This window comes from Suncus etruscus, chromosome 12, assembly GCF_024139225.1.
Source record: "Suncus etruscus isolate mSunEtr1 chromosome 12, mSunEtr1.pri.cur, whole genome shotgun sequence".
NCBI classification, from domain to species: domain Eukaryota; kingdom Metazoa; phylum Chordata; class Mammalia; order Eulipotyphla; family Soricidae; genus Suncus; species Suncus etruscus.
In genome coordinates, this window is record NC_064859.1 from 97,900,798 (window position 1) to 97,971,782 (window position 70,985).

General features: G+C 48.2%; 2 protein-coding genes across 2 annotated transcripts in view; both read left to right on the forward strand.

Moving 5' to 3' along the window:
* Window positions 1-3,649: 3,649 nt before the first annotated feature.
* Window positions 3,650-36,966, forward strand: YIPF4 (Yip1 domain family member 4). The gene is given in 8 exon segments (XM_049784242.1): window positions 3,650-3,769; window positions 26,123-26,161; window positions 26,164-26,281; window positions 26,580-26,718; window positions 26,721-26,753; window positions 28,772-28,849; window positions 32,137-32,250; window positions 35,859-36,966. Coding segments are annotated over 8 exon segments (738 nt in total). The 5' UTR covers window positions 3,650-3,690; the 3' UTR covers window positions 35,997-36,966.
* Window positions 36,967-59,111: 22,145 nt separating this feature from the next.
* BIRC6 (baculoviral IAP repeat containing 6) overlaps window positions 59,112-70,985 on the forward strand; it is a 162,874-nt gene continuing 151,000 nt past the window's right edge. Inside the window, exons 1-2 of the mRNA XM_049784698.1 lie at window positions 59,112-59,316; window positions 59,539-60,048. Of these exons, the coding sequence (XP_049640655.1) occupies window positions 59,112-59,316; window positions 59,539-60,048 (715 nt within the window). The remainder of the gene's footprint in view (window positions 59,317-59,538; window positions 60,049-70,985) is intronic.

Consider the following 70,985-nt stretch of genomic DNA (forward strand, 5'->3'; position numbering starts at 1 on the left):
AGTAGTCCCATTGCTGATATCTTAACTTTGAACTTTCAACCAAAGAACATTAAGAAAAATGAAGCAGAACCCATGTACAATTACTTTGTCCCTCAAGTTCCCAGATTGTAGTACATAATATTTCTTAGCAGCACACAAAACAATCTAAAGACATAAAACTTATGTAACTCCTAAAACATTGAAGGCAAAGTACTTTATTACATTTCCATGCACATGCATATTAGTTTAAGTTAACCTCAAATGTTTAAGTGGGTTGTTTTTCTAAAGGATTAGAGTCAAAGGAGTACAGTAAAAATGGTGTTAGTGTGGCAATTATTGTTTGCATAGGCCCACCAAAATATGAGGGACATGGAATGGAAAAGCCTTGGCCTAAATACAAGCAGTCTTTTTGTTTACTTGAAGATTTATCTTCCAACCTTTGACTTTGAGTCTGTGTTTGCTCTGACTGTTCAAATATGTTTCTTGCAGGCTGCAGAATGTGGATTCAACATTAATCCATTTTGCTACTCGGTGTCTCTTAATGGGTGCATTTAGCCAATTTACATGGAGAGAGATTATTGTCATGGAGTTTTGTGCCATCTTTTTATAGAAGTTTGGTGTGTCTGTGGGATTCATCTTGTCTTAAAGCAGCCCATTTAATTCTCTTAAAGTTAATTTGAATCTAAGAAGTTCCTGAGCTATTGTTTACCCATGGTGTTGAGTGTTCCTTCAAATCTGAATGATCACACAATAGATAGGGCATTTGCCTTGCACTCAGTCAACCCAGGTTTGTTGGCTGCCACCTCATATAGTTTCCCTAGTCCTCCAGGATTGATTTCTGGGTATAGAACCACAGTAACCCCTGAACACTGCCACAGTTATTAAAAAAAAAATTCTGAATGAGGTTTGTTTGAGTAAAGTATTCTTGGTGAGGCATTCACTTCTTTTCTCTTTCTTCTTTCTTTCTTTCTTTCTTTCTTTCTTTCTTTCTTTCTTTCTTTCTTTCTTTCTTTCTTTCTTTCTTTCTTTCTTTCTTTCTTTCTTTCTTTCTTTCTTTCTTTCTTTCTTTCTTTCTTTCTTTTTTTTGTTGAGGCATTCATTTTCGGAGAATTTGGCGGGGAGGGGGTTTGGGCCACACCTGGTGACACTCAGGGGTTACTCCTGGCTGTGCGCTCAGAAATCACTTCTGGCTTGGGGGGACCATGTGGGATCAAACCATGGTCCGTCCTAGGCTAGCACAGGCAAAGCAGGTGCCTTACCACTTGTGCCACTGCTCTCATATCTTGTGCCCTCATATCTTGAGTTTTAAATCCTGTGGCTTCTTTTTTAGTTTGTTTTGGGGCCACACCTCGTTGTGCTCAGGGATTACTCCTGGCTCTGTGCTCAGAAATTCCTCCTGATAGGTGTGGGGTACCATATAGAATGCCAGGAATCCAACCTGGGTTGACCTTGCAAGGCAAATGCCCTCTGCACTGTGCTATTGCTTCGGCTCCAATCCCATAGCATCCCATTCGGTCCCCCCGAGTATGCCAGGAGAAATTCCTGGCACAGAGCCAGGAGTAACCCCTGAATGTCATCAGATGTGGCCCCAAATCAAACAAAATAAAAATAAGAAAGAAACTAGAAAAGAGAGTCTAGGAGCAGCCTCTGGGTGGCAGTTTCCATTTAAGTTGCTTTTCTCAATTAATATCCATCCAGTCTCCTTTTTCTCAGGATGAGGGAAACAGACTCAAACCATATATATTTTTAACTTTGTTTTTCCTATCACTTAATTTTTATTCTTTTAAAATAATATCTTTATTTAAACACCATGATTACAAACACAGCATCCATCACTCTTTGTGGTGAGCTTCATATTGTGGACCGGTCCTTCTAGCCCTTCCCTCTATTGTCTCTGGAATTATTACAATTGTAAAGGTCGGGAATTCCACACACTCCCCTCTAATGACTCCAAGAGGCAGAGACCATGCAAAAGCAATTTTTTTTTTAACAAGCAGGCAGGGTCCCTCCCAGAGGATGTGAGAGCCCCAACCAGATTTAACAAGCCTTTATATAGCTTTCAGACAGTGGAAAATTACAGTAGGGTGGTTCATTTCAGGTAGTGTGGTCCATTTGACATTTGCTCAGTTACATTTTTGCAGGATTTAGATAACCACAAGTCCCAAGGTTTGCAACAGTTCAAATGTATCTTTTGGTCAAGGGCAGGTTCCTGGGATTTAGGAAGGGGTGGGGTCCAGGGAATTAAGGGCGAGTCCTTGGGAAGCTGCAGAGAAAAATTATTTTATTTCTTTTACCTTTCACAATAATGTTTTTACTTTTTTTTTTAAAATAAAACCCATAGATGGGGCCGGCGCTAGAGATAAGGTGCCTGCCTTGCCTGCGCTAGCCTAGGATGGACCGAGGTTTGATCCCCTGGCGTCCCATATGGTCCCCCAAGCCAGGAGTGACTTCTGAGCGCATAGTCAGGAATAACCCTGAGCGTCACCAGGTTTGGCCCAAAAACCAATAAATAAATACATAAATAAATAAAACCCATAGATGAGTGAGACTATTCTATGTCTATTTCTCTCCCTCTGGTTTATTTCACTCAACATCATAGATTCATGTATATCCATGTATAGGAAAATTTCATGATTTCAATTTTCCTGATGGCTGTGTAATAAATATTCCATTATGTAGATGTACCACAGTTTCTTTAGCCATTTATTTGTTGAGGGACATATTGGTTGTCTCCAGAGTCTGGCTATTATTGTAAATAGCACTGCAATGAATATAGATGTGAGGATGAGATTTTTGAATTGTATTTTTGTGTTCCTAGGCTATATCCCTAGGAGAAACCACCTACTTTTCTTTCTTTCTTCTTTTTTTTTTTTTTTTTGGTTTTTGGGTCACACCTGGCGGTGCTCAGGGGTTACTCCTGGCTGTCTGCTCAGAAATAGCTCCTGGCAGGCACGGGGGACCCTATGGGACACCGGGATTCGAACCAACCACCTTTGGTCCTGGATCGGCTGCTTGAAAGACAAACGCTGCTGTGCTATCTCTCCGGGCCCAAAATCACCTATTTTTAAAGAGCCTAACACCATGACTAAAAAGACAAAAAGTATCTTGGGCCCTCAGCAAAAAGAACTGACTTTATTCTTTTGTAAAAGATTTAAGTCATAAAACCCAGAGAAACAATAATAAAAAAAAAAGCTGGGAAAAAGGAGACTTAGAGGAAAAAGCCAGCAGGAGCCAAGAAGAGAGGAGAGAGAAACCAAAGTGGTCCCCTCAGCATCCCATCCCCAAGGCACTTCCGGTCCCAGTGAGTACTTCCGGAATGATGACCGGGAGGACGTACTTCCGGCAACATGGCGGGGAGTACTTCCGGCAACACGCCCGGGAGCACTTCCGGCAACACGCCCGGGACAAGCCAATCAGAAGCAAGCTTCCGCCCGGGACGAGCCAATCAGAAGCCTCCTCCTCCGGCAGGCAGCCAATGGGCGAGCGCCTTACAAAGAGCCAACCGCGGCGGCGCTGTCACTGTTGTGGTCCTGCCCGCCTGTCAGTGCTTGTGCGGAGCGGTGCGGGGCCGGTGCGGGGCTGTGGGCTAAGCCGCCTCCACAGGCCGGCAGGAGCCGCGGGCGAGCGGGCAGGTGGGCGAGCGGGCGGGCGGGGTGGGCGTCGCGGCCGCCGCCGGGCCTGGGCCTAGGCCTGGGCCGAGCCTCCGCCGCCATGCAGCCGCCCGGCGCGCCCCCGGCCTACTCGGCGCCCAGCGGGGACTTCACCTTCGTGTCCTCGGCCGACGCCCAAGGTGGGTCCGGGGGTTGGGGTGCCGAGGCCCGGAGGGAGTCCTAGGTCTGACAGGTCCAGAGGTTCGGAGTCCGGGCTCCGGGTTCGAGGTTCGAGGTCCGGGATCCGGGAGTCCTAGATCCGGGAGCGGAGGTCCGTGCTTTGAAGTCCAGGGTCCGAGGTCCGGGGTCTGAGGTCCAGGCCTGGGAGTTCTAAATCCGGCGGCTCCAGGTCTGGGGTCCGAGGTCCGAGGTTCGGGGTCCAAGGTCCTGGGTCCGGGTGTTCTAGATCCGGGGGCCCGACGTCTAGGGTTCGAAGTTCCGAGATCCGGGGTCTGAGGTCTAGGGTCCGGGCTCCGTGCTGGGAATCTTAGGTCTGGGGTTCAGAGGTCCGGGGTTCGAGGTCCGGGAGTCCTAGATCCGGGGGTCCGAGGTTCGTGGTTTGAGGTCCAGGGACCGAGTTCCGCAAGCGAGCCCGAGGTTCGAGGTTCTGGTTCTAGGTTCCAGGATCTGGGGTCCGGGACTCCTATGTCCGGGTCTGAGGTTCGAGGTCCTGGGTCCGGGAGTTCTAAATCCGGAGGCCCGAGGTCTAAAGGCCGAGGCTCAAGGTCTGGGGTCTGAAGTCCAGGGTCCTAGGTCCAGGGTCCGAGGTTCGAAGTCCAGGGTACGAGGTCCAGGGCCCGGAGTCCAGGCCGGGAGTCCTAGATCTGGAATCCCAGAGTCCTGGATCCGGGATCCGAGGCCCGTGATCAGGAAGTTCTAGATCCGGGGGGTCTAAAGTCCGGGGCCCGAAAGTCCTAGATCTGGAGGTCTGAGGTCTAGGGTTCGAAGTCTGCGGTTCGGGAGTTCTAGATCCGGGAGCCCGAGATCCAGGCCTGAGGTCCAGGGTCCGGAGGCCGAGAGTCCTAGATCTGGAGGTCTGGGTCCAGGCGATCCAGGCCCGGCGGGGGTGGCAGGCGACCTGCTCCCACCGCTCCGCTCCCCGGGAAAGGTTTGTGGGGTGACCCCGATGGCCCCCGCCGAGCCCCGAGCTTCGTCTCCGGAGGGAGCGGCTGGGCTGGACCCGGGGAAGAGTCTGCCAGGGCTCAGTGGGGTGGGCAGGATGGAGTCTGTGTGTATCTGTGTGTCTGTGTGTCCATGTCTGCCTGGGTGTCCCAAGGTAGATGGGAGTGGACACAGTGCGTGTGTCCGGCACCTTGTCCTGACCCAGGCCCCGTTCCTGCTCCAATTCAGTCACATTTGTCCTGGATTCCCCAAGTAGCCTGGCAGCTTGTACCCTGGCCTGGATGCTCGGGCCCTGACTCTCTCTAGAGGCTGTTTCCTTTATGCCAACGGGTCTCTGCTGCTTTCGCGGATCTTGTGGCCTAGGGACTTGGTGCATTTTGCTCTTTCTTAAGCTTGTTGGCAGTTCCTTCCCCAGTGACAGGACTGGGCCTTCCCCTGGCTGCGCTTTCCCTTAGCTGCGGGAACCTGTCTAGCAAGGCCAGAAGATCCGCCAAGGCCACCTGCCCAGGTGCCCAGGTCATATGGCCCAGTTTAAGATTTGAGTTTGGAATTTTTTTTTTTTTTTTTTTTTTTACTTTTTGGGCCACATCTGGTGACACTCAGGGATTACTCCTGGCTATGTGCTTAGAAATTGTTCCTGGCTTGGGGACCATATGGGATGCCAGGGATCGAACCACAGTTTGTCCTAGGTTAGCCACATGCAAGGTAAACACTCTACAACTTGCCAAAAAGAGTCCTAGGGCCATATATTTCATGGATAAAGTATTGTCTTGTATACCATATGCCCCCTTGTCCACCCCGTTCTAATCTTAAGAAGTCCTAGGAGTGATCCCTGAGCACCCCTTTGGATGGCCCTAACATCCTCATTACCCCAAAAGTTCTCTCATTTTGGTTGAACTTCTGAAACAAACTAAAACATTTAAAGCAAGCATAGCTGCTTTGTTTCTTTTTGGTTTGGGGGCCACACCCAGGAGTTACTCCAGTCTCTGTGCTCAGAAGTTACTTCTCAGGGAAAGTTACAAGCTCAGGGGACCATATGGGATACCAGGGATTGAACTCTCATTGATTTTTAGGGAGGAATATCAGCTTTAAATTTATTAGATTTCAAAAGAATGTATTATGGCTAATGTGTGTGTGTTTATGGAAAAGTTCAGTACATGTTTATGTTCTAGGCTATGCGCAGTAAATTTCTGTGTACATGGTGTTTTTGTTGTTTGTTTTTGGGCCACACCCGGCAATGCGCAGGGATCATTCTTGGTTCTGCACTCAGAAATCACTCCTGGGGGCCGGGCTGTGGCGCAAGAGGTAAGGTGCCTGCCTTGCCTGTGCTAGCCTTGGACGGACCACAGTTCGATCCCCTGGCGTCCCATATGGTCCCCCAAGCCAGGAGTAACCCCTGAGCGTTACCAGGTGTGGCCCAAAAACCAAAAAAAAAAAAAAAAAAAAAAACAGAAATTACTCCTGGCAGGCATGGGGGACCATAGGGAATGCCAAGGATTAAACCCGGGTTGCCGCTGTGTTATCACTCTGGCCAATGTGTACACATTTTTATATTCTTGTTTTCCTTAGGAGTTAGCATTCTTAAACAGAGCTAAGGCATCTGACACAAAAATATAACTAGTTTGCACACTGGCTCTGTATACTAACCAAGAAACTGAAAATAATCTTTCTAGATAGCATCCAAACTACATAGGTTCCTTGTTTTTCCTGGCACCAGTGATCCCCGATCCCCACCAGAAGTGAACCCTGAGTACAGAACCAGGAGTAAGCCCTGGTATGGTCCCCTCCAAAAATTTAAGAAGAATTCTATTGAGCTTTATTGTTCTTGTTTTTCATAAAGATAAAGGCATAGAAAAATTCAGTAAACTCTTTTTGTTGAATCTAGAATTAAGAACTACTGCTCTTCTCAAAATTCTTTTCACTAAATCATGTCTTTTATATTACTTAGAAATTGAGGGCTACGGAGAGATAGCACAGCGGCGTTTGCCTTGCAAGCAGCCGATCCAGGACCAAAGGTGGTTGGTTCGAATCCCGGCGTCCCATAGGGTCCCCTGTGCCTGCCAGGGGCTATTTCTGAGCAGACAGCCAGGTGTGCCCAGGTGAGCACCGCCGGATGCGGCCCAAAAACCAAGAAATTGAGGGCTGGAGAGATAGTACAGTGGGTAGTATGTTTGCTTTTCACGAGTTGATCTGAGTTTCATCCTTTACATCCTATATGGTCCCCCAAACCCCACTAGGAGTGATCCCTGAGTGTAGAGCCAAGAGTAACTCCTGAGGGGCCAGAGAAATAGCACAGTGGTAGGGCATTTGCCTTGCACACAGCCGATCCAGGACTAATGATGGTTCGAATTCTGGCATCCATCCCATATGGTCCCTCGAGCCTGCCAGGAGAGACTTCTGAGCACAAAGCCAGGAATAGGCCCTGAGCACTGCTGAGTGTGACCAAAAAAAAAGAGGCGCTGAAGCAGTGGCGCAAGCGGTAAGGCATCTGCCTTGCCCGTGCTAGCCTAGGACGGACCGAGGTTCTATCCCCCGGCGTTCCATATGGTCCCCCAAGCCAAGAGCAATTTTTGAGCACATAGCCAGGAGTAACCCCTGTGAGTCACCAGGTGTGCCCCAAAGAGAGAGAGAGAGAGAGACAGAGACAGAGACAGAGACAGAAGAGAGAGAGAGATAGAAGAGAAATTGAATGTTGTAGCTGAAATCTCGTTTTCCAAGTCTTGTTTTAAAATACTGAACTTTCCTAGCTACTGTTTATGTGATATTGGACAAGTTACTCAGCCACGTTGAATCCCAGTTTTCTTATTTATAAAGTGGAAATAATAGTATACGAAGTACTTTGATAGTCTGCAAAAGCAAAGGACTTAGTATTTTCTTTGGCAGAGCTAATTGCCCAAGACCTACTAGTAATGCTGTGGTTGCTAAAAACTTTGTTTTTGTTTTCTTTTTAGCCGAACAAGGCATGCCATGTGATCCTATTTGAATGCAAGGCAAATGTCTAATCCACTCTCACTCTGCCCCCTGTCTCCACACTTTCAGGTCTTCTTCAGCGTGCATATTGCCTTTGCAATCCCAAGGCTTCTCTCTCATTCCTTAAGCAAGGCCTATAATTACAGGTTCAAGAGTATGAGCTATGTGGACATAAACCAGTATAGTGGAACCTGGGCTGCATATTTAGCTCAGTGGTGTAAAATTACTTCTGAAAGCCATAATGAAATGCAGATGTGTAAATGCAAGAATTTAATCGTGGGCCCGGAGAGATAGCACAGCGGCGTTTGCCTTGCAAGCAGCCGATCCAGGACCAAAGGTGGTTGGTTCGAATCCCGGTGTCCCATATGGTCCCCCGTGCCTGCCAGGAGCTATTTTTGAGCAGACAGTCAGGAGTAACCCAATTTAATCGTGTGCTACCAGAAAGTATAGTAGAGATTTTTTTTAAAAATCAGCTTTTGGGCCATACCTAATGGTTCTCAGGGCTTCTGACTTTTTGTTCAGGGATCACCAGTCTTTTTTTTTTCTCCCGCTCTTCCCCTCCCCCCCTCCCCCCCCCCCTGCCAGCCCGGGATCACCAGTCTTGGTGGTGATCAAAAACGTAAGAAAAAAATGTTTTTGGCTTTTTGGGCCACACCTACTTGTGCTCAGGGATCACTTGTTCTATGCTATGCTCAGGTGAACATACGGGGTGCTGGACTATGGGATGAGGTTGGCATGTGTGCAAGACAATTATCGTCACCCCTGTACTGTTTCTTCATCTGGATGTGATTTGCTTATTTTATTTTATTTTGTTTTGTTTTTGTTTTGGGGCCACACCCATTTGACGCTCAGGGGTTACTCCTGGCTATGTGCTCAGAAATTGCTCCTGGCTTCGGGGACCATATGGGATGCCGGGGGGGGGGGGGGGGGGAATCAAACTGCAAGGCCTTACAGCTTTCGCCACTGCTCTGGCCCCATTGTTGTTGTTGTTGTTGTTGTTTTTTGGAGAGGGGTGACACCCAGCAGTGCTTGAAGGTTACTCCTGACTCTGCAGTCAGAAATCACTCCTGAATGGGCCTGGAGAGATAGCACAGTGGCTTTTGCCTTGCAAGCAGCTGATCCAGGACCAAAGGTGGTTTGTTCGAATCCTGGTGTCCCACATGGTCCCCTGAGCACCTCCGGGTGTAACCCAAAAACCAAAAAAAAAAAAAGAAATCACTTCTGGCAGGCTCAGGGGACCACATGGGATGCTGGAGATTGAAGCTGGGTCTGTCCTAAGTAGATCACATGCAAGGCAAATAACCTACCCACTGAGCTATCACTCTGGCCCTGACTTGCCTTTTTTTTTTCTTTTTTCCTTTTTGGTTTTTGGGTCATACCAGGCAGTACTCAGGGGCCAGTCCTGGCTCTATGCTCAGAAATAGCTCCTGGCAGTCTTGGGGGGCCATGTGGGATGCCGAGATTCAAACCACCATCTGTCTGCATGCAAGGCAAATGCCCTACCTCCATGCTATCTCTCTGGCCCCTGGCTGCTTTTTTTTTTTTTTAATTTTTTTATTTTTAATTATGAGAACAGAGATGCAAAGAAAGAGGACAAGGTAAAGTTACAGTGGAAGGACAATCACCCATAACATAATTCTCAGAAGTCCCCTTGCTGATATCTTTTTTTTTTTTTTTTTTTTGGTTTTTGGGCCACACCCGGTGACGCTCAGGGGTTACTCCTGGCTATGCGCTCAGAAGTCGCTCCTGGCTTGGGGGACCATATGGGACGCCGGGGGATCGAACCGCGGTCCGTCTCCTAGGCTAGCGCAGGTAAGGCAGGCACCTTACCTCGAGCGCCACCGCCCGGCCCCCCTTGCTGATATCTTAACTTTGAACTTTCAGCCAAAGAACATTAAGACAAACAAAATAGAATCCATGTACAATTACTTTGTTCCTCAAGTCCCCAGATTGTAACACATTATAATATTTCTTAACAGCACACAAGGCAATCTAAAGCCATAAAACTTACGTAACTCCTTAAACATTAGAGGCATAGTATTTTTTATATTTTCCTGTACATGCATATTAGCTTAAGTTAACCTCAAATTTTAAGTGGGTTTTTTTTTTAAGGATTAGAGTCAAAGGAGCACAGTAAAAACGGTGTTAGAGTGGCAATTGTTGTTTGCATAGGTCCACCAAAATATGAGGGGCATGGAAAGGAATAACCTTGACCTAAATACAAAGAGACCCTACCCCTGAAGTTTCCTGGCATAAGACCAACTCTAGGCTCCAGGCAAGTCTGGCTGCTTTTTTTAAAATAAAGAATGAAAGAGGGGCCCCGGAGAGATAGCACAGCGGCGTTTGCCTTGCAAGCAGCCGATCCAGGACCAAAGGTGGTTGGTTCGAATCCCGGTGTCCCATATGGTCCCCCGTGCCTGCCAGGAGCTATTTCTGAGCATAGAGCCAGGAGTAACCCCTGAGCACTGCTGGGTGTGACCCAAAAACCAAAAAAAAAAAAAAAAAACCCAAAAAAAACAAAGAATGAAAGAGAGGGGGCTGGAGAGATAGCATGGAGGTAAGGCGTTTGCCTTGCATGCAGAAGGTTGGTGGTTTGAATGCCCGGCATCCCATATGGTCCCCCAAGTCTGCCAGGAGCAATTTTTGAGCATAGCATAGAGCCTGGAGGGGCCCGTGAATGCTGCTGGGTGTGACTCAAAAAACCAAAAATAAATAAATAAAAAGAATGAAAGAGGACTTTTTTTTTAGGCTGAAAAGTAGTAGGGCTATATTGCTGATTTTTGGGGGGTTTTTTGGGTCATACCCGGCCGCGCTCAGGGGTTACTCTGGCTCTATGCTCAGAAGTAGCTCCTGGCAGGCTCAGGGGACCATATGGGATGCCGAGATTTGAACCACCAACCTTTTGCATGCAATGCAAATGCTTTACCTCCATGCTATCTCTCTCCAGCCCCTATATTGCTAAATTTTAAAGAATGGATGTTTCATATATGGACAGCACAAAGAAGTGCCTGACATAAAAAAAAATGACCCCATCAGAAGAAATAAAACAATATTTAATGAACATTAGTAGCACATGGTCAGGGCCCGGAGAGATAGCACAGCGGTGTTTGGCTTGCAAGCAGCTGATCCAGGACCTAAGGTGGTTGGTTCGAATCCCAGTGTCCCATATGGTCCCCCGCACCGCCGGGTGTGGCCAAAAAAAAAAAAAAAAGTAGCACATGGTCATCTCCAGCTGAGCTTTCTGCTCTTTGGCCTGGTGTCCCTCTGGGAGGGCAGGAAGAGCCTTCACTTCAGATTGTCCAAGTCTGGTTCCTGGTTGAGAAGAGTGTTGGTGTCCCAACTTCTTGGACTTCACAGGACGACTGCTGCTCAGGTCATGTGCCCCCCAGTGTGAGGAGCTGAGCTTTATTGTCAATGGTGACCAGATCCACTGCCTCCCCTGGTGTTTGGTACGCAGCAACTCACTAAATGTTTGATGGCTGATGCTCTGGTGATTAAAATAAAGGTGTCAAGCTGCCGGGACTAAAGCCAGCCTTCACTTGGCACTAGCTGCCAAGGCTGAACAGCCAGAGTACTGAGCAAGAAGTTCCCCTTCAGGGGCCGGGCGGTGGCGCTAAAGGTAAGGTGCCTGCCTTGCCTGCGCTAGCCTTGGACGGACTGCGGTTCGATCCCCCGGTATCCCATATGGTCCCCCAAGCCAGGAGCAACTTCTGAGCGCATAGCCAGGAGTAACCCCTGAGCGTTACTGGGTGTGGCCCAAAAACCAAAAAAAAAAAAAAAAAAAAGAAGTTCCCCTTCCTATCTGTCGGTATTGAAATATTAATTATTTTCCTTCTAAACTTAAAGAAGAGTTTTTGTTGTTGTTGTTTTGAGTTTGTAAGTCACACCTGTCTGTGCCCAGAGCTTACTCCTGTCTCTGTGCTCAGGTATCACTCCTGGCCATGCCAGGGAACCAGGTGTGGTGCCTGGGATCGAACCCAGACCAGCTATATACAAAGGCAAGTGCCCTTCTTGTTGTCCTGTCTCCAGCCCCTCTGTGGGACATGTAAGGTCATATTCTTGGCCAGCGGTAGAGTGTGAACTTATTTTTATTTTTTTTAGGCCACACCCATTTGATGCTCAGGGGAAACTCCTGGCTAAGTGCTAAGAAATTGCCCCTGGCTTGGGGGGACCATATGGGACGCCAGGGGATAAAACCTCGGTCCTTTCTTGGCTAGCGCTTGCAAGGCAGACATCTTACCTCTCTGGCCCCTAGAGTGTGAACTTCTATGAAAGACTCTGGATATTTCTGCGCCTCACCCTTTTTGGTTTTTGGGCCATACTCGGGGTTACTCCCAGCTCTATGCTTAGAAATCCCTCCTGTCAGGCTTAGAGGACCACATAGGATGTCGGGGATTGGGGCCGGAGAGATAGCATGGAGGTAAGGTGTTTGCCTTTCATGCAGAAGGACGGTGGTTTGAATCTCGACATCCCATATGGTCCCCAGAGCCTGCCAGGAGCGGTTTCTGAGCATAGAGCCAGGAGTGACCCCTGAGAGCTGCCGGGTGTGACACCCCCCAAAAAAAAGGTGTTGAAGGAATTACTCAAGCGTAATGATAACTAGGATGTTGGGGATCGCACCTGGGTCCGTCTTAGGTCGCCTGCATGGCAAGGCAAATGCCTACCTGTGCTACCTCTGGCTCCACCATGGGTCCCCTTAATAAAGAATGGTTGCTCTTAATATATAGACTGGGGGGGGGGCCGGGCAGTGGCGCTAAAGGTAAGGTGTCTGCCTTGCCTGTGCTAGCCTTGGATGGACCGCGGTTCGATCCCCCGGTGTCCCATATGGTCCCCCAAGCCAGGAGCAACTTCTGAGCACATAGCCAGGAGTAACCCCTGAGCGTTACCGGGTGTGGCCCAAAAAAAACCAAAAAAAAAAAAAAAATATATATATATTATATAATATATAGACTAGGGGGATCCAGAGGGGGGGCGGGAGAGAGAGAGAGAGGAGAGCCTGGATCCAGTAGAGAGAGAAGAGAAGAGAGAGAGAGAGGAGGAGAGAGTGAGACTGGATCCCAGTAGAAGAGAGATACAGAGAGACAGAGACAGAGAGAGAGAGAGACAGAGAGAGAGACAGAGAGAGAGAGGAGAGAGAGAGAGATGGGTTTTTTGTGGGTTGCTTTCTTTGCTATTTGTGTAGACGACCACTTATTAACCCCCCTAACCTTCTGGAAACTTTCAGAGATGACCTTTATGCCTGTCATAACCTTACAGTCTCCTGCCTTTTGTCTTGCCATTTCTTTTCCTTAGATTTCTTATTTCTTCTCTGCTTATCAGACTTGTATTATAGTAGCTCCTGAAGAACTGTGACCCTTCTTCCTTTCCTACAGGCAGCCCTGAGCTCATGCTCATCACTCTATCCTCTACTCCACCAGTCTCTCGACAAACTCCCTTTCTCCAGTCTCCTCCCCTCTTAAATCAGCCTAAGATTGTTCACCAGAACACACAGTTGCTTTACTTACAAGCCCTTTTTCTGTCTTGTGTTGATTATAAGATAGGCTATTTACCCTTTGGGTAATGGACTTCTCATAACCAGCAGCATGCACTTATAGTCAGCCTTTTCACGGCCAGATGTAGAGCTTGTATTAATGATACAGGATCAGAAACAGTGTGGGGATGTGGCCTTAGTATTGCGGCATGGGAGAGCACAGGCTCTGCCATGATCGAGTCCTCGGTTGGTTCCCAGTATCATTTGCCCACCCTACTGCTAGGAGGTTATAGGTGGCAGAGGATTTTGTCCAAAACCGCTTAGTCCCTGAAAATGTACAAGTTCTAGTTCTTCATCACAATTATCATACAGAGGGGCCAAAGAGATAGCATGGAGGGTAAGGCGTTTGCCTTTCATGCAGAAGGTCATCGATTGGAATCCGGCGTCCCCCATATGGTCCCCCGTGCCTGCCAGGAGCCAATTTCTGAGCATGGAGCCAGGAATAACCCCCTGAGCACTGCCGGGCTGTGGACCCCCAAAACCCACACACAAAAAAAATTATCATACAGAATTTAAGTTTTAGAAATCATGACAAATGCTATAAAGGAAAAACCCAACCTAATGTAGTCTGGGAGAGAAAGGGGATCTTCTTTTTTGTTTTTAAGGTAAGTTTATTAGAAAGTAAAGTATAATGAGTATAAAATAATAATAATGTGCATTTTGTTTCTGGAGAGGACCAGCAAGACAGGGTACTTGCCTTTCTGACTTTTGTCTGATCCTCGGCATCCGCATATGATCCTGAGCCCCTCAGGAGTAATCCCTGAGTAACACTGAGTATGCCCCGCCCCCCCCCCCAAAAAGTAACTAGAAAGACTAGAGTTAACTGGTCAAGTTACACAATCCTTGCACTTAGAAGACCCCACAGTTTGTTTTTAGATTTTTTCCCTTTTTTGGGGAGCCATACCTGGTGACATTCAGGGTTCCTTCTGACTTGGGCTCAGAAATTGCCCTGGCTGGTTGGGGGACCTATTGGATTCTGGGGATTGAGCCTGGGTCCATTCTGGGTTGGTCACATGCAGGGCAGACACTCTACCACTATACTATCTCTCTGGCCCCTTAGATTTTTTTTCCTATCTTTTGTCATTTTCTAGAGGTTTCCTGAGTCTCATCTTGGAGCTCCATGATCTTTCCCCCTCAGCTACTGCTGTTCTGTTACTCAGAGCATCTACTGAGTTTGGTTTTTTTTTTTTGTTTTGTGTTTTTTTTTTGGGGGGGGGGTCACACCACCGTGGTGCTAAGGAGTTCTCTCTGGCCTCCTGAACTCAGAAATTGCTCCTGGCAGGCATGGGGGACCATATGGGGATGCTGGAATTTGAACCACTGCCTGCCCTAGATTGGCTGTGTGCAAGGCAAATGCCCCTACTGCTGTGCTTTCTCCTCTTGGTCCATCTAACTGCACCTTTTTTTTGGCGGGGGCCACACCCGGTGATGCTCAGGGAATTACTCATGGCTATGCGCTCAGAAATCACTCCTGGCTTAAAGGACCATATGGGATGCTGGGGGATTTGGACCGAGGTTCATCTGGGTCAGCCACATGCATGCCTTACCGATGTGCCACCCATTCCAAACATACTATATGTTTCTGTCATTTCTTCTTTCTTTCTTTCCTTCCTTCTTTCTATTCTTTCTTTCTTCTTTCTTTTTCTTTCTTTCTTTCTTTCTTTCTTTCTTTCTTTCTTCCTTCCTTCCTTCCCTTCCTTCCTTCCTTCCTTCCTTCCTTCCTTCCTTCCTTCCTTCCTTCCTTCCTTCCTTCCTTCCTTTTTTCTTTCCTTCTTCTTTCTCCTTTTTTTTTTTCACACCCCAGCCAGCACTCAGGGGTTCCTCCTGGCTCTATGCTCAGAAAATCGCTCCTGGAGGCTTGAGGGACCCTAGGGGATGCCGGGATTTCAAACTACCGTTCCTTCTGATGCAAGGCAAATTCCTACCTCCACTGACTATCTCTCGGTCCCGTTTTGTCATTTCTTACTGTACTTTCCCCCATTTCAGTCTTCTTACTTTCTTGTAACTCTTGTCAGCTGTGCCATTGTTTCATTGAACTTGGTAAAGAGCCCCAACCACTGTCACTACAGTCACTGGAGTTACAGAGCTGGTTGGCACTGGTTGACTCACCCAGGGAACTTGGTTCGGCTTCTGTGTGGCCTGTGAGATTTGTGAGGAAACTGTCCAGGCACAAAGCTGGGCTCAGTGATAAGGTGGAGTTGTGATTGAGGCAGCCAGGATCTAGCCCTACACGTCAGCCTGCATTTAATCTTACCTGGGTGGAGGGAGAGGAAGCAAGCAGAGATTCCCAAGGGAGAATTTTCTAGAACAAATAAATTTGAGAATTGAAGAATGTGTGGTGCGTACATTCTTTTTTGGGGGGAGTCACACCCAGCGGTGTTTAGGGTTACGCCTGGAGCTGCTGCGCTCAGAAATTGTTTCTGGAACAAAAAAAGAAAGAAAGAGAGAGAGAGAGAGAGAGAGAGAGAGAGAGAGAGAAGAAAAGAAAGAAAAGAGGGAGGGAGGAAGGACGGAAGAAAGGGAGGGGAGGGAGGGAGGGAGGGAAGGAGGAAAGAAAGGAAGGAAGGAAGGAAAAGGAAAGAAAAAGAAATTTGCTCCTGGTAGGCTCGGGGGACCATATAGGATGCCAGGAATCGAACCACCATCTGTTCTGGGTTAGCTATGTGCAAGGCAAATGCCCTAGTGCTGTGCTATCTCTCTGGCTCCATGGTGCTTAATTCTGAAGTTGAAGAACCAGCCAGGTAGAAAGTAAAGTCCCCTGGGTCAAAGGGATCCTGGTTCATTCAAAAGAATTCAGAGGCCTAGTATGACCAGAGCAAAGGGTGGAAGGGATTGCAGCAGAACTCTGGGCTAGGATAGTAGCCAGGGTGTGCTAACTTTTGGGTACAGTGAAAGGCAGCAGGAGGCCACTGAAGGGTGCTAAAAGGGGGGGGGCAGGATTTGGTTTTCGTTTGTTTGTTTTTGGGCCACCCCCAGTGGCGCTCAGGGGTTACTCCGTGACCATATGGGATGTTGGGGGATCAAACCAGGGTCCATCCCAGGTCTGCAGCATGTAAGGCAAACGTCCTACTCCTGTGCTATTGTTCTGACCCAGGATTTGCATTTTGAAGCATCTTAGCTGCCTTTAAGAGAATGGTTGTGTTAGGGTTCGAGGTTCTCACCTGGTGCTGAGAATCAAAGACCCACCTCCCAATAATCAAGATACAAAAGGGAGTTTACCTTGGTTAACCAAGTCCGAGCCTCATCCCACTAGGGGTGTTTTGGCAAGGACCCGAGTCCAATCCTTAAAGCCAATTTATATAGGAAATTACAAGCATAGGGGGCCGGGCAGGTGGCGCTGAAGGTAAGGTGCCTGCCTTTGCTGCGCTAGCCTTGGACGGACCACGGTTCGATCCCCGGGTGTCCCATATGGTCCCCAAGCCAGGAGCAACTTCTGAGCACATACGCCAGGAGTAACCCCTGAGCGTTACCGGGTGTGGCCCAAAAACCCAAAAAAAAAAAAAAAAAGAAATTACAAGCATTAACAGAGTATTTGCTGGTGTGACCCCAAAACAAAAATAACAACAAAAAAATACACCAGAATATTAACAAGACAATCATTTCATTATATAGTTGTCCTTAATCACTGATTTTTCTGCTCAACCTTGGTTGTCTAGGTATACTATAATTTGAACCCTGGTTTTTAGGGGATCTCTGATTCCAAAACTGATTGTCAGGGGGATCTCTGATACAGAAACTGGATGAGGCCAGGAGGATACTCTGACTTAGACTTATGGTTATTAAAGGAGCCATTTTCCCAAGTTACACTCACTTCCTTATTCCTGGAGGCACTGACTGGTTTTATTTCTGAGTTAACTCTCTCTCTGCTTTTAGCTAGAAGTGGAAAAGTCCACTTTACTAGGGCTTATCTTTCTCTAGAGTTCCTTATTATGGACTTAGAGGAGAATCTTGGTCCTTACAGTTAAAAAGAGATTTACAGTTAAAGTCCATTACAGTTAAAAGGAGATTAAAACCAGAGTTACTGAGGTAGCAAATCAGAGTGTGCACTGGTTGAGTGAAAAACTGTCAAAATACAGACCAATTTAAACCAGGTTCAATACTCTTGGAAGAAGAGCAGGCAGGGCCCCTCTTCTCGAAGAGGTAGGGAGTGGGAGCTGTCTTGGTGGGAAGGGTTTCTGTCTCCCGTCGCGCTCGTCCAGCAGTTTCCAGCACCACATGGACCCCCTAAAGGTTGCCGGGTGCAGCCCTATTAGGTCATGAGCTCTGGGATCCCCAAGCACCCACTGGATCCAGGGAAGCAGCATGACCCTGGAGGTCCTCGCATCCAGCCACTGATAGCTTGGCCCAGGAATTTCCACATGAGGCCCTGGACCTTTGGCCAGTTCATGGGGTTTTCTCACCACTACCACCACCCACCAAATAAAAAAGGAAATTTTAGATTTGGGTCCAGAGAGGCTGATTAGCAGTGGTGCTTACTTGCATGTGGCTTACCTGGCCTCTAATTTCTGGCCACCACATATGATACCCGAGCACCACTTAAGAGAGATCCCTGAGCTCAGAGTCACGGAGTAAGCCCGGGAACACTGCCAAGGTGAGGTGGCTAACAACACAGAAATGTAAATAATTTCAGCCCTTTTTGTTTAGTTTTGCTTTGGTTTGGTTATGGTTTTTGGGTCCACCACCCAATGACGCTCGGGGTCTACTACTGGCTTTGCACTCAGAAATTGCTCCTGGCTTGGGAGACCCCATTTGGGACCACGACGATGGGGATTGAACAGAGATCCTGTCCTGGGTCAGCCATGTGAAAGGCCAAATGCCCTATCTCTGCACTATAGCTCTGGCCCCAATTCCAGCTGCCTTTAACCATCGCTCCTAGGAACTGACCAGGTAAGCATACAAGGACTCGGGATTTGCTTTTCAGTTCAGCCTTCCTTTGTTGTCTTTTTTTGTTTGTTTGTTTCCATTTGCTATTTTTAAATATAAAAATCTTTATTTAAGCACACATGATTACAAGCATGATTGTAGTTGGGTTTCAGTCTTTTTTTTTTGTTTGTTTGTTTGTTTTGTTTTTGGGCCATACATGGCGGTTCTCAGGGGCTTACTCCCTGGCTGTCTGCTCAGAAATAGCTCTGGCAGGCACGGGGGCCCTATGGGACACCGGGATTCGAACCAACCACCTTTGGTCCTGGATCGGCTGCTTGCAAGGCAAACGCGGCTGTGCTATCTCTCCGGGCCCTGGGTTTCAGTCTTAAACAGAACACACACTCCCCCTTCACCAGTGCAACCTTCCTACCACCAATGCCCCCATCTTCCTTCTTCTGGCCCCTGGAAAAACATTTCCTTTCTTTCTTTTCTTTTTTAAGCCTACAGCACCCGGTATTCCCAGGTGGTCTCCCATCTAATTACTAACCAAGCCCGACGCTGCTTAGCTTCCAAGATCTGGCGCGTTCAGGGTGGTATGGACATAGACTTTTTTTTTTCTTTCTTGTTTTTGGGTCACACCCAGCAGCACTCAGGGGTTACTCCTGGCAGGCTCAGGGGACCATATAGGATGCCAGGATTCAAACCACCATCTTTTTGCATGCAAGGCAAATGCTCTACCTCCATGCTATCTCTCTGGCCCCGAAAAACATTTCTATTGCTGATAAGCTGTCTGGTCAAGGCTATATTGTTGTAGCAATTCGGGCTAAGATGTTCCTATACCAAAAAAGATAGTACCTACAATTTATAATGTTTTGTTGTGATCAATAAATTGTAGACATAATCCAGTAATTATTGTCAGTGTTCTTTTGAACGAATAATAACTCTGTTAATCTGTTATGGTGGGGAGCTGAAGAGAGCACAGTGATAGGACATTTGCCTTGCATGCGGCCAATCCAGGACGGACCTGGGTTCGATTCCCAGCATCCCATATAATCCCATTCCCCCCCCTGCCCCCGAGCCTGCATAAAGAAGAGATTTCTGAGCATAGAGCCAGGAGGAACCCCTGAGCGTCGCTGGGTGTTACGGTGGCCAAACATTTTGCATATTCTTTTTTGTTTGTTTGTTTGTTTTGGGGCCACACTGGGTTTGATTTCCGGTATCACAAATGGTCCCTTGAGCCCTCCAGAGTGATTTCCTTTTATACGGGGGTGGACACTACACCCAGCAGCGCTCAGGGGTTACTCCCCTGTTCTGTGCTCAGAAATTTAGAAATTGCTCCTGGCAGACTTGGGAGACCATATGGGTGCTGGGGATCGAATCCGGTCAGTCCTGAGTTGGCTGCATGCAAGACAAATGCCTTGCCACTGTGTTATCACTCCATCCCCTCCAGGAGTGATTTCTGAGTGCAGAGCCAAGGGTAACCCCTGAGCATCACTGGAGCAGCGCCCCTCTGTCTCCCCCCCAAATTCCATAAAAGGGCTTAGGAATGGAATTAGCCTAGTGTGAGGTCCTGGCTTATTGCCTGGTGCTATGTGTGCCCCAGGGTGTTCTGCTTCAGGGATCAGGATCTTTGGTGAGGCAATACAGAGATGTAGGGACCCAAGGAATAATACAGTGGGTGAGGCGTTTGCCCTGCGTGCGGTAGACCTGGTTCCATCTCCAGTATCCTATAGGGTTCCCTGAGCCAGCCAGGAGTGATCCCTGAGCACAGAGCTGCAGTAACCACTGAGCATTGCTGGGTGTGTGCCTCCCCCCCAAAAGAGGCAAATGGCAGAGAGATAGTAGGGTTGAGGTACTTTTCTTGAGTATAGCCTAGTACCAGTTCGGTTTCCAGTACCATCTGCTCTCCGACCTTAGAGCTGGGAGTCGTTCTTGAGCATCACCTGTTGTGGTCTCTCCCCAGATTGTTTTAAAGGAAAAAATGATAATTTGTGTTTAAAATTTTATTTTCTTGGGGGTCGGAAAGATAGCATGGAGGTAAGGCATCTTGCCTTGCATGCAGAAGGACAGTGGTTTGAATCTCGGCATCCCCATAATGGTCCCCCGAGCCTGCCAGGAGCGATTTCTGAGTGTAGAGCCAGGAGTAACTCCCTGAGCGCCTGCCGGGTGTCGGACCCAAACTAAAAACCCAAAAAAAAAAAAAAAAAAAAAAAATTATTTTCTTGGGCCAGAAAGAAAGCCTTCAATATATTGAACTTTGTGTATGGGATGCCACCTGGATTTGGCTCCCCAGTGTCAATGGTCCCCTGAGCGTCACCAGGAACAAGCACTGAGCCAGAAGGAGCTCTTGGGAACTTCTGGCTGAGACTCAGGAACCCAGAAATGAAATGTGTAAAATCCTCTCCCTCCTCTTGATGGTGTTGCTTGTGTGTGGAGGGGGGGAGGCGGGGGTTTGCGCATGTGCCTGGCTGCCCCTCTTGGCCTGCGGTGCTCAGACCCTTGGTAGCTGTGCTCAGTGAGGTGTACATCCTCAGTTTCGGTGCTTGCTCAGGTGCCCCCCCCCCCAGAGCCACACCCCTGGGTGAGTCATACACGCTATTCTTTTTTTTTTTTTTTTTTTGGTTTTTGGGCCACACCCGTTTGACGCTCAGGGGTTACTCCTGGCTATGTGCTCAGAAATCGCCCCTGGCTTGGGGGGGACCATATGGGACGCCGGGGGATCGAACCGCGGTCCTTCCTTGGCTAGCGCTTGCAAGGCAGACACCTTACCTCCAGCGCCACCTACCCGGCCCCGTACACGCTATTCTTGTGCTTGCCTGTGGTCACACTTCTGGCCATGCTAGTCACATCTTTTTAGAGCAGTGCTCTTTTTTGTGGTGTTCATGGCACCCCCAACTGGGACGCAGCTGGGAATGGCCTGTAGGGCTGTGGATCTCCTAGCTGTCACAGACAGCATGGAGGCTTGAACTAGGCAAGGGTGACACCCCCCGGATTTGACCCTTCTAGCAGTTGTCTTGCACTACCAGCCCCAAGCTCTGCCCTCCAGCCTGAAATTCTTGTTTATTGTTTGTTTTAAGTGAAAAACAGGCTCTTTTGGACTATACTGAGGAAGGGGAGGGAGAGGACAAAGAGAGGGAGGGAGAGATAAGAGTAGGAGGAGTAACTCGCTCAAGAGAGATTCCTGAGCAGGAGAAATAGCCATGGATGTAGGGCTTTTGCCTTGCATGCAGAGGATGGTGGTTCGAAAAGCCCAGGCATCCCATATGGTCCCCCAAGACCTGCCAGGAGAGATTTCTGAGCGTAGAGCCAGGAGTAACCCCTGAGTGTTGCCAGGTGTGACCCAAAACCAAAAACAAAGAAGAGAGATTCCCGAGAACACAGAACCATGTATGAAAGTTTAGTTCAGATCGTCTGTGCTTGTCCTGGAGGGGCTTTGGACTTTCTCCTTTTTCTTTCTTTTTTTTTTTCCTTCTGATCTATTTGGTAACTTACCAAACATATCTAGGCTAATTGCCCAATCTGGGGGACTTTCCTGTGGGCGTCTTTCTCCCCATAATTGCATCATCACAAACAGCAGGCGGCTGCTTCTGGAATTCAACATCTGTCCATGATAAGTTCTTGCTTGAGGTGAAGTGGAAAATAACTGTGCAACCAGCAAGTTCCTTCTGGGCTCCGGCCTCCAGGCTGTGACCAACTGCAGGCCACGAAGTTCCTTATCAGCGCTCCTTTGCCCTGTGCATTCTGTCCCTTTGTAGTTAAGTATGAACACGCTCACACTTGCGCGGCCATGCGTGTTAATTAACCACATTGAAGTGTGAGCCATTGATGTCAGCGTGTTTAAATGCAGATCTTTTTTTTTTTCCCCTTGAGCCCAGGAAAACAGTTGTGAAGGTCCTTTCAGCCTCCAACTCCACAGCCTATAAAGTTGCTGCTGGACTAAAAGACTTCCTGATCCCAATCTTCCTCCCCCTTGTGAAAATCAAGAAGAGCACTAGTGTTCGGATGGAGGATGTCACTCCAGGGCCTAGAGCAACAGTTTAGTGGTAGGGTGGTGCAGGGCACACAGGACAATCTGGGTTTGAGTCTCCAAATTCATGTGGACCCCTGACCCCGCCAGGAGTGACCCGGCTGCGCACAGAGAGTTAGGAGTCAAGTTCTGCAGCCCCACCAAAGTGTGGCTTCAAGAATGAAAAAAAAAAAGGAAAGAAAAGAAAAAAATTATAGCCTAAATATCAGGGTTTTTATTTTCAAATTAGAAAAAACTTCAAATTAGAAATTTAGAAACTCAGGTCGGAGAGATAGCATGCAGGTAAAGCGTCTGCCTTGCATGCAGAAGGTCAGTGGTTCGAATCCCGGCATCCCATATGGTCCCCCGAGCCTGCCAGGAGCAATTTCTGAGTGCAGAGCCAGTAGTAAACCCCTGAGTGCCCGCTGGGTGTCATCCAAAAAAACAAAACACAAAATGAAATTTGAACCTTTTTGAAAATTAAAACTGTATTAAAATTGGGCCGGAGAGATAGGCACCAGAGCGGCGTTTGCCTTGCAAGCAGCCAATCCAGGACCAAAGGTGGTTGGTTTGAATCCCGGTGTCCCAGTAGGGTCCCCCCGTGCCCTGCCAGGAGCTATTTTCTGAGCAGACAGCAGGAGTAACCCCTGAGCACGCCGGGTGTTACCCCCCCCCAAAAACAAAGTATTAAAATTAAATTTCAGGGGGCGGAGAGAGATAGCATGGAGGTAAGGTGTTGTGCCAGAAGGTCATTGGTTCGAATCCCGGCTTCCCATATGGTCCCTGTGCCTGCCAGGAGCGATTTCTGAGCATAGAGCCAGGAGTAACCCAGCTGAGCGCTGCTGGGTGTGGACCCAAAAACAGAAACAATTAAATTTCAGGTTAAAATTCATTAAAATTAATTTTCAAATTAGGAAAAATTAGAAAAAAGACACAAACAGAACAAATTTGAGGAAATGGGTCGAAGAGGATAGCATGGAGGTAAAGCGTCTGCCTTGCATGCAGAAGATAGGTGGTTCGAATCCAGCATCCCCATACGGTCCCCCGAGCCTGCCAGGAGCGATTTCTAGAGTGTTAGAGCCAGGAGTAGCCCCTGAGCGCTGCTGGGTGTGACCCAAAAACAAAAAAAAAATTGAGGAAATCATTTACAGATACTGTATTTCTGTGTTCAATACGAAGAGACTATAAATTCAAACTGGTTCTATTTTATCAGTATCTGGGAAAACTCCTAAAAAGTCTTTTTTGTTTGTTTGGTATTGGTTTTGGTTTTTGGGCCAACACCCTGGCAGCGAGCAGGGGTTAATCCTGGCTCTGCTCAGAAGACACTCCTGGCAGGCTTGGGGGACACTTTATAGGATCGAACTGAGGTCCCTCCCAGTTTGGCTGCATGCAAGGACAAACAACCCTACTGCTGTGCTCTTCTCTCCAAGCCCACCTCCTAAAAAGTCTTAATGGGGCCAGAGAGATAGTACACTGGGGGGTAAGGTGTGTGCTTCCTCTGCATTCGGTACCAGCCAGGGTTCCATCTTGGCACCCACATATGATCCCTGAATGCAGAGACAGGAATAAGTCCTGAGCACCAACTGGGTGTGGCCCCAGAACTATGTTTATTTATTTCAATTTCTAAAATCTTTGTAGAATAGTGTGATACTAAAACCTGAAAAGAAGGTTGACTTGGGGACTAGAAGCCAGAACAACTCACGATTTGCTCTGAAAATTAGTAGCTGAGCTCGGGCTTGGCTTCATGATGCAAGCTCTGAGCGCTAATTGCCACTGTCGCCAGCAGGCCTCGGTGACTAACAGGAGAGCCTCCCAGTGACTGAAGGCCCTGCCGGAGTTCTCATCAGCTCCCACAAGCCAGCCTAGAATTTGGGACTGGCATGCCAAGAAAACTGCCCTTTATCCTCCAGATGATCTCCAGGGAAGGAGGGAGGCTGTGTGTTCAGGTGCTCTGCTTTCCGTGGCCAGAGCATGCAGAGCCTTGCAACGCAGCTGACACCATTCCTTCCCGGCCATCCCATGTGGTCCCCCTAGTCCACCAAGAGTGAATCCTAAACACAAGAGGAGTAAGCCCTGAGCACTGTCAAGTGTGGCTCAAAATTAAAAAAGAAAAAAAAATTTTTAAGGTTAATTCTGTTTTCCTTTTTTTTTTTTTTTTTTAAAGTAGGAAACTAGTCTTTATTGGAAAGTACTAAGGAAGAGGAGGGAGAGGATAAGAAAGGGAGAGAGCCCTGGTATACAACCCCACCTGGAATAGGAAGTCTCCATCTGGGGGGGGGGGGCGGGTACAGGCCCACGTGTGCCAGCTGAGACCGTGTGTTCATGAGCCCTGGGAGCACAAGTGCCTCTATTTTGCTTTTGCCAGAATTATTTTTGGTTATTTTGGGGGGGTATTTTTTTGGTTATGTTTTGGGGGTCATACCCGGTTGCCACTCAGGTATTATCCTGGCTTTGCACTCAGAAATTGCTCCTGGCAGGCTCGGGGAACCATATGAAATGCCAGGGGTCAACCCGGGTTGATTTTGACTGGATTTATTATTGCTTCAGCCCAGATTTTTTTCCTTTTTTGGTTTTTTGGGCCCACACCCAGCGGCACTCAGGTTACTCTTGGCTCCTGCACTCAGAAATTGCTACAGGCAGGCTCAGGGAGCCTATGGTGGTGCCGGTATGGAATCCAGGTTTTGTCCTGGGTCAGCTGCATGCAAGGCCAAACACCCTACCTATCTCTCCGGGCCCCATCCAGAATTATTCTTTTGGAGGATCCTTCCTAGTTTGGTGAATTCCAGCTAACAATAGTGATGGCTGTTTACTAGTACTTCAACTTTTTCTTATAAAGATGTTTCTTTTCTTACTCCTGGCATGAGGGCAAGCAAATTCTTTACTGTTTGTAATTTCTTTTGACCAGAAAATATGTCGCTTGTCCTACTGTGTTTTTCTGTGACCTTTTTGGGGAGTCCCACACCTGTACTCTCTCTTCAGCCTTGTAATGGAGAATGTGGTCATTATTCTGAATTGTATAATATTGAAGGGAATCCAAACTTAGATTATTAACAGAGTTGGCATATTTTATACCACTTACAATTTGAAGTTACTGTTTTAAGTTTAGATGTAGTTTCAATCTAGCTGTAAAAACATTTTGTATATCTTCAACACACTTTTTGTTGTTTTTTTTTTGAGGGGGGGCACACCTGGCAGCTCTTAGGAGTTACTCCTGGGTCTTTACTCCTCCTGGCGATGCTTGGGGACCAAATAGGATGCCAGAGCCTTGGTTCACCATGTAGAAGGCAAGCACCTGAACTATTTATCTGGCATCATATCTTCAGCTTTCTAATCTTTCTTTTTTATTGTTGTAAAATAAAATATGATTTGGGGGTCAGCACAATGGATAGGGCTTTTGCCTTGCACATGACCAAACCTGGTTTAATTGCCAGCATCCCATATGGCCCCCCCGAGTCTGCCAGGAGTGATTTCTGAGGCAGAGCCAGACGTAAGCCCTGAGTGCTGCTGGGTGTGGCCCCCAAAACAAGCAAAAAATGATTTTAATTATCTATTTGCATTTCCAGTGATTGAAGGCTTCAGGCTTGCAAGGCATATTCTCCGTTGCTAAAACTATGTCCCTGGTTTCATTCGGACAGATAGTCCATTGGTTAAGGCTCTTGCCTTGCACACACATGACCAGGATCAAACCTCCGACATCCCATATGGTTCCCTGAGCCTAGTGAGGAGTGATTCCTTAGGGTAGAGCCAGGAGTAACCTGAGTATCGCTGGATTCACCCAAAAAAGCAAAAACAAACAAAAAGATTTTTTAGGTATCTTTCAGCTATAAAATTTGGAAACACATGCAGTAGTAAATGTTCACAATTAGATTGTCTTCAAATAGTCATGATCTTAGCTGGATGTATGCTCATACTGGTTAAAATTTTACACTTCCAAAAAAAATTTTTTTTTAACACTTCCACGTTTGACTTGGGTTTATAGTTTTGCTTTCTTTTCCTCCTCAGATCTCAGTGGTTCCATAGCACCGCCAGATGTAAAATTAAAATCTTGGTGTGAGATTTTATCAAAGACTCTACAGCAACTACATTTCTGAGACAAAGAGGATATGGCTGGCTTTTGGAAGTTGAAGATGATGATCCTGAAGACAACAAGCCCTCTTGTATGTAAAAACAGTCATAATATGGTTTTTCTTTGTGTGTGTGTTTGTTTATAACTACTGTGGGTGATTTTATATATATTTTTTTTGGGGGGGGGGGTCACGCCCAGCAGCACTCAGGGGTTACTCCTGGCTCTATGCTCAGAAATTGCTCCTGGCAGGCTCGGGGGACCTTACCATTTGCGCCACCACTCCGGCCCCCTACATGTACATTTTTATTGGCAGTCATATTTAAACTTAAAATCTTACAGTCTCAGTATTCAGAAGTCTGAGCCTTTTCAAGAGTCTGCATTTAAACATTTCAGGGAGGAGCTGGATATCGACCTCAAGGACATCTACTACAAAATCCGCTGTGTTCTGATGCCAATGCCGTCCCTGGGCTTCAACAGACAAGTGGTCAGAGACAACCCTGACTTTTGGGGTCCTCTGGCTGTTGTTTCTTTTCTTTTCCCATGATATCATTGTACGGACAGTTTCGGGTAAGTCTGTCTTCCCCCAGTTGCAATCCTGAATATTTGAGGAATTTCCAGATCAAAGGTAGCCAACTGCTAGCCGTCGCATTCACTGCGCTGTTTGAGAAATGCCTTCACTCTGTTTTGGGCTTGTTCCTCCTCAGACCTGTTCATAGCCAGTGTCGGGGCTTAATTTAGTTCAGTGTATTCCAGACATTCCTTGTCATTCACGCAGAAGGCTGTTATATTTGTACTCTTGTGCACGGGTGAAATGCAGCTAGCTGGCTGAAGGGGCCACATGGCTGCCCACTGTGTTCTTTTGATTTCCCCCAGAGCGTGAAGTTTAAAATAATACTTATCATTGTGTTCTTACCTTTAGTTATTGTATTTGGGGTTTTTGTTTGGGGGGGGGATTGGGAGGTGGCACACCTGGCTGTTTCCAGGGCTTACTCCTACCTCTGTGCTCACTACTGTAAGGACTGGGATTGGGCAAGGGACTGAGCCCTATTCAGCACCCAGTGACTGTACTGTCTCCCAGAACTTCACTGGTCAGGTTTTGTTTGTTTGGATCATACCCAGCAGTGCTCAGGGCCCACTCCCTGGCTCTGCACTCAGGAATCACTCTTGGGAGCCTCATGGGACCATATGAAGGTACCAGAGATCAAACCTGGGTCTGCTACATGCAAGACAAATGCACTACATGCTGTATTATTCTCAGGCCTCTTCTAATTTTTGGGATGGAGGGAGTTGGGTCACCACAAACACAGCGCTCAAGGGTTACTCCTGGCTCTGTGCTCAAAAATCACTCTTGGGGCGTCAGGAAGGTGGCGCAAGAGGTAAGGTGTCTGCCTTGCAAGCGCTAGTCCAATCCCCCGGCTTCTCAATATGGTCCCCCCCAAGCCAGGGGTGATTTCTCAGCGCATACTCAGGAGTAACCCCTGAGATCAAATGAGTGTGGCCCAAAACCAAACAAACAAAAAAATCACTCTTGGCAGGCTTGAGGGAACATATGGGATGCCAGGGATCGAACCCAGGTCAGCACATGCAAGGCAAATGCCCTACTGCTGTGGAATTGCTCCAGCCCCCTCTAATTGTGGTGTTTTTGTTTTTTGTTTTTAAATTTTATTTTAGGGGCCAGAGAGATAGCATGGAGGTTCGAATCCTGGCATCCCATATGGTCCCCGAGCCTGTAAGGAGTGATTTCTGAGCATAGAGCCAGTAGTAACCTCTGAGCACTGCCCGGTGTGATCCAAAAACCAAAAAAAGTTTTATTTTTGGGCCACATCCAGTGATGTGGTCCGTTTTGGGTCAGCTGCGTGCAAGGCAAATGCCCTACTGCTGCGCCATCGCTCTGGCCCCTCCTAATTTTGTTGGTTCTTTTGTTTTTTTGGGGGGCCACACCCAGTGACGCTCAGGGGTTACTCCTGGCTATGCGCTTAGAAATCACTCCTGGCTTGGGGGATCATATGAGATACCTGGTGATCGAAACCGTGGTCTGTCCTGGGTTAGCACATGTAAGGCAAACTTCCTACACTTGCACCACCGCTCTGGCCCCTCTCTAATTGTTTTTTAATAGGACCAGAGAGTGCACAACAAGTGGCTCTAGTCTTTACATTTGAGAGGCTCAGGTTTAAGTCCTTTATGACCCCTGAGCACAGCTGAGTGCAGACTTCTAAGTACCAGGCCAGGAGTGGTCCCCAAGTACCTCCTAAAATGATCTCTTACTAGAAATTGTATATATCAAATTATCTACATAAAAAATAATTGAGTTCTTTTGAAATTATATTCTTTTTTTTTTTTTTTTTTTGGTTTTTGGGCCACACCCGGCATTTTCTCAGGGGTTACTCCTGGCTGTCTGCTCAGAAATAACCTCCTGGCAGGCACGGGGGACCCATATGGGACACCGGGATTCGAACCAACCACCTTTGGTCCTGGATCGGCTGCTTGCAAGGCAAACGCCGCTGTGCTATCTCTCCGGGCCCTGAAATTATATTTCTTATTTTTTAACAATGATAGTAAGTGCTTCAATTTCTTTTTCCTTTAAGGTGGTCTCGTGGATCATTACCATTTGGATATTTGGTTCACTAACAATTTTCTTACTTGCCAGAGTTCTTGGTGGAGAAGTAAGTAATTCTCAACATAGTACTTTTTTATGATATTGCAGATAATATCAATAATTATATTTGTTATGATTGTCTCTTAGACCAGGATTGCTTTTAGTTAGATGATCAACTCATTAGTATTATGTAAATAAAATGATATGATATCTAAACAAAATATTACAAGAAACAAAGAGAAAATAAAGATCTCATTTACTGTGTAGTACCTTGAAGCAGTAGTAAGTAAAATAGCGTGATACTGGAATAAGGACAGACCCTCAGATCAGTGGAAGAATGGAAAAATCCGGAAACAGGCCCCTCCAGTATATGATCAGTTAACCTTCAATAAAGAAGAAAAGAGGAAAGGGGAGCCTTGTCCAGTGGTGTTAGGAAAATTGGTCAGTCATGTGTTATATAAAGTGAACTCAAACCGGGCTGGAGAGATAGCACAGTGGTAAGGCGTTTGCCTTACATTCGGAAGGTCGTTGGTTCAAATCCCGGCATCCCATATGGTCCCCTAAGTCTGCCGGGGGTGATTTCTGAGCGTAGAGCCAGGAATAACCCCTAAGCATAGCGGTGTGACCCAAAAACCAAAAAAAAAAAAAAAAAAGTTAACTCAAACCTCTTTTTAACACCATGCACAAAAGTCTAATTTTAATTAATTGAAGACCTCCATATCAGATCTGAGTCATTTAGGTACACAGAGGAAAATGGAGGCATCATTACTGAGGAAACTGAATCAGCAATTAAAAGCAAAGATTAAAAAAAATGGGACTACATTAAATTAAGAAGCTTTGCACCTCAAAGGAAATGATTTCCAGATTATCAAAACAGGCAGACTGGAAGAAACTATTTACCCACCATCACCTTATATAGGGCAGTATCCAATAAATGTAAAGTACGGTAGAATCCTACAGGAGAAGAGATAAACAGAAACTTCCTCAAAAAAGAAAAAGAAGGGGGCCGGAGAGATAGCATGGAGGTAAGGCATTTGCCTTTCATGCAGAAGGTTGGTGGTTTGAATCCCAGCATCCCATATGGTCCCCTGAGCCTGCCAGGAGCGATTTCTGAGCATAGAGCCAGGAGTAACCTCTGAGTTACCAGTTACTGCCAGGTGTGACTCAAAAAAAAAAAAAAAGAAAGAAAGAAAAAGAGAGAGAGAGAGAGAGAGGAGAGAGAGAGAGAGAAATGTACAGAAGGCATGAAAAATGCTCATCATGTTAGTGCAAACCAAAAATCAAAACAGCGAGGTAACATTTCACACCACAGGTGCTGGGGCAGTGGCATAAGGATTAAGGCATCTGCTTTGCCCACACTAGCCTAGGACAGACTGCGGTTCTATCCCCCGGCATCCCATATGGTCCCCTAAGCCAGGAGCGATTTCTGAGTGTATATCCAGGAATAACCTGCGAGCATCACCGAGTGTGACCCAAAAACTAAAAACAACAGCAACAACAAAGCATTGCGTACCACAGAGATTGGCACATCCTGAAATGAACAACAAACAGTGTTGGTGAGATGTGGGGAAGGGACCCTCATTCACTGCTAGTGGGTATGTCATCTGGATCAGGGGGGATCCTATGGCCCTTCCCCAAACATCTTGGAGTAGAGCTTCCACGTGACCCAGCAGTTCCGTTCTTGGGAATACAACTCAGACTTCCAAAAGATGCAGAAATGACACCTGCACTCCATGCTCACTACAGCACTATTGACAGTGACCAGGATCTGGAAACATCCCGAGTGCCCGAGAACAGATGAGTGCTAAAGAAACTGGGGTATATGTACACCATGAAACAATTTCTCCTGAAGGAAAGATGCAGCCCATGCACTTGGGTACTCTATGAAGGGATCCAGAGAGTTGAGTGAAGAGAATCAGGAGAGGGGGCCGAAGCAATAGCACAGAGGTAAGGTATTTGCCTTGCACACAGCCGACCTGGGTTCAATCTTGGGCATCCCATATGATCCCCTGAGCCTGCCAGTAACAATTTCTGAGTGAAGAGCCAGGAATAACCCCGGAGTGCCAACCAGATATGACCCAAAAACAATCGAACAAAAGAATCCAGAGAGGGCCTGACACCATGTGAAATCTAAAGGAACTTCCTAGGAACTGTCAGCTGTCTAGAGGCAGAAGGAGCAGAGAGCAGAACTGGTCTTCAGTAGGAAGCTTGGCACTGGGGCAGGGAGAGAGGGGTAAGTCAAGACACTGGGACAATGGGAAGGGACAGTGGTGGAGGGAAGTGGACACTGCTGAAGAGATTGGTATTGGGACATTATACACCTGAAACTTAATAATAAGTAACTTTGGAGCCAGAGAGATAGCACAGTGGTAAGGCATTTGCCCTTGCATGCGGCTGACCTAGGATGGACCTGGGTTCAATTCCAGGCATCCCATATGGTCCTCTGATCACTGCTGGGTGTGACTTCTCCAAAAAAACATTAGTAGAAGGTGTTGGCATTGAGGGGAGGGTGCAGTCATTTTATCCATCAATGCATCACTTCTGTTAGGTTGTCACTTAAACTAATAAAATCAACTTGGCCAAAAAAGGAGGCAGAGAAGAGACTTTCCTTAGGAGCAGTCTTGAGTATAAAGAACTCAGTAGGGGCCGGGCGGTGGCGCTGGAGGTAAGGTGCCTGCCTTGCCTGTGCTAGCCTAGGGACGGACGCGGTTCGATCCCCCGGCGTCCCCTATGGTCCCCCAAGAAGCCAGGAGCAACTTCTGAGCGCATAGCCAGGAGTAACCCCTGAGCATCACAGGGTGTGGCCCAAAAACCAAAAAAAAAAAAAGAACTCAGTAAAAGAAAATTTATAAAGGGCCTTCCATGGAGGCAGGAGGGGAGCTGGGAATATTGGGGAAGGATGTGGACACTGGTAAAGGGTAGGGTATTGGGGCACTTTACCCTGAAACTCAGTCACGACTGACTTTGTGATTCACAGTGATTCAATTTTAAAAATGTTCCAAAAATAAATAAATATAGTGGGTGGGATACTTTATGATTTCTTTTTTTTTTTTTTTTTTTTTTTGGTTTTTGGGCCACACCCATTTGACGCTCAGGGGTTGTTACTCCTGGCTATGCGCTCAGAAATCTCTCCTGGCTTGGGGGACCATATGGAACGCCGGGGGATCGAACCGTGGTCCGTCCTACGCTAGCGCTTGCAAGGCAGACACCTTACCTCTAGCGCCACCTTCCCGGCCTACTTTATGATTTCTTGTTCTCATGTTTATGGAAGTTCAAACAGATGGCTGATATATTTAATATTCAAATGACTCTTGATTTTTGTGACATTAACCTTAAAATTTCAAAAATTCACAGGTTGCCTATGGCCAGGTTCTTGGAGTTATAGGATATTCCTTACTTCCTCTCATTGTAATAGCCCCTGTACTTTTGGTGGTTGGATCTTTTGAGGTGGTGTCTACCCTTATAAAGGTAAGTAGTGTGTTATTAAAAATAGCTTACTGTGGGGCTGGAGAGATAGCATGGAGGTAAGGCGTTTGCCTTTCATAGAAAGTCATTGGTTCAAATCCCGGCACCCCATATGGTCCCCCGAGCCTGCCAGGAACCATTTCTGAGCATGGAGCCAGGAGTAACCCCTGAGTGCTGCTGCGTGTGACCAAAAAACAAATAAATAAACAGCTCACTGTTTCTCACTGCAAATACATACTATTCTCTGACTGAGAATATTATAATCCATCTGTCAAGAATTGGTAATATTTGTGACTTTACTGATCTCACATTTCATTTCTTTCCATTTCTTTCTTTTTCTACCTTTTTTCTTTTCATTTCTTTTCTTTTGGTGTTTGGGTCATACCCAATGGCGTACAGGGGGTTACTCCTGGCTCTCACTCAGAAATTGCTCCTGGCAGGCCTGGGGGACTATATGGGATGCCGGGATTCAAACCACCATCCATCCTGAATCTGCTGCTTGCAAGGCAAACATCCTACCGCTGTGCTATCTCTCCGGCCTCCTTTTTTCTATCTTTTATTGTCAGGAAATTTTGTCTGGAGGATGGAGAACAAAAAGCCAGTGATCCCTGAGAGTGTTGGCCTCAAAAACATTCTCTAATATGGGCCCGGAGAGATAGCACGCGGCGTTTGCCTTGCAAGCAGCTGATCCAGGACCAAAGGTGGTTGGTTCAAATCCCGGTGTCCCATATGGTCCCCCGTGCCTGCCAGGAAACTATTTCTTTTTTTTTTGTTTGTTTGTTTTTGTTTTTGTTTTTGGGCCACACCCAGTAACGCTCAGGGGTTACTCCTGGCTATGTGCTCAGAAGTTGCTCCTGGCTTGGGGGACCATATGAGGACACCGGGGGGATCGAACCGTGGTCCGTCCAAGGCTAAAGGCTAGCGCAGGAAAGGCAGGCACCTTACCTTTAGCGCCACCGCCCGGCCCCATAGGAGCTATTTCTGAGCAGACAGCCAGGAGTAACCCCTAAGCATCGCCGGGTGTGGCCCATAAACCAAAAAAAAAAAAAAACATTCTCTAATAAGTTTTTCTTCTCTAATCTCTTTCTGATTTAGATTTGGAGAGTTTTTTTGATTTTGTTTCTTTTTTATTCTTTTCTAGTTGCATTGGAGGGACTGGAGAAGTGAGAGTACAGGGAAAGTTTAGGTATTTGCATGGTGGGTAGTCAAACTCTGATTCCATCATTGGTACTGCTTCTGGCTTCCCAGGCACCTCAGTGCACTAACCCTGAGCATAGAGCCTTCATTTGCGTGCATATGGGATGCCGGGGGATCGAACAGTTGTCCATCCTAGACCTAGCACAGGCAAGACAGATACCTTAACTCTTGTGCCACTGCTCCAGTCCCCTGAATTAATAACTTCCTATCAAGTGAGGTACATGTGGTTCTAAGTAGTGATTTATATATTTTTGTATTTTTGGGTCATACCCAGTAGCGCTCAGGGGTTACTCCTGCCTCTGTGTTCAGAAATCACTCCTGGCTCAGGAGACCATATGGGCTGCCAAGGATCGAACCTGGGTCCGTCCTGGGTTAGCTATGTGCAAGGCAAACGGCCTACCCACTGTGCTACCACTCTGACCCTAGTGAATTTTTCTGAGTGGACTTTGTTGTGCTGTATTAAATTTACATTAACATATATCCATTTTTTACTCTATCAGTTTAAAAAATTATTGTGTGGGCCAGAATGATAATTATAGATGGTCGGTCTGACGTGTGCTTTGCCACGGTAGCCACATCGTAGCCATATCACCCCTAGACAGTGGCCTTCAACTACTGGTGACTGCATTGGTGTTACTGTGGTCCTAGACCAGGGTGCTGGATAGGGACCAGCCCGCAGGCAGAAGGGTGAAGAACGCTGCCCAAAATATTAGGTATATAAAACTGCATTTTTGACACCAAAATGCACTTTCCTTTTTTTTTTTTTTTTTTTTTTTTTTGGTTTTTGGGCCACACCCGGTGACGCTCAGAGGTTACTCCTGGCTATGCGCTCAGAAGTCGCTCCTGGCTTGGGGGACCCATATGGACGCGGGGGATCGAACCGCGGTCCGTCCAAGGCTAGCACAGGCAAGGCAGGCACCTTACCTCCAGCGCCACCGCCCGGCCCCCACTTTCCTTTAAATTTCATCTTTAATTCCAGTATAAAGGAAACCATTTTAGAATTGGATCACTAGTTGCTAGAGCAGTTGGGATATTTACCTTTCATGCACCCAAAATTGGTTTGGTCCACTAGGTACCACCAGGGATGATTCCCCAAGCACAGAGCCAGGAGTAAGCCCTGAGCATCATTGGGTGTGGCCTAAAAAGCAAAAAAGAAAGAAAAACACGGATATGCCTCAGAGACTACAAGTAAAGATAAAAATTAGGAGAAAAAAAAAGATGAAAATTAGTTTGTGTGGGGCCAGAGCAGTGGCGCTAGAGGTAAGGCATCTGTCTTGCAAGTGCTAGCCTAGGATGGGCCGTGGTTCGATCCTTCAGCGTCCCATATGGTCCCCCCAAGCCCTGAGCATCACCGGGTGTGGCCCAAAAACCAAAACCAAAACAAAACAAAAGAGTAAATATTCCCCCCCTTTTTCATTTAATTCTATTTTTGTACCTATTTCAGGAAAAATGGTGTGATATTTTGGTAACTATTGTGTAAAAATTTCACTTAAAGATATTTAAATAAATAAGGGGGAAATAATACCTTTTGAGAATTATATTTCTGTCAGCTGTATGGCCTGCTCCTAAATCACCGGAGATAGTTGTAAGAATTATAACTAGGTCTGGAGTGATAGCACAGCAAGTGGGGCCCTTGCCTGGTACAATCCCTGGTGCCATATGTGGTCCCCAAAGCAATGCAGGAGTGATCCCTGAGCACAGAGCCAGGAGTAAGAGCTGTTCACAGCCCCCCAAATTGCCAAAACAAAAACAAAACAAACTTTTAAGTAAATTGAAAACTAGACCCTTCCTTTAGAGATCTTACACAGCTAGAGTGAATCTTAGAATTCTTCTTCTTCTTCTTCTTCTTCTTCTTCTTCTTCTTCTTCTTCTTCTTCTTCTTCTTCTTCTTCTTCCTCCTCCTCCTCCCTCCTCCTCCTCCTCCTCCTCCTCCCTCTTCTTCTTCTTCTTCTTCTTCTTCTTCTTCTTCTTCTTCTTCTTCTTCTTCTTCTTCTTCTTCTTCTTCCTTTTTCTCCTCCTCCTCCTCCTCCTCCTCCTCCTCCTCTTTTCTTCCTTTTCTTCTTCACATTAACTCCAGGTGATTCAGACAAGTTTTATAGCAAAAGACCATTTCACAAGTCCAGGAGCCTCTGTGGAGGGATGGACATTTTAGCAAGTTACTGTTAAGTCGGCTCCGTTGGCAAGGCAGTTATTTAAAATAAAGACTGAGGAGCCAGGGAGAATCCTGGGAGAGTGTGCGCTCCCCACACAAGGGCCCAGGCTCCATCTGGCACCACAGGGTCCCACCTCACCCCTGCAAGAGGCCCAAAAAATGCAAGTCTGTGGAAGCTATTTTCCTTGTGTGAAACTAAGAGCTGGGTGGGAACTGACACACTCTAATGCTCTATCTTCTGTCCCTTTGTCTCTTCTCAAAGCTGTTTGGTGTCTTCTGGGCCGCCTACAGTGCTGCTTCGTTGTTAGTGGGTGAAGAATTCAAGACCAAAAAGCCTCTCCTGATTTATCCCATCTTCTTATTATACATTTATTTCCTGTCCTTATATACTGGAGTGTGATCACCGCCATACACGAAGAGAAAAGACAGGTCAAGTACGCAGAGGCTGGGGGTTCTCATGAGGGGACGGATGGAAAATCCGCTGCTAGTGAAATTTCCACATCACAGATGTAAACGCAAGTTTAACATCCTTTTTTTAAACGATACCTTTTGTATTTAATTAAACGACTGCTGTTAAACATCTGGAGTTTGGGGGTCAGAAGTCTAAATTGTTTGATTTCTTTTTTCATATTCTAGTGAATAAAATGTAAAAACTTGTGTTTTTTAAGATTGTGTCAGTAGTCACCTAAAAACTTGTGCCAAAAGCACCTGCTGTGGTAATTAGATCCTCACTTTGAAAGGTAAATATAACAACATCTTACTAATCTAAAAGTGCAATTTTTTTCCTTAAAGGGTTTTCTCCTGCACCGCAGGTCCTGTAGATATATATTTATATTTATACAAATATATTTATGAAATAATTCTTATTCACAGACTATATTTCTGGATAGCCTAAAAATAAGATATTTTAAATCTGATGCTTCAACTTTCTTTAATTTGGCCCATTAATCTTTTTATTTGTAAATTTAGGTTTTTTAATTGTCTATAATTTTTTAAAAGTCTCATTCATAAATGCATCAAAATGTCCTTGTCAGGAATCCTTAACGACGAAGACTCATTTTAATATTTACTGATATAGACTTGATTTGTTTGAGTATGCATTTTAAAAAACTATTTTTGAATGTCTAAACAGCTGATCTCGAGTTTCTGTTTATCTGTCTGACCAAAGGAGCAAGAGGTGTAATAGATATGGCATTTGTTAAAATTGTCGGTGTGTAGTCAAATGGTAATATTTATAGCTTCAGTAAATATTTTTGAGTGGCACTCCTAAATCATAATAGTTGCTGGAAAAGAGACCATTGAAAGCCTCGTGGTCCTGAACAATGTTACATGAACTAGAAAAAAAATAATAATAAAATGGTTCCCAGCCACGTGTTTTGTTTTCTAACAACTTGTCCTGCATTCCTTGCTATCGTAAGAAATAGTAGGTGCTCACTAACAAATGTACACTATTCGCTAAAGGAGATATTAAAACTCTGCGTGAGCATTTGTTGCCAGCAAATTCAGACTCTAGGCTCACCTTGCATCTTAATTTGTCACATAAATAAACTACGCTCGTAAAACTGCCGAGGCAGGAAAGTAGCTCAGCAGCAGACTGCTTGCCTTGCGCATCCGGCCTGAGTTCTGTCCCCACCTGCAAAAGGAAAACTCTGCAAATGCCTGGGAACTATTAGCAAATGACTGCACTGTCCTTTCTGGTTGCAACTGGAAATGTCACCTGAAACCCTCAGTCAATGGTCTGGCCATCTCTTTGCATGTCTGCCTTCAGTCACTTGATCCAGCAGGAAACGGGAATCAGCGACTGTGAGACAAGCTGGCAGGTTGGCAAGAAATGAAGTTCATCTTTGTTTCTTCCCTCCATCCACAATTCAGAAACACCTACACTTCAGATGCCTGAAGCGGCCTTTAAGTCAGAGTAATTTCGGAAATTACACCGTATTGTTTTTTTAAGTAGGCTTAGGAAAGTCGAAGTAGCACAGTAATCAGACATCTGGAAACAAAAGTAAAATCTGATACTAAGGAAGGATCTAGAGCAGAGATTCCGAAATCTTTTGTGTGTGTGTGTGTGTGTGTGTGTGTGTGTGTGTGTGTGGATTTTTTTTGTTGTTGTTGTTGGTTGGTTTTAGCCACATGCAACTTTGCTCAGCACTCAGGAATCTCTCCTGTGTGTGTGTGTGTGTGTGTGTGTGTGTGTGTGTGTGTGTGTGTGTGTGTGTGTGTGTGTATGGATTTTTGTTGTTGTTGTTGTTGGTTGGTTTTAGCCACATGCAACTTTGCTCAGCACTCAGGAATCTCTCCTGGCCCTGAGATCCCCAAATTTAACTGGCCTATTTTAAGATTAAAAGTCAGCTCCCTGGGCTGGAGCAGTAATATAATGGATAAGGTACTTACTTGCCTTGCACGTGACCAATCTGGGTTGATCTCAACATTCTGGCATTCCATATGGTCCCCTGAGCACTGCCAGCAGTGAAGTGAAGCCTGATGGGTCTGGGCTCCCCTCAAATACCTGGAAAGCTGCCTTCAAGTGAACAAACAGCACCCCTCAGGCACTGGAGAGAGAGTGCAGCTGATAAAAAAGGCACTCAGCCCACCCAACTTCAATCCATGACTTCTCATAGAATCTCCAGCCCCAAAAGAGAATCTTTTAACTGAATCACCATGAGATATGCAATTATAAAAGTCGTGCATGGGGACACCAGAGCTATAGCACAGTGGGGAAGGTGTTGGTTTGCATTGCAAGTGGCCAACCCAGATTCAATCCCAGCATTCCATATGGTCCTGCAAACACTACAGGAATAACCCCTGAGCACCATCAGATGTGTCCCCCCCTCCCCAGATAAGCTATTGATGGTTGAGTTTTAATCATACAATGTTAAAAAAAAAAAACCACTATTTTTTATAGTAATGACAGCTGTACAATGATGTGAATGCCCTTAATGTTCATAAAATAGACTTGAAAATAGCTCAGGCTAAGGCTTGATTTTAGGCATATTTTATACTGTACAAAAGGGAGGAAAGTGCCCAGAATAAAATATCAACTGTGTTCTCACATTTCTTTCAAATGTAATGTCATAGACAAGCAGCTTCTAAAAGGGTTCAAGAACATGATTGTTGGGCCTGGAGAGATAGTACAGCGGCGTTTGCCTTGCAAGCAGCCGATCCAGGACCAAAGGTGGTTGGTTCGAATCCCAGTGTCTCATATGGTCCCCTGTGCCTGCCTGGAGCTATTCCTGAGCAGACAGCCAGGAGTAACCCCTGAGCACCGCCGGGTGTGGCCCAAAAAAAAAAAAAGAACATGATTGTTTGCTATGTAGATTGGATTTCTTTTGAGCCCTCCTGGCAAATGAGCGACAAACAGGAGTTACTCCTGGCTCTATACTCAGGGATCATTCCTGGCAGTGCTCAGGGTACCATATAGGATGTCGAAGATAGAACCCAGGTTGGCTGTGTGCAAGACAAGCACTCTACCCCACTGTACACCATCTCTTGGCACCACTGATTGGAACATTTATTTTTTCTTTTTTGGTTTTTGGGCCATGCCCAGTGATGCTCAGGGGTTACTTCTGGCTGTGCGCTCAGAAGTTGCTCCTGGCTTGGGGGGAACTATATGGGACGCTGAGGGATATGTCCTTGGTCTGCCTGGTGCTAGGCAAACGCCCTAGTACTGTGCAACCACTCCGGCCCCAAACATTTCTTGAAACACCCTGTTGTGTCTTAGTTTTGTGCAAAAATTGGCAAAAAAAAAAAAAAAAAAAAGGAAGGGGGACCCAAGCGATAGTATACAGAGTAGGTCTTTGACCCCAAGGGTCCTTTCAACTCAAGATTTGTTCTCCAACACCACATATGTTCCCCTGAGCCCCTCAAGGCAAGGAGTAAGCCCTAAGCTCTGTTAGGGGTGCTGCCTCCCAAAATTAGATACCAAAAAAAAACAACAAATTGTTTTGTGAAGTGAGATATGATGCCAACTGATAAGAATGTTAAATGCAGTGTCCAGGCTGACTGGTCCATCAAAACTTGTACATTTTCAGGGGCCAGAGATATAGCACAGCGGCGTTTGCCTTGCGAGCAGCCAATTCAAGACCTAAGGTGGTTGGTTCGAATCCCAGCGTCTCATGGTCCCTCCATGCCTGCCAGGAGCTATTTCTGAGCAAATATCCAGGAGTAACACCTGAACACTGCCCGGTGTGGCCCCAAAAAAAAACAAAAGATCTTGTACATTTTCTTAACAAGAAATGTTGAAGTCAGAGCAAATATTAAGAATATGAAAACATGGGCTCGGAGAGATATCACAGCGGCATTTGTCTTGCAAGCAGCCGATCCAGGACCAAAGGTGGTTGGTTCAAATCCCCAGTGTCCCATATGGTCCCCCGTGCCTGCCAGGAGTAACCCCCTGAGCACCGCTGGGGTGTGACCAAAAAAAAAAAAAAAAAGAATATGAAAAACATGGGGCCAGAGAGATAGCATGGAGGTAAGGCGTCTGCCTTACATGCAGAAGGTCATTGGTTTGAATCCCGGCATCCCATATGGTCCCCCGAGCCTGCCAGGAGTGATTTCTGAGCGTGGAGCCAGGAGTAACCCCTGAGCACTGCTGGGTGTGACCCAAAACAAAACAAAAAAAAGAATATGAAAAACATCCAAACAAAAATAGTGGGGGCCGAAGCAATAGCACAGTGGTAAGGCATTTGCCTTACATGCGGCCAACACAGGACGTACCCAGGTTCGAATCCTGGCATCCCATATGGTCCCCCAAGCCTGCCAGGAGTGATTTCTGAGCACAGAGCCAGGAGTAAACTCCTGAGTACCGCCGGGTGTGACCCAAACCCCCCCCCCCCAAAATATGAAAATAGGGGCCGGGGAGATAGCATGGAGGTAAGGCATTTGCCTTGCATGGAGAAGGTCGGTGGTTCGAATCCCGGCCATTCCATAAGGTCCCCCGAGCCTGCCAGGAGCGATTTCTGTGTGTAGAGCCAGGAATAACCCCTGAGCGCTGCCGGGTGTGACCCAAAAACCAAAAAGAAAAAAGAAATAGGGTCTGGAGCAGTGGCGCAAGCCATACATACATATAGGAGCTGGAGACTGAGGCAGCAGGGAGGACACTTGCCTTGCAAAACAAATGACCTGGGTTTGATCCCTGTTACCTCTTTTATAGTCCCCCAAGCCTGCCAGGAGTGATTCCTGAGTGCAGAGCCAGGCCCCCAAACAATAACATACAAATTGGACAAGGGAGACCCGCTTCGGAACCACAATAACACTTGCAGCCTTGGTCTGTTCTGTTTGGAGCCACCTTGGTAGGGCTCAGGGGTCTCTGCAGTGCCAGGGGTCAGTCCAGGGCCTGCCATGTGCGATGGTCTCAGCCTGACAGCTGCTGCTCTCTTAGGACATGGCTTCTTTTTCACTGCAGTGTGGAGGGAGGGTGCAGGGTAGAGCTTACCTCCTTTGTATTTCGGGTTGGTCGTGAGGGGGAAAAAAAAGGTTTCCAGGCCTTTGTGGAGAGAAATTAGCCTGGTATTGGGGCTTGAGAAGGGAACCAGAGACCTGTGCAGACAAAAGAGAGATTATGGAGTACAACCACCTGGCATGTGGCTGACCCTGGTTCAGTCCTACCATTGATGGTTCCCCAGGGCCCGCTCGGAGCAATCGACTGCTGGCCTAACTGAAGGGTGTAACCCTCAACCTCTTTATAAAATATATATGTAATAGTAATGGAGGACCAGAGATAGCATAGTGGTAGGGTGTTTGCCTTGCACGCAGCTGATCCAGGTGGTTCCAATCCCAGCATCTCATATGGTCCCCCGTGCCTGCCAGGAGCAATTTCTGAGTGTTAGAGAGCCAAGAGTAATCCCTGAGTGCTGCTGGGGTGTGACCTCCCCCCCCCAAAAAAATGGAGGCATCCTCGGGTCTGGGAAGGAATGTGGGGGGACCCTCCGACGCGTCTGAAGCACAGTCTGGCAGGAGTATCTCAAGTAGCTATGAGCAGGGATGGTCAAAGCAAAAGGAAGTGCAGAGCCAGTAAGTAGAGCAGAATCTGGTTTTTGTTTTTAGTTTTTGGGCCACATCCAGCGTCCACTCAGAGGTTACTCCTGGCTCTGTGTTCAGGAATCGCTCCTGGCAGGCTCAGGGAATTGTTATGGGATGCGACGAACTGACCTGGGTCGGTTGCAAGGTAAATGCCCTCCCCTCTGTGCTATCATCACTCCAGCTCTACAGCTGAACCTGGGTCGGTTGCAAGGTAAATGCCCTCCCCACTGTGCTATCATCACTCCAGCTCTACAGCAGTCTAGGCTGTACCAAGTCTGGAGCTCCTGAGGAGAGCTAGTCGGGGACTCTTGGGGAACAGGGAACTCACTAGATGGGGAGCACCAGCCCAGAGATCCAGTGTCTGGATGGAACAGTGAGCCCGTGAAAAAACTATACCTTGACATCAAAGGAGCCCAAGGTGGGATGAGGGGTTGTGTCAGGGTGCAGAGAAAGGTCAATGGAGCCTTGTTTGACATCCCTAGGGGATGTTCCTCAGCCTGGAACTGAGGAAACTCAAGTTGAGAGTCAATTCCGCTCAGGACAATACAATATGTCTGTGTCTTGTCCCCAGACAGTTACACAGGCTGTCAGGAAACTCCCAAAAGGCTCAGCCCTAGCCCAGTGCAGGTTGAGGCACGGAAGGTGCAGGAAACAGCAAGGACTGAGGAAGCCCCCATTTCCTTTCTTCTCAAGGCAGGAAATGAATATCCACACGGAGGGACTGTCACACAGAAGCCAAGGTCCCGAACGCCTGGCTAGGGCCACAGATGTAGTAGGGTGGAGGCAGCAAGACTCAGAGGAGGGTGGTGTCCGGGGCACAGGCGCCTTGCCTTGAGGGCAGTCACATAGGTATAGTGCCATGAGCCAGGACAGGAGTAATTCTTGGGGGCACCCTGGAGTGTGCCTCAAAAGATTAAAACGGCCAGTGGTAGGGTGTTGGTCTTGCATGCAGCTGACCCAGGACGGATGGGGGTTCAAATCCCGGCATCCCATCTGGTCCCTCGAGCCTGCCAGGAGTGATTTCTGAGCATAGAGCCAAGAGTCACCCCTGAGCGTTGCTGGAGTGGCCCCAAACAAACAAAAATTAAAAATAAAAAAGGAAGCCTGGAATGACAGCACAGCGAGGAGGGCGTTTGCTCTGCACATGGCTAACCTGGGTTTGATCCCGGCATTCCAGGTACTCCTCTGAGACTGCCAGGAGTAACCAGAGCACTGCTGGGTGTGGTCCCAAATAAATACCAAAAAAAAAAAAAAAGAATAAGATCACAGAAAATTACTAATCTGAGATGTCTGTGTTTAAAGACTCTAAACAAGTTTAAACACTTTAACAAGGGAATTTAAGGGCCTAAAGCACTTGCCTTGCAAGCAGCTGACCCTCGTTGATTCCCCCCAACACCACCACACACAGACACACACACACACAGACACACACACACACACACACAGACACACACACACACAAAGATGGTTCCAAAGCACCACCAGCAGTGATCCCGAACACAGAACTAGGATTAAGAATTGAGCACTATTAGGCCCGGAGAGATAGCACAGCAGCGTTTGCCTTGCAAGCAGCCGATCCAGGACCAAAGGTGGTTGGTTCAAATCCCGGTGTCCCATATGGTCCCCCGTGCCTGCCAGGAGCTATTTCTGAGCAGACAAGCCAGGAGTAACCCCTGAGCACCAACGGGTGTGGCCCAAAAACCAAAAAAAAAAAAAAAAAAAAGAATTGAGCACTGTCAAAAGTCTATGTTCAAAATAAAAAACTATACATAAAAATGAAAGAAAGTGTTCTCCAGAGAAATAAGCCTATAGCATGGCTGTGTGTGTGTGTGTGTGTGTGTGTGTGTGTGTGTGTGTGTGTGTGTGTGTATGTGTATGTGCGTTTTGTTTTTTTTTTTTTTTTTTTTTTTTGTTGTTTTTGGGTCACACCTGGCAGTGCTCAGGGGTTATTCCTGGCTCCAGGCTCAGAAATTGCTCCTGGCAGGCACGGGGGACCATATGGGACGCCGGGATTCAAACTGATGACCTCCTGCATTAAAGGCAAACACCTTACTCCATGCTATCTCTCCGGCCCCGTATGTGCGTTTTCTATAAGAAATTAGAGGTGGAACCGGAGACCCCTCTGAGCATAGAGCCAGGAGTAACTCTTGAGCGCCGCTGGTGTGACCCAAAAACAAACAAACAAACAAAAAGCAAAACAGCATATCGTTATTGCTTTTTTTTTTTTTTGGTTTTTGGGCCACACCCGTTGGTGCTCAGGGGTTACTCCTGGCTGTCTGCTCAGAAATAGCTCCTGGCAGGCACGGGGGACCATGTGGGACACCGGGATTCGAACCAACCACCTTTGGTCCTGGATCGGCTGCTTGCAAGGCAAACGCCGCTGTGCTATCTCTCTGGGCCCTGCTTTTTTTTTTTTAAGCTTTCATTTTTTTTGTTTGCTTGTTTTGGAACTACACCCGGTGGTGCTCAGGGGTTATTCCTGGCAGTGTGCGCTCAGAAATTATTCCTAGAGGCCGGAGAGATAGCATGGAGGTAAGGCGTTTGGTCAGGTCGGTGGTTTGAATCCCATATGGTCCCCCGAGCCTGCCAGGAGTAACCCCTGAGCGCTGCCGGGTGTGACCCCCAAACACACACACACACACACACACACACACACACACACACACACACACACATACACACAAGAAATCATTCCTAGCAGGCTCGGGGAACACATGGAATGCTTAGGATCGAACCCGGGTCAACCAAGTACAAAGGGAAAACACCTTACTGTGTGCCCGTTCCCAAGGCTTCATTTCTAAAATTATTTTCATATTCTTTCTCTTGGTTTATGGGGCACATCCGGCAGCACTCAGAGGTTACTCCTGGCTCTCTGTTCAGAAATGACTCCTGACAGGCTCAGGGGACCATATGGATGCTGGAGATTGAATTTGGATTGGCCACATGCAAGCCAAACAGTATGCTGTCACTCTGCCTCCTATTTTCATATTTTTTTAAACTTTATTTATTGACTGGTTGACTGATGACTGCTGGGTCACACCCAGCGGTGCTCTTGACTCTGCACTCAGAAATTGCCCCTGGCAAGCTGGGGGACCATATGGTTGCCAGGAAATGAACTGATCCATCCTGAGTTGGCTGCATGCAAGACAAACACCCTACTGCTGTGCTATCTCTCCAGCCCCCTATTTTCATATATTTAAATAATTTTTATTGTGACCAAAGTGAATTACAAATCTTTCACAGTAATATTTAAGGTACATAGTGATCTTTATTTTTTTTTTAACTTTATTTATTGATTGATTGGTGTTTGGGCCATACCCAGCGGCACTCAGGGGTCACTCCTGGTTTTTGCACTCAGAAATTATCCCTGGCAGGCTGAGAGACCTGATGAGATGCCGGGAATCAAACCAGGTCCCTCCCAGGTCGGCTACATGCAAGGCAAATGCCCTACCGTGTTAACACCTACTGTGTTATCTCTCCGGCCCCTATTTTCATATCCTTTTTTTTGTTTTTGATTTTTGGGACACACTCTGTGATGCTCAGGGGTTACTCCTGGCTCAGCTCTCAGAAATCACTCCTTATTTTGGGGACCATATGAGACGCTGGGGGATTGAACTGTGGTTCGTCCTAGATCAGCTGCATGCAAGGCAAACGCCATACTGCTGCTCCACCGCTCCAGTCCCCTACATGTACGTTTCTTGAGAGACATATTTTTTGGTTTTTGTTTATTTGTTTTTGGGTGGGCTACACCTGGCAATACTCGGGTTACTCCCGACTGTGCTCAGGGGTCATTTCTTTTTTTGGGGGGAGGGTAGACTACACCCAGCGGTGCTCAGGGGTTACTCCTGGCTCTGTGCTCAGAAATTGCTCCTAGCAGGCTTGGGGGACCTTATGGAATGCACGCTGCTGACCCAGGATGGATCCAGGTTCCATCTCCAGCATCCCATATGGTTCCCTAACCCTGCCAGGAACAATTTCTGAGCACAGAGCCAGGAGTAACTCTTGAACACTGCTGGGTGTGCCACACACACACACAAAAAATAAGAAAGTGCCCAGAAAAAATTAAAATAAAAAAAATTGTATTACATTTTCCAAGTAATAAAAGCATACATATGTTTGTTTGTTTTTTGGCGGGGGTGGGGGCCATACATGGTAGTGTTCAGGGGTTACTCATGGCTCAGTGCTCAGAAATCTCTCCTAAGCCTCCCCCCCTCCAAGTTGGGGGAGGGTCCCACTGGGCCGACTGGTGTCCGGAAAAAAAAAAAAAAAAGAAAGAAAAGAAATCTCTCCTGGCAAGCTTAGGGAACCATATGAGATGCAAAGGATCGAACCCAGGTTGGTCCTGAGTCAGCTGTGTGCAAGGCAAATGTCCTCTCTACTGTGCCATTGCTCCAACACATTGGGCATGCTGTTTAAAGATATTTTTTAGATAGAGTGAACTTGTAACAAAATGCATAGAAATGAAGAACACCAAGTGAAAGACAGTTACTAATTCGGAAGAGGGAGAAAGAAAAATTGAAGTTTAGGGGCCAGAGTGGGACTGATAGCACAGTGAGGAAAGTGTGGGTATCTTCTCCCCCCAAAATTTTTTTTGGGTCACACCCGGCGGTACTCGGGTTTCTCCTGGCTGTCTGCTCAGAAATAGCTCCTGGCAGGCATAGGGGACCATATGGGACACCGGAATTTCGAACCAACCACCTTTGGTCCTGATTGGCTGCTTGCAAGGCAAATGCCGGTGTGCTATCTCTCCGGGCCCTGAATGATCAGAACTGCCCACACCTGGAATGGGCAGGCTGAATGGGCAGGTAAAGGAGACTGACTTGGGGGGAGAGGAGAGAAGAAGGAGAGTGAGAGAGAGAAGTGAAGCAGAAGTGAGAATCAACAGTGAGATTCAACAGAGAGATTCAGCATCAGATTCAGCATCAGCAGTTGAGCATCGTCCAAGAAGCAGCCAGCAGTGGCTTCAGCAAGAGAGTTAGTCAGCTAGGAAGACTGGAAGAAGCAGTTGAAAGGAGACAGTGGCTGAGAGAGCCAGAAGGAGCAGAGAAGTAGCTGCTAGGAAAAGGCTTAGCATTGAGGCCATGTGAGGAAATGCACATGACTGTTAGGGACCGTAAAATAAAGCTGGCTGATGCCTGGAACTTCATCTGACTACTTTGGGAATCTCTCCACCCTCATCCTGCAACCTTCAGACCTTCTGGCCATAGAGGCTGCAGGAGCCAGGCATAGCTGAGAAAGGCCTCACCATCTCCCTACCAACTCTAGGACTCTTTAATTTATATTAAAAACAACAGAAGGTACTTGCCTTGCATGCAGCTGACCTGGGTTCTATCTCCAGCAACACGTATTGTCTACTGAGTCCTACCAGGAATGATCCCTGAATCAAAGAAAGCCCTGAGCATTACAGCATGGACCAAAAAACCAAACCAAAAAGAGAGTATTTTAATTATCAAATACAACATTGATTATGAGGGCCTGCCTATAATACTTACATGCAGTGCTTGGAGCTTACTTACTCCTAGCTCTGTGCTCTGGATATCACTCCTGGTAGGCTTTGGGAGACCATATGGGATGCTGGGGATCAAACTTATAAAGCAAGCACCCTCTGCACTTCACTAATCACTTAGGCCTCTCAGGCAGAGTCTTGTTGGTTTTTGGGCCACAGCTGGCAGTGCTCAGGGGTTACTCCTGGTTCTGTGCTCAGAAACTGCTCCTGGAAGGGTCAGAACACCATAAGGGATGCAGGGAATCAAACCCGGGTTCGTCCTGGGTTGGTCGCGTGCTAGGCAAACCGCCCTACCACTGTGCTATCTCTCCAGCCCTCAAGCAGTGCTCTTGCTAGCTAGAGCTGCATCCAGTAGTGCTCACCTGGCTGAGGTGCGCAGATTGCCAGCTCGAACCCAGTGATGCTGATTGGGCTCCATACTGCTGGAAGGACTGAGCCCTGTGATGCAGGCAGACTCTTTCTGGGGATCAAACCCTGGGTGGCGTGCATGCTCTGCATGTGCTCCCACCCTCTAAGCCTACCAGCAGTGCTCTTGTTTCCACAAGAGCCCAGGAGAAATGAGGCCTCATTGCATTTGGGTCCTGGATCTTAAATCCCATTTTCCATCAGACAGAGCCAAGAGCTCCTAGAGAAATATTTTTTTCAGGGATCAGAGATGATACGGGGGTAAAACACGTTGCATGTGGGGCTGGAGTGGTGGTGCAGCTGGTAGGGTGTTTGCCCTTGCATGAGGCTGGCCCAGGACGGACTTAGGTTTGGATCCCCCGATGTTCCATATGGTCCCCCAAGCCAGGAGTGATTTTATGAGTGCAGAGCCAGGAATAACCCCTGAGCATCATCAGGTATAACCCAAAAAGAAAAAAAAAAAGATGTTGCATGTGGTCAGCCCTAATTGGATCTTTGTCACCACATGGTACCCCACAAGCATCACCAGCTACACAATTGGAGATTTCTAAGTCCCATCCGGGTGGCTGAGAACCCCCACACTGCAAGATACTGAGCAGCCCCACCTCCAGGGTCCCTTGTATTGAATGGCTGGTCCAATAGGCCCCAGCAATTCTGAGAAGACCTCGCCACTAGTCTCCAGTGTAGGAAAATCCAGTCGGTGAGCAGGTATCATCATTTTGTCGTAGTCACACACCAGCACTTGGACCAAATTTAAGGTAATTTGAACCTCAAAATGAAGCATGAAAAACAATCCCAGGAGAGATAGCACAGCGGTAAGGCATGCCTTGCATGCAGAAGGACAATGGTTCAAATCCTGGCATCCCATATGGTCCCCGAGCCTGCTCGGGGGTGATTTCTGAGTGTAGAGAGCCAGGAGTAGCCACTGAGTGCTGCCGGGTGTGACCCAAAAACAAAAACAAAAACAAAAACAAAACAAAAAAACCAACCCACTGAGCAAAGAATGCGATAGGTTTGGTTGGTCTGATGAAAGTGAGAAGTTTGGAATTGTCCTTCTTGTCCTTAACACAAAGGAAGACCAAGAAACTCGCCATCCATCAGGAACACTCCAGAGACTCCTGTCCCTCTGGACGCCTTCGGATTCGGTTACAGGAAATTTTAAGGACAAGGGGTGAAATCTGAAGGCGAACTTGAGTAGGGTTACGGCAAGATGCTGTCCTGGCTTTTGGGAAAAGCAGGTTACAGAGATCATTAGAGGTAAAAGAGCAAGACACAGCTCCCTCTAACATGAGGGGAGGGGGCAGAATCAGAGATAAACTTGGGATAATCCAGGAAGTGGGGGGAGGTCTTGGGCGTCCCACCTTAGCAGTTGGGTCAGAAGTACTGAGGACTCCTCTGCCACCATCCTTGCAAGAGGTCTGTGTAAAGTTAAGTCAAAATTGAGCACTGTGAAGCCAAAGTTGGTGGCGCAGGCGGTGGGGCGTTTGCCTTGCACGTGCTAACGTAGGACAGACCGAAGTTCGATCCCCTCACGTCCCATATGGTCCCCCGAGCCAGGGGCAATTCTGAGCGCATAGCCAGGAGTAACCCCCTGAGTGTCACGGGTGTGGCCCCCAAAACTGACCCCCCCCAATAGAGCATGGTACTTTGGGTTTCTTTGTGTTTGTTTTGGGTTTGGTACAAGAGATTATTTACTCAGGAATCACTCTTGCTTGTGCTCGGGGTACAGTTTGGGGATGCAGGGGATCAAATCTGGGTTGGCTGTGTGCAAGGGCAAGATCCCCCCTGCTGTAGGAAGGCTTCAACCTCAAGCATTGTATTTTGTCTTTTTATGGGAGGAGGGTCACACCTGGCGGGTGCTCAGGGGTTACTCCTGGCTTTGTGCTTAGAAATTGCTCCTGGCAGGTTCGGAGACCATATGGATGCCAGGATTTGAACCACTGTCCATCCTGACCTGGCTGTGTGCAAAGGCAGATGCACCTCCCTGCTGTGCTATCTCTCCAGCCCCATGTATTTTGGTAGACATTACTGTGATTAAGGTTTCATGGATGTCTGAACTCATTAAGTTGTAGACGTAGTTAATGGGGACGGAGGGATGGACAGTGATAGCAAGGGCGCTTGCCTTGTACACAGCCAACCCCAGTCTGATCCTCAGCATCATGGAGGGTCCCTCCGAGCACTACCAGGAGTGATCTTGAGCTCAGATCTAGGAGTAAGCCCTGAGCAGTGTTGGTGCGGCCCACTCCACCCCCACAGCTCACCAATACATATACACCTACTTGCATACACAAAGCATATGCAATGTTTATATATATATATATATATATATATTTTGGTTTTTGGGCCACACCCATTTGACACTCCGGGGTTACTCTGGCCTATGTGTCAGAAATCGCCCCCTGGCTTGGGGGGACCATATGGGACACCAGGGAATCGAACCTCAGTCTGTCCTCCGCTAGCGCCTTGCAAGGCAGACACCTTACCTCTAGCGCCACCTCACGGCCCATATATATATAAATAATATTAATATATAATAATATATATTAATTAAAGAAAATGCTCACATACTTGACATAACTGTTCATAATACATTTGTTTAAGATAAGGGAAAGCAAAATTATAAAGAAAAATAGAGAAACTAAAAAATAAATATTTTTGCAATGTGTTTTTTGTTTTTGTTTTCTTTGGGGCCATACCGGCCCCTTGGATTTATTTATTTATTTATTTTTGGTTTTTTTTTGGGGGGCACACCTGTTTGATGCTCAGGGGTTATTCCTGACTACACGCTCAGAAATCACTCCTGGCTTGGGGGGATCATATGGGACACCGGGGGATCGAATCATGGTCCGTCCTCGCTAGCGTTTGTAAGGCAGAGACCTTACCTCTAGCGCCACCTCTCTGGCCCCGGCCCCCTTGGATTTAAAAAAAAAAAAAAGGTAGCAAACGTTAGGGCTGGGGCCTGGAGAGATAGCACAGTGGCGTTTGCCTTGCAAGCAGCCGATCCAGGACCAAAGGTGGTTGGTTCGAATCCCGGTGTCCCATATGGTCCCCCCGTGCCTGCCAGGAGCTATTTCTGAGCAGACAGCCAGGAGTAACCCTCCCGAGCACCGCCGTGTGTGGCCCCAAAAACAAAACAAAACGATAAAGGTAGAAAAGTTGATTGGAAAGTAGAGGAGAAAAGAGAAGGCTCTCCCCCACATGGGGATGGTATTTAGCGCAGGACTAAATTCTTGGGGGTTGCACAATAGCACACCGGGAAGGGCAGTTTCTTTACACGCAGCCACCTAGGTTCGATCCCCATCTCCACATAAGGTCCCCCTGAGCCTGCCAGGAGTGATTCCCGAGTGTAGAACAAGAAATAAAGTCTGAGCACCTCCAGATGTGGTCCAAAAACAAAAACAAAACAAATGTAGGGGGCCAGAGAGATAGCATGGAAGGTAAGGCGTTTGCCTTTCATGCAGAAGGACGGTGGTTCGAATCCCGGCATCCCATATAGTCCCCCGAGCCTGCCAGGAGTGATTTCTGAGCATAGAGACAGGAGTAACCCCTGAGCACTGCCTGGGTATAACCCCAAATATCAAACAAACAAACAAAAAAAAGTAAAAGGACTGGTTTTATTTATTTATTTATTTACTTGTATTTATTTATTTATTTTTGTGATTAAGGCCTAATTGTATTCCAAGACAAACCAAGTGCTGGGAAATTGAACCCAGGGCCGTACCTGTGCAGGGCAATTGCCTCAGTGCTAAGTTACACTACCCCAGACATTTTCACAATCCCTCTGAAAAGTTATGAGGGGTGTGTGTGTGTGTGTGTGTGTGTGTGTGTGTGTGTGTGTGTGTGTGTGTGTGTGCGTGCGTGTTTTCTTAGAGCTAACAAGAAGACTCCCCTCCGGGCTCCCAAGACCCCTCTGTTGTTGCCTCTTGGGGTTCTGGCTCAGTTTTGTTTGGGTGTTCACCAGGGGACCACCCCCTCATATGTAGAGAATGCACCCTGCTCACTCCCATTGCCTCCTGATGGCCAAGTTGTCGGACGCACTCAGGGTACATGGCCCGTCATTATTACATGAGACACCATTTCACTGTACCAGAATCTACATGAATGGACTCTCCTTTAGGTTCCTTCTCCCAGTAAACTTTGTTTTTTTTTCCTCCACTCTTCTGTAACTTAGTTCTCCCGCTTAATGGTCTAGGAAGGTCTCCGAGAGGTCCTTCCCTTGCTGGGTTTTGAGACAAGGGTGGAATAGTGAGATGAAGGAAAGCTTGAATACTCTGCCCTAGTTTTTTGGGTGTTAGAGAGGAGGGATCCTTAGTTTGAGTTTTCTTCATCTGTGCCAGCCTTGGACCTTTTGGTTCTGATAGTTCATCATAAGTGGGAGATATCCCGTGTGTTGTGGAATATTTAGGGTGCCCTCTGACCCCTCTGATCCCAGAAAAACACTCCTAGGGTCTGGAGAGATAGCCAACAGTAGCATTAGGGGTGTTTGCCTTGCACAGAGCTGACCAAGGACGGACCCCATTTCGAATCCCCAGCATTCCCATATGGTTCCCCAAGCCTGCCAGGAGAAATTTCCAAGTTGCAGAGCCAGGGAGTAACCCCCTAAAAACCCACGGAGTGTGACCCAAAAACAAAACAAAACAAAACAAAACAACAAACAAAAAAAGCAAGCCCCCTCCAATAAAAACCCCAAATGTCCTATCTCTAGAAAGTACAAAATACCCCCCCACACACACACACACACACATGACCCTGCCCTATCCCTCTAGCACTGATTGTGTGTTTGATTAATCAGAGGATTGACTCAGGTTTGGGTGTCACTCCCAGCATGCTCAGCGGGCTACTCCTGGCTCTATGCTGGCAGGGCTTGGGGGCACTACATGTGATGCTGGGGACTGAACCCTGAGTTGGCCACATGCAAGGCCGGCGCCTTAACTTTGTACTATCTCTCTGGGCCCGCTGGATCATGTTTTTTGTTTTTGTTTTGTTTTGGTTTTTGGGTCACACCCGGCAGCGCTCAGGGGTTACTCCCTGGCTCTATGCTCAGAAATCGCTCCTGGGGGCTGGAGAGATAGCATGGAGGTAAGGTGTTTGCCTTGCATGTAGGTCATTGGTTTGAATCCTGGCGTCCCATATGGTCCCCCGTGCCTGCCAGGAGCAATTTCTGAGCCTGGAGCCAGGAATAACCCCTGAGCACTGCCGGGTGTGACCCAAAAACCACACACAAAAAGAAATTGCTCCTGGCAGGCTCAGGGGACCATATGGGATGCCGGGATTCGAACCACGGACCTTCTGCATGCAAGCAAATGCTTTACCTCCATGCTATTTTTTCCACCACCACCACCCCACCCCCGTTGGATCATGTTGATAAAACTGAACTTATTTAACCTGAGTTTTTATACCAGGCCCATCCTACCTCTGGCAGTGCACACTGACACTGGAAGTGGATAAATAGAGACCGCCATGGACTCTGAGCCTTAGATAAGATTGGGGATCCTGGGCTGAGCAGCTGACGGCTGTTTTCAGCTAACTGAGGCCCAGCCGAGCCCAGAAAATTGGGTATTTTTAGCTCAGGGAGCCTATCTTGGACCTTCCACGACGATAAAAATGTGAGCACACATACGATTTCTTTTGCCTTAACCAGATTGGTGTGCTTATGATCTGCCTACAACGTCTTCCCGTTCTGCTCAGATAAAAAGCTATTTTTTCCTTTCCAATCATAAGATTTACTTTTCTTCAGAGGGGAAGTGTGTTGGTCTACAGGAGAAGCTGAAGTGCTCAAGCTTGTGGTCAAGGAAGGAAAATGTCTCCTTCCTGGTGTGTTCTGTACCCTCCTGTCTTACAACCTCACTGATCTAAGTCTCTTTTTTTTTTTTTAGTGTCTTTATTTTATTTTATTTTTTGGTTTTTGGGTCACACCTGGCAACCTTCAGGGGTTACTCCTGGCTCTACACTCAGAAATTGCTCCTGGCAGGCTCGGGGAACCATATGGGATGCCGAGATTTGAACCAGCATCCTTCTGCAAGCAAGGCAAACGCCTTACCTCCATGCTATCTCTCCAGCCCCTAGTGTCTTTATTTTTTTATATATTTTTTATTTTTTTTGGTTTTTGGGCCATACCCGGCGGTGCTCAGGGGTTACTCTTGGCTGTCTGCTCAGAAATAGCTCCTGGCAGGCATGGGGGACCCTATGGGACACCAGGATTCGAACCAACCACCTTTGGTCCTGGATCGGCTGCTTGCAAGGCAAACACCGCTGTGCTATCTCTCCGGGCCCTGGTGTCTTTGTTTTTATCTTTATTTATTATTTTGGGTTTTTTTGGGGGGCCATACCCAGTGGCACTCAGGGGCTCCTCCTGGCTCTGCACTCAGAAATCACTCCTGCCTGGTTTGGAGGACCATATGGGATGCCGGGAATAGAACCTGGGACTATTGCAAGCAAGGCAAACCCCTTACTCACTGTTATAGCTCTGGTCCTAGGCTCTTATTTATTCTTTTTGTTGGGCGTAGCTGGGCTACATTCACGGTGCTCAGAGGCTATTCTGGCTCTGTGCTTAAGGGTAGTTCACTTCTGGTGGGGCTCAGGGGACCAGGGATGGAGCAAGGGTGAACCCATGCAAGGGAAGCACTTGTCTCTCCAGCCCACATGCTGTCAGAGTCCCAACAAACACAGACTTTTGGCCCCTTAATCGTGGTTGTGATCGGCATTAACCATGGTTCTTATCGTCACTCGAGCCCCCAGTGTGCAAAATCAGGTCAACCCCACCACCCCTCACCCCCCACCCTTCCAACTCTACTTGTCCAACCAGCCTCAGTGTCACCTTCAACCTTTCTGACAACTGCCCTGCTCTGTGTCTAGAAAGGTGGACAAGTTTGGTCTGTGACGGAGTCTCAACTTTGAACTGGCTCGCTTGTCACTGTGTAAATTTTCCTCCACAGAGACAGCTGCTCCTCGGTGAGTAAGAGAGAGACAGAGACAGAGAGACAGACAGAGGCAGAGAGACAGAGACAGACAGAACTGGAGAGAGACACAGATGCCGAGAGTGAGAGATATAGGAGAGAGACAGAGACACAGAGACAGAAACAGATGCTGAGAGTGAGAGACAGAGAGTGAAGGAGACAGAGATATTGAGAGACAAAGACACAGTGTGATAGAAACATAGATTCTGGGGCCGGAGTGATAGCACAGCGGTAGGGTGTTTGCCTTGCACATGGCTGGCCCAGAATGGACCTGGTTTTGATCCCCAGCGTCTCATATAGTCCCCTAGTCAGGAGCGATTTCTGAGCACATAGCCAGGAGTAGCCTCTGAGCTTCACTGGGTGTGGCCCCAAAACAAAAAACAAAACAGATTCTGAGAGACAGAGAGAGAGAGAGAGAGATATTGAGAGAGTGAGAACAGGCCAGTGAGTAAGAGAGAGAGAGAGAGAGAGATTTCCTGGCCAGCAAAGTGAAGGAACAATTTGTGCGTTTTCTATCCTGTCTCCTTTACAGGAAGCTCATGTACAAGCAGCTGCCAGTGAGGAACATATGAAGAACATGTTGTTGCATGTTCAGAAAAGGGCAGAGAGACACTGCCTGGTGGGATGTGTTTTACAGGTAATGAATGAAGGCCAAGGAAGTGGGTGGGTCAACCCTGGTCCTGGTCCCTGCTGCCAAGACCAGCTTCCTGGTTTTGTGGTTTCCTGGCCCCATTAGCACTGAGCCCTGGAGGACAGCGGGCTGCACCCTCCAGCCCACAGCACCAGGCCCACCTTTTTAGCTTTTCCTCACCTCAGAGAGCCCTCAGGGATTTGGAGGGCGGCAGGGCTGGGTGGTTTCTGGCTGCTCTCAAGCACCCTGGTTGCCCCACAGTAAAATGATGCACCTTCCACACAGCTGATCCCATATGGTCTCCTGAACTGTGCCTGAGCAGAGCCAGGAGTAGTCCTAAGTACTATTTGTGTGGGCCGCCCCCCCCAAAAAAAAAAAAAAAACAACAAAGCAAAACCTGTAAAGTATTGCAAACTACAGTGCCTAAAGGGAGGGAGTGAAAGGGGGGGGGTTCTTTCATAGTTGGGGATGGGCAGGAGGGAAACTGGGACATTGGTAAGGGATGGTGTTTGGACACTGGGACACCTATGATTTAAACTCAACCATCAACAACTTTGGATCTGCTTATCTGACTGTGGTTCAATAAAATAGACCAGCCAGACTTTCTAGGCTTCAACTCTAGCTTTGTGTTCTCACCCTTATCTCTAAGACTTTGGATAAGACAGTGAGGTCTCTGCTTCCATTTTACAATCTAGAAGCACTTTCACAAGGATTTGTATCCAACTAAGTAGGGCAAGTAATTTTATCAACTCGGTTTGACACGAAACTTTCAGGGACTTCTCGGAATGACTTGATGATTTGCCATGTTCACAGAGTTGATAAATGAAGTCACAAATATCTCAAAATCTGACTTTTGGATTCTACTTTTTGGTTTTGGGGACCCACGCCTAGTGGTGCTCAGGGTTTAGTTCTGGCTTTGTGCTCAGGAATCACTCCTGGTGGGGCTTGGTAGACCACATGGGGTGCTGGGAGTCGAACCAGAGTCCATTGCATCCAAGGAAAATGTCCTGCCCACGGTACTATCTCTCTGGCCCCAGATATTAAGACTTTACTGCCTGGAAATTTTCACTATTACATTAACACTCACTATTTAGCTATGGATGGCATATTTTCTATTCAAAATGGAAGAAATAGGTAGATAAAAAAAGATTATTTTGCAAACGAATAAGCAAGTTAGGCTGCATTTGGGAGAATTTATAAAGTGTTGTTGATGGAAGACTGCAGGTGGGTAGGAGAGAATGTACAGGGTTTAAGGTACTTGTCTTGCCCTTGGTGGCATGAAGAACTTTAAGAATAATCCCTGGGGCTGGGCGGTGGCGCTGGAGGTAAGGTGCCTGCCTTGCCTGCGCTAGCCTAGGACGGACCGCGGTTCGATCCCCCGGCATCCCATATGGTCCCCCAAGAAGCCAGGAGCAACTTCTGAGCGCATAGCCAGGAGTAACCCCTGAGCGTCACAGGGTGTGGCCCAAAAAACCAAAAAAAAAAAAAAAAAAAAAAAAAAAGAATAATCCCTGAATAATCCCTGAGGACAAAGGACACACACACACACACACACACACACACACACACACACACACACACACACACGTATATATATATACATAAAAACCCCTTTTATTATTTTTATATTTTATTATTTATTTTATATATTTTAAAAATATATATTTATATTTATGTATTTTAAAAAACATTTTTATATATTTTATTTGGGGTATATATACATATAAAAGGGCTTTTATATATTTCTATATAAAAGGGCTTTTTTTTTTCTTTTTCGTTTTTGGGTGTTGCTCAAGGTTATACCCAACTCTACACTCAGAAATTGCTCCTGGCAGGCATGGGATACTGGGATTCCAACCACCGTTCATCCTGAATCAGCTGGTTGCAAGGCAAATGCCCCACCGCTACGCTATTTCTCCAGCATCTATAAAAGGAGTTTATATATTTATATATTAATAGCACCTGGCAGTGCTCAGGGCTTACTCCTAGCTCTGTGTTCAGTATCAGTCCTGGAGGGCTGGTGGTGGTGGGGACCATATAATAAGTATTAAACAGATCCTGGTCATGTGCAAGGTGGGCATTCTGACCACTCACTGTACTATCTCCTGCTCTCACCTTTGCAATTTTGATTTCAGTACACAAACCTACACGAGGCAAGGCCATGTCGAACAGTAGAACACAGACCCCTCAGATTTCAGCTTTGAGCATAGTAGAATTACTACCCAGGCTGGGGTGAGTGGTTAAGTGGACCTGCTTTGTGCTCTGAATACAGTCGGGCTTCACTAGAACGCCTGGGAACTGGGCCCATCCCAGGCTTATGTCATGGAGAGGGTCTGTGGCCTAGGAGGGAGGCACATGGCGCCCATAAGAGCACATCCTGCACATGTAACTGAGTCTCAATCACTTCTTACCAAGAATCGACCTAGCACCGCTCCTCTCCCAGGGTGAGTGAGTCACTTAGATTCCTCCCTTAAAATCCGCCCACGTCGAGATGTTTGGGACTCTGGATAGCGGGGCAGGGCTCAGGTCTACACTCCAAGCAGGCACTTGTGCTCAATGCCAAGACTCGGGGGGTGATGGGATAGGTGGGGACCCTCTGCAGAACAGAGGTTTGCTCAATGTCAAGACTTGCGGGATGGGGAGGCGTGGGGACCCTGTGTAGAATCAAGGTCTGCCCATTGCAAAGCATTGGAAGATGGGGACCCTCTGCAGACCCAAGGTCTGTTCCACGCAAAGCCTTGGGGATGAGATGGGGACCCTCTGCAGAATAGAGGTTTGTTTGCTCAATGCTAAAATTTGTGGAAGGGGATGGGTTGTGACCCCTTGATTTTGCAGAATCAAGGCCTGCTCCATGCAAAGCCTTAAGTTTGGGGGACCCTGCAGACTCAAGGTCTGTTCCACGCAGAGCCTAGGGGCGGTGGGAAATGGGATGGGGACCCTCTGCAAAACAGAGGTTTGTTTGCTCAATGCCAAGACTTGTGGAGGGGGAGGGTGGGGACCCCTTGATTTTGCAGAATCAAGGCCTACTCCATGCAAAGCCTTAAAGTTTGGGGTACCCTCTGCAGAACACAGGTTTGTTTGCTCCAGGCCAAGACTTGTGGGAAGGAAAATTGGGGACCCTTTGATTCTGCAAAATCAAGGTCTGTTCCATGCAAAGCCTCGGTGGTTGGGGGACCCTGTGCAGACTCAAGGTCTGTACCATGCAAAGCCTGAGGGGGTGGGGAATGAGATGGGGGCCCTCTGTCGAATAGAGGTTTGTTTGCTCAATGCCAAGACTTGTGGGAGGGGGAGGGTGGGGACCCCTTGATTTTGCAGAATCAAGGCCTGCTCCTCGTATAGCCTTGGAGTGTGGGGGACTCTCAGCAGACTCAAGGTCTGTTCCACGCAAAGCCTGGAGCTGGGGGAGAATGAGATGGGGGACCCTCTGAAGAACAGAGGTTTGTTTGCTCCAGGCCCAGACTTGTGGGGATGAAAAGTGGGGGACCCTGATTCTGCAAAATCAAGGCCTGCTCCATGCAAAGCCTCGGAGTTTGGGGGGACTGTGTGCAGACCCATGGACCCCTTGATTCTTGCAAAAATCAAGATCTGCTCCATGCAAAGCCTCGGAGGTTGGGGGGGGCCCGTCTGCAGCCCAACGCCCAGACTGGGGGTGCGGGGACCCCTCCAGCAGACTCGAGGCCCGGCAGCAGGCGCGGGGTCGCCAGCAGCCCAACAGCCGGGCGCTGGAGGTCAAGGAGCTCGGGGCGCGTCGCCACGCCCGGGTCGCCCCGAGCCGGCCAAGCGGAAGTCGCCCGAGTCCCCGCCCCGGGGTCGGAAACAGAACCCGGGACGCAGCGGACGCCGAGGGGCCGGAAAACGCGCTGGCGCGTGGCAGACGCCGCCACCTTACGGCGCAGGCGTGGCCACGCCCCTCTGGAGCCCGGCGACGCTCTCACGCACAAAACCACGCCCCCAGACTAACACAAGCCACGCCCCTCTCTGAGTCGCTCCGTCCCTCGGATGCCTTGCCACGCCCCCGACAACAACCACGCCCCTCAAGTGCCGCATGGCCACGCCCCTCTCCGCGCCGCCCCTCCCAGGGACGCCTCGACAAACCTTCGGTCACCAAGCCCCGCCTCTCCCGTGACACAAGCCACGCCCAGTTCCGCACTGTCCGGTTCCGGACGCCAGGCCACGCCTTCGGGCACCAAACTACGCTTCTCACGTGACAGATAGCCCCACTCATTGCCCACATCCGCATCGCCCTACCCCTCGGACACCTGGCCACGCCCATTAGAGCCAGGCCCCGCCTTCGGACACTAAACCACGCCCCTCCGGCGACACAAAGCCTGCCCCGATCTGCTCCTGGAACGCCTCGCCCCGCCCCTCAGCGTTCAGACCACGCCTTAGGGACCTAAACCACGCCCCTCTCGCCTCGCTTCTTTAGGACACCAAAGCCCCGCCCCTTCCGCTTCCGCCCCGCCCACCCCGCCCCTCTCGCGCAGCCGTTGCCCCGCCCCTCCGCGGCGGGCGGGCGCGCGTCCGACGTCCGCCCGCCCGTCCCCGCGTGCGGGCGCGCATGCGCCGACGTCACTTCCGGCCGTCCGCGGCGCTCGCTGGGCCGGGCCCCGGATGCTGGCTGGCGGCGGCGGCGGCGGCGGCGGCGGCTCCTCCCGGGCGCTCGCGTTCGCGTCGGCGTCGGCGTCGGCGAGCGGGCGCCGCTCCGGGTCGTGGCCGGCTGCGCGCGGCGCGGCGCGGACGATGGCGGCGGGCCCGGCGGCGGGCTGCGCGGAGTGGCGGGTGCTGCGGGACGGCTGCCTGCGCGGCGACGCGGACGGGCTGCGGAGCCTGGCCTACCACCCGGCGCTCAACGCCATCCTGGCCGTCACCCGGCGCGGCGCGCTGCGCGTCATCGACGGCACCTCGGGCGCCACCCTGCAGGCCTCGCCGCTCGCCGGTCAGCCCCGGGGCGCGGGGGGACGGAGGGAGGGGACGGAGGCCCGGGCTGGCCTGGGGGCGCCTGCCTGCTCCCGGGGCGCTCCCCGATGCTCCCAGGCGCTCCCAGGTGCTCCCCGATGCTCCCAGGTGCTCCCAGATGCTCCTAGGTGCTCCCTGATGCTCCTAGGCGCTCCCAGATGTTCCCAGGTGCTCCCAGATGCTCCCCGATGCTCCCGGGTTCACCCCGATGCTCCCAGGTGCTCCCAGGCGCTCCCAGATGTTCCCAGGTGCTCCCCGATGCTCTCAGGTGCTCCCAGGCGCTCCCAGATGCTCCCAGGTGCTCCTAGATGCTCCCCGATGCTCCCAGGTGTTCCCAGGCGCTCCCAGATGTTCCCAGGTGCTCCCCGATGCTCCCAGGTGCTCCCCGATGCTCCCAAATGCTCCTAGGTGCTCCCAGATGCTCCCGGATGCAACTAGGTGCTCCCCGATGCTCCCAGGTGCTCCCAGGCGCTCCAGATGCTCCTAGGTGCTCCCCGGTGCTCCCAGGCGCTCCAGGTGCTCCCAGATGCTCCTAGGTGCTCCCAGATGCTCCCAGATGCGCCTAGGTGCTCCCCGATGCTCCCAGGTGCTCCTCGATGCTCCCAGGTGCTCCTCGATGCTCCCAGGTTCTCCCCGGTGCTCCCAGATGTCCCCTCCAGCGCTCCTCGCACACAATAGCCCCCCTCGGGAGGAGGCTTTGAGCCGTCCAGGGGCTTCCCCTCCTCCTGCTTGGACCGTCACCCCGGGTACATAAGTGGGGGGAATCTATTCCCCCCCCCCATCAGGGTGGGGTGAGCGAGGAGGTTTACGGGGCAGGTGAGGCCTGCAAGAGGTAGAAGGTGCCGTGGGCATTTTATACTCATGTATTAGGAATAATGTGCTGGTATGTTTATACCATGTGTGTGTGTATGTACATAGAATATTTGATGTATGTGGGTGCTTGCTGGGAACCTTGGGAAAGGCCCGGGCTTGTGTGCGACTTGAGGAGTCTCAGTAGGCCCGCAGGGACTCTGGGACTTGTCTGCGAGTCAATGATGATTTTTTTCTTTTTTTTCTTCCTTTTTTGGTTTTGTGTTTTTTGGGCCACACCTGGGGAGGCTCAGGGTGGTGACTCCCTGGCTCCGCGCTCAGGGATCACGCCTGGTGGTGCTCCTGGGGCCATATGGGATGCCCCGTTGTACACCTGCAATGTATGCCCTCCCTGCCTGCCTGCCTGCCTTCCTGCTTGACCTATTGCTCCGGCCCCAGAATGATTCCCCCCCCCCTTTGGCACGAATTGGAACTCGGGGACCTCGGATGTGTAGCCAGTTGGACTTAATGGCAGTTCAGTCTGTGTGGGAGGAGATAACCCAGTTAGCAGTGGGAAACTTTTTTTTTTTTGCTTTATCTTTCCAACTTACTTTGTTTTTATTTTTTTTGGGGGGGCTCACCCATTGGTGCTCTGAGGCTATACTTGGTTTGATGCTTGGGGGGATTCTCTCTCTCTGTCTCTCTCTCTGTCTCTCTCTGTCTCTCTCTCTCTATTTCTCTCTCTCTGTCTCTCTCTCTCTCTTTCTGTCTCTTTGGTTTTTGGGCCTTACCTAGCAGCGCTCAGAAGTTACTCCTGGCTCTGTGCTGAGGAATCACTCCTGGCAGGCTCTGGGACCATATGGGATGTGGGGGAATTGAACCAGCGTAGGCCTCCTGCAAATGCAAGCCCTACCTGCTGTGCTTTACTCTGGCCCCTCTCTGTCCTTCTAGACACCCTCTCTCCCTCTCCCTCTTCCTCTCTGCTTCCCTGGGGCTCATTATGTGGGAGATTGTACTGGGTCAGCGACTAGCAAGGCCAGCTCTGGCCCCCTGCAAATCTTTTTTCAAATGTGCTATGAAATTTTTGCAGGCACGGAAGGGTGTAGGGACACATTTTGGTGACGGATTCCGTATCCCAGATCTCAGTTGAAGACTTGAGACCTTCCAGGGAGAGAAAGAATGAGACCTCCTTGGTTCTCTTCCTAGGTCCCATTCTTCCCCTTGTACCCTCTGCCACTTACAGCCGTCTTGATTGTGGTTTAGCATCTCCTAAACGTCTTTATATTTAGCCAGTGTGTGCTTGAGCTTTGAGAAGTGGGATGGCATATGTTCTGGAATTGACTCCCTCCCCCCTTTTTTGTGTCTCACCGGGGGCTGCTGCTCCTGGAGGTTCCTGAAATTGGTGTGTCTCCTGGGGGGTAAAGACACACCCCAGTCCGTCCAGCTCTTTTCTTTTCTCTTGGGGCTTGAGTTGGAATGTCTATAAAAAGTCAGAGTGTGTTCAAGAAAGAGGAGTTTCCCAGGGGGGTGGTATTTTGTTTCATTTGCTTATTTTTGGTGCCCAGGCTTGCTCCTGGCTCTGTGCTCAGGGGTCACTCCTAGTGGGACTTGGGGAACCAACCACTTGGGGTGCTGGGGATCGAATCCACGTTGACTGCTGTTTTCTTTCTCCTGCTTTAGAGAACTCCTTTGGGGAAAATGCTTTAGGAATGTTACAAATGGTTGGGGGGTTTGGACCTCCTTGTCTTGGGCGTTCTGCCCATGTGTAAAGGGAAACTAAGATGTCTAAGGTGGGAGAGGAGGGGTCTAGGGATCCAAATAATAAAGGTCAGACCATTGCATGATTTTGAGTATGATTTAGCCTGGGCCTGTGGGGGTGTCATTTAGAATAGAATTGGGTGTGATGGCAGATTATTGGACTGGGCTTGACTATGAGATTCAAATATCAGTGTTATGGCAGGGCAAAGAGGGATCGCAGAAAAAGGTCCGAAAGGACACCGGTGGAACATCATCCTTATATGAGAAGGTACAGCTTATAGTGGCCATTAAGTGGTTGAGTAGGGTCCTTTGTGGACGTTCTGTTACCATAGCTGAGGAGAGGCAGGGCTTCTGTTTTGCCTGGGAAGTGTAGGTATTTAGAAGGTTTGCTTTCAGTAGTGAATAAGGGATCGATGTCCCCAAATAGAGTGCTGAGGAGGGGGCCCAGAGACAATCCATTTCCCGTAGGACCGCTTTATTCTGTTCAACTGCAGTGAAATCCTTTCTCTTCTCCCCCAAAGAGGAAGGGCTCTTTGGGGTTAAGGAGTGATGGATAGACATTGAGTTTGATTAGTGGTAGAGGAGTGTGTTTTATGAAGTGAGTGAGAGTGTTCTCTGAGAGAGAGTTGATAGGGAGAGCAGGAGTGGGACTGGCATAACTATGTGCTTGGTTGGATGGCAAACATGAACTTTTAAGTCATGCCTTATTAATGAGTGTCGAAGCAAACATGCGAATGAATACAACATCCACACAGATGACTTCCATCTGGTGGTCAGTTAAAACGGGAGAGAGAAGGTCAGGAAGAGGGGACGAGGACAGGCCCGCCATGAGACCAGAGGCCTCTCGCCTGGCCCCCTGTCCTTTCTCTGTCCTTATGGGACCAGAATGTCCTTCCTCTGTCCTTTTTTTTTTGCCCTTCATGAGACCAGAGTCCCCGTCAAGTCTCTGTCCTATGTGCTGTGCTGGCAGGCAGTGACCACAACCCCTGGCCCAGTTCAGGATTATTTATTTTTCCGCTTGAATGTCTATCTCTATTGATGAGGTAACTGTGATTTACAGTATTGTTTTTTTTTTTGTTTTTGTTTTTTTTTTTGTTTTTTGGGCCACACCCGTCGTTGCTCAGGGGGTTACTCCTGGCTGTCTGCTCAGAAATAGCTCCTGGCAGGCACAGGGGACCCTATGGGACACCGGGATTCGAACCAACCACCTTTGGTCCTGGATCGGGCTGCTTGCTTGCAAGGCAAACACCGCTGTGCTATCTCTCCGTACAGTACTGTTAATTGATGGGCTTCATGTATGCATCATTCTGTGATCACACCATCCCTCCTTCCTCAAGGTCCCCCCCTCCCAAACCCCTCCCTCTCCATCTCCCAACAACAATAACCAGTTTGTGACCAACTGTTGGTAGACCATTGCTGCTACCTTGCTGGTATTCTTTTTTTTCATCAGTTTTGTGGACCAACTGTTCCTTGACCCTTTGCTGTTACCTTGCTTTGTATCTTTTTTTATTTTGGGCTACACCCAGTGGCACTCAGGGGATTATTTATGGTTCTGCATCAAAAAATCACTCCTGGCAGGCTCAGGGAACCATATGGGATGCGGGGATCAAACCCAAGTCAGCCGCATGCAAGGCAAGTAAGTTGCTATATATATGCTGGGCTATTGCTCTTGCCTCACTGCCATATCTTTTAATTCCCATATAGGATTGAGATCATTCTCTCTCTTTCTAGCCTTTCCCTGCAGACTGACTTCACTCAGTGTGACTTCCTGTAGTTCTATCATGTCAAAACCAGTGTCAGTTTTTGTTCTGTTAGTGTTTCATAGTATTCCATGTCATAAATACCACAACTTTAAAAAAAATTATTATAACTACGATGATTTTACCAATAATTACCATAATACAGTTGTTTTGGGCATTAAATGTTCCAGCACCATCCGTACCAGTGACTTTCCCATCACCCTGGTCTTTCCCCCCAAACCCCCTGCAAGAGGCAGGCACAAATAAACTTACTTCATATTGTTTGTTTCAACATAAAGACCAATGGAATTATCAAAACTTAGATCAACAACAGTGTGAAATAATTGTTCTCTCTCTCCTTGGTGTTCCTAAAGTTAGTGCCTGAGGATTGACTGGACTCTGAGCCTTTTATGTTACTGTTGAGGCTCCCTCAGCTTGGATTTTTCTGTGTGACTTTCCATCAGAATTCCTTGGACCCTTGGGCCAGAGTGATAGCACAGTGGTAGAGTATTTTCCTTGTACACAGTCAATCCCGGATGGATTCTGTTTTGATTTCCAGCATTCCATATGGTCCCCCGAGCCTGCTAGGAGTAACCCCTGAGTGCCACTGGTGTGACCTAAAAACCAAGAAAAAAGAAAAATTTCTGGGATCAGCCTGGGCTGACACTACTGTAAAGTATTGAGGTGCCCGGCATCTTTAGATTGGAAACAAATTTGGTGAGTTGGCTGTTTGGTAAGTTAGATCTAGGAGCTGGACTGGGGCTGTAGAGATAGCATAGTTGTAGGGCATTTGCCTTGAATGTGGCCGACCTGGAAGGGACCTAGTTCAATTTCCAAGTAACCCATATGGTCCCCCAGCTGCCAGGAGTGATTTCTGAGTGCAGAGCCAGAATGACCCCTGGGTGCTGCTGGGTGTTGCCCAACAACCAGTCAATCAATTAATAAATAAATAAAGCTTAATAAAAAGGAGCTGGTCCGATTCTGTTGGAGGGTGTGGGGTGTGGTGCTGGCTGCTGTAGCTCAGGCAGAACTGGGAGTTTGCCCAACTCTCCCTGTTCTTTTCTGAGACTTATCAGCCGTTATTTTTCTTTGGAGCTTGCCTGAAGGACCTTGAGCAGGAGGAAGGTGGGCTGGGGAGGGGGGTTCGGTTTTCCAGTGCTGGTGTGTGTGTGTGTGTGTGTGTGGGGGGGGGGATTGGCTCTGTACTGTAGAATTAAATATTGTGGAGTCCTGGATGGTGCTGGATGGTGGTGGATGGGGGAGTGAGGTCTTTCTCCTCCAGCCTAGGGCGCCTGCAACCACCCTTCCTGCTGGTGGTTCTCAGGGTTCAAGATAACGGCGAAGAAATGATCGCACTGTACCACAACTTTTTTTTTTTTTTTTTTTTGTACCACAACTTCTTGGTTTTTGGGCCACACCCGTTTGGAAACGCCCAGGGGGTTACTCTGGCTATTGCGCTCAGAAATCATCGCCCCTGGCTTGGGGGGACCATATGGGGACGCGGGGGGATCGAACCTCGATCCGTCCTATGCTAGCGCTTGCAAGGTAGACACCTTACCTCTAGCGCCACCTTCCCGGCCCACCACAACTTCTTGACTTCTTTATTTGTATTGGCATTTGGGCTGTTCCAGGTCCTGCCATCCTGTGTGAGCATAGGTATGCATCTCTCCTTTCCAAAGAATGTCTTTGTGTTTTGGTGTAAAATGCCAAAAAGTGGTCTGTCTGAGCCCTGTTTTATTATTGTGAGTTTTTTTTGGGGGGTGGGGGAAACTCCATGTTGCTTTCCAGAAATTTTTTTTTTTTTGGTTTTTGGGTCACACCGGTTGGTGTTCAAGGTTACTCTTGGCTCTGTGCTCAGAAAAAGCTGCTGGCAGGCAAGGGGGTATCATATGGGATGCCAGGATTCGAAAAACGGTCCATCTTGAGTTGGATGCGTGCAAGGCAAACAAATGCCCTACCACTATGCTATCTCTCGGCCCTTTGCAGAACTTTAACCGGACAACATTCCCACCGACTGTGAATGATGGTTCTTTGCTCCCCACAGCCTTTCCAACACTGGCTCTTTCCAGGCCTTTCACCGGCAGGAGACACTGATTTGCACTTTGCAGATCCTTTCAGTAGATCCAGGGTATCTTCTAAGTATTAGGCCTAGAATGCCTTGGAATATGCTTGAGTGGAGCCTTCCCAGGTGTCAAGTTGGCTCCTTTTAGTATTAAGATTTCCGAGTTTCTAGGTGAGCACCAGCATTCAGTGACCTGCCATTGGCGACTCCTGAGTCCCTATTTTGTTCTTGCATTGCCTTTCCTCACTCCTGTCGTTCGATTCTTTCTGAGGATGCACCAATTTGCTTCCAGTCACCTGGATAAGTCCTGAGGTTTATGAAAACCCAGAGTGGATTCTAACTTCCAAGTGGTCCCCTGAAGGCCCCACCACCCAGTACTGGCAGATTATCCTTTGTACTGTTTTCTTTTTCTTCTCTTTCTGTTTATTTCTTTTCTTTTCTTTTCTTTTTTTTTTGGCTTTTTGGGCAACACCGGGTGGACTCTCAGGGATTACTCCTGACTGGCTCTGTGCTCAGAAATCGCTGGCTTGGGGGACCATATGGGACACCGGGGATAGAACCGTGGTCTGTCCTAAGTCAGCTATGTGCAAGGCAAATGCCCTACCACCGTGCCACCATTTGGCCACCTCTTTCTGTTTATTTTAAAATTTTTGGGCCCCACTTGGGTATGCTCAGAGCTGCCCTCTTGGCTCAGCACTCCGGGATCACCACTGGCGCGGCTTGGGGGACCATATGGGATACCAAGGATCAAACCTGGATCTCACTTGATGTCCTGAATCTCCACCTGTCTATGTGCTGTGGTTTCTCTCTTGAACTTGAGATTCCATCCCATTTCGCTTTTTAGGACTAAGTGTGTAACCCCTCCCTGTTGAACAAAACATCAATATTTTTGATTTGGATGTAGTATGTACATGACGAATATGTTAGATGGAGGATTCCTATGTTATGAATAGCCAAGTCAGTTTTCTTCTTTGTGCCCCCCCACCCCAGACTTTTTGTGCTATTTTAGGCTTATAGCAACCTTGAACAGAAAAAGTACGGGATTGCTGTACTATCTGGCCTCACCACCCTTCTCCCAATACCTGACATCCCGGAAGTGTTTGTTGCATTGAACCTGAAGGGGCACATTGTTATCCCTGGAAGCCCAGAGCTCATTACTGTATGATTCTCTCTTGGCGTTAAAAAGGTCTGGGATTTTTTGTTTGTTTGTTTCATTTGACTGTTTTTGTTTTCTTGAGTCACACTCAGTGGTGCTCAGTAGTTACTGCTGGCAGTTCTCAAGGGGCTGTATGGGATGTTGACGATGCAACCCGGGTCAGCCTTGTGCAAGGCTATCGCCCTCCCTGCTGTATTCTCTCTCAGGCCTCCCCCCATTTTTTTGGTTTTCGGTCAGGGTTACTCCTGGCTCTATGCTCAGAAATTGCTCCTGGCAGGCTCGGGGGACCACATGCGATGCTGGAATTTGAACCACCCTTCCTTCTGCATGCAAGGCAAATACCCTACCTCCATGCTATCTTTCCGGACCTATCTCTGGCCCTTTTCTGGGGTTCTGCAGGTCATAGTAGGGGGGCCCCCATTGCAGCGTCATTTGCCCTAAACAATGTGCTGGGTCTGCTCAAGGCTCCTTTATTCCCTACCCCCAGCAGCCACTGGTGGTGGTGATTGTTTTTTTATCCCCTCTGGTTTTTGTGCCACATTGAGTAGTGCTCGAGATAATTCTGGCTGTATGGGGTCCATATGGGATGCTGGGGATTGAATGTTCGTCAGCTGTGTTTAAAGCAAGCACCCTCCCCGCTGTGCTATCGCTCTGGCCCCTGTCTGTTTGTTTGTTTTTAACTCTCCTTATTTTAGCCTTTTCCAGATTGTCAGGGCTGCAATTTTTGCATAGCATGTCATCTTTTCAGTGTGACTTTTTTGCTTAACTTTCCTTTTCTGCCATATCTTTTCCTTGGCTTATTTATTTACTTACTTATATAGCACCAAATCCGATGCCCATAGGTTTATCCATTAACCTCTGAGGAATATCATTGCTTGCTTCTCCATTTGGGCTGTTAAGAATAAAGCCACTGTAAATATTTGCTTGCTTTTGTACGTACTTTGTGTGTGAGAAAATACTGAGTAGCTGGACTGCTGGATGGGGTGAGAAGACTGTCTTTGATTTGCAAGGGGCTTCCAGATGGCGCTTCAGAACGATTCTCTTCTGGTCTCCCTGCAGCAGGGGCAGGAATCTTTGAGGTGCACGGGATGCCTGCTGCCTGTTTTTCTGTCAGCATTCTGACTTTCCGTTCTGACTTTTGGGGTTCTGCAGTATGATATGGTGTATGGTACTGTGTCTGGTATGGTATATATGGTACATGTATTGTACTGCGGTGCCCCACTTCAGTGTCATTGTCTAAACAGGCATGCGTGGGGAACTGCACCATAATTTGCCCTTTCTTTGATGGCGAAGGGCATTGGCATCTTTCTTACAGTTCTGTGTAGACTTTGAGGTTTATTGTTTGTCTTCATTTTAGGCTTTGTTTTAAAAACCATCTATGTATGTATGTATGTGTGTGTATGTATGTGTGTATGTATGTATCTGTCTGTCTGTCTATATTTTTGGACCACACTGGGCTGGTGCTCAGGGAGGGTTTGGGGGACCATGTGGGGATGCCGGGAATTGAACCCAGGTCTGTTTCGAGTCAGCCACGTGCAAGGCAAATGCCCTACACGCTGTGCTATCATTCCGGCCCCTTCATTTTAGTTTTTTGGGTCATACCTGGTGCATTGCTAATGTGTTTTACCTCCTGGTGGTGCTCAGGAGACCATCTGGGGTGCTCAGGATCTGAACCCAGGTCCAAGTGTGCACTCTACTAGGTACAGCATAGCACAGAGCCAGACTTGGCATTTGAAAAATTAAAATAGCTAGACCATACTACTGATTCCGGTTTTGCTTTTGCTCTTTATTTTCTGTTTGATTTTGGCCACACCCAGTGATGCTCGGAGGGTTACTCCTGGCTCTGCACTCAGAAATCACTCCTGACAGGCTGGGGGAACCTATGGGATGCTCTGGGTCAAACCTGGGTTGGCCTGCATGCAAGGCACACCTGACGGCACTGTATTCCTTTCTTTTGCTCTTGCTTGTTCCTGTAATTCTGTTTGTGAGGACTGATCCTGGTGTTGGAAGCCGATGATTTGGGAAGAACTCAGTTTTGTGGTTTTGCTTTTGTTTTCTATTATTATTATTATTATTATTATTATTATTATTATTTAGTTTTTGGGTTACATCAGGCAGCACTTAGGGCTTACTACTGAGTCTGCACTCAGAAATTTTCCCTTCCTTCCTTCCTTCCTTCCTTCCTTCCTTCCTTCCTTCCTTCCTTCCTTCCTTCCTTCCTTCCTTCCTTCCTTCCTTCCTTCCTTCCTCCCTCCCTCCCTCCCTCCCTCCCTCCCTCCCTCACCTCCTTCCTTCCCTTCCTCCCTCCTTCCCTCCTCCTTCCTTCCCTCCCTCCTTCCTCCCTCCCTCCCCTCCCTCCCTCCCTCCCTCCCTCCCTCCCTCCCTCCCTCCCTCCCTCCCTCCCTCCCTCCCTCCCTTCCTCCCTCCCTCCCTCATCTTTCCTTCCTTCCATTCCTTCCTCCCTTCCTCCCTGCGTCCCTCCCTCCCTCTCCTTTCCTTCCTTCCATTCCTTCCTCCCTTCCTGCGTCCCTCCCTCCCTCTCCTTTCCTTCCTTCCTTCCTCCCTGCGTCCCTCCCTTCCTTCCTTCCAGTGTGCAAGGCAAACGACCTGCCCTCTGTGCTATCACTCGGGCCCTCATTCTCACTGTTTGTTTTTGAGGCTGTACTTCGTGGCTCAGGGGTATCCTCCCCCCCCCCCCCACACACCTGGATATACTCAGGGTTTACTCTTGGCTCTGCTCACAGGGAACATTCCTGGTGGGTTCGGGGAAACTATGGGATGCCAGGAATCTTAACCCAGGTTAGCTTGGGCCACACCTCTTCGCTGTGCTATTGCTCTGTCCTCTCGGAGGCTGCTCTTGGTTTGGAGCTTAATCCTGATCTTTCCCAGGGGGCCCTTCAAGCCTGGCTGCCACTCTTTGAGCTTTCTCCCCAAAACTCACATTAAAAAATGCTCACTGGGCCCGGAGAGATAGCACAGCGGTGTTTGCCATGCAAGCAGCCGACCCAGGACCTAAAGTGGTTGGTTCGAATCCCGGTGTCCCATATGGTCCCCTGTGCCTGCCAGGAGCTATTTCTGAGCAGACAGCTAGGAGTAACCCCTGAGCACCGCCGGGTGTGGGCCAAAAACCAAAAAAAAAAAAAAAAAAAAAAGCTCACTGATGGGACTGGCGAGGTGGCGCTAGAGGTAAGGTGTCTGCCTTGCAAGTGCTAGCCAAGGAAAGATCACAACTGTGGTTCAATCCCCCGGCATCCCATATGGTCCCCCCCAAGCCAGGGGCAATTTCTGAGCGCTTAGCCAGGAGTAACCTCTGAGCATCAAACGGGTGTGGCCCGAAAAAGCAAAAAAAAAAAAAAAAAAAAAAAAAAAGCTCACTGGATAGAGGGTTTATATGTTGGATTTTCAAGTAGACC